The 72,089-nt window shown below is 44.4% G+C and overlaps 1 protein-coding gene across 2 annotated transcripts; it reads right to left on the bottom strand.

The window, feature by feature from the left end:
• Positions 1-36,400: 36,400 nt before the first annotated feature.
• Positions 36,401-60,652, bottom strand: FUT10 (fucosyltransferase 10). 2 transcript variants are annotated; one of them, XM_056569283.1, is made up of 6 exons: positions 60,487-60,652; positions 45,268-45,335; positions 44,515-44,705; positions 43,168-43,447; positions 41,705-42,540; positions 36,401-36,757 (listed from the first exon to the last, which is right to left on the bottom strand). In XM_056569283.1, exons 3-6 carry the CDS (start codon positions 44,590-44,592, stop codon positions 36,533-36,535), a joined length of 1,419 nt encoding a protein of 472 aa, XP_056425258.1. In that variant the 5' UTR covers positions 44,593-44,705; positions 45,268-45,335; positions 60,487-60,652; the 3' UTR covers positions 36,401-36,532. The 2 variants fall into 2 exon arrangements, with proteins under 2 accessions (XP_056425258.1, XP_056425262.1); XM_056569287.1 differs by lacking the exon at positions 60,487-60,652 and adding an exon at positions 45,448-45,999.
• Between the last annotated feature and the right edge of the window lie 11,437 nt (positions 60,653-72,089).

The raw sequence follows: 72,089 nt of genomic DNA, 5'->3' as shown, positions 1-72,089 counted from the left end.
CATGAACACCTTTTCTACAATTTATTTATAGTTATGATTTCATATTGTGTCTGTTTTTATTCTGTGTTGTGTTATAAGTTGTTATTTTTTATTTTTTTTGTTAAAGAATTTTCTTTTTGTCATGTCAAGTTTTTCTGTGGAATCCACTCAGAATGTATTGCCAGTCCTAGGCATTTTGCCGATGCCTGCTGCCTGCAAAATGTCTGCCCAGAAATTTTCAGGGTGGCACTCCACTGTGTAAACATAGACTAATAGTAAAAAAAAAAAACACAATTTTTATTTGGACCGGCACTGACGTTATTCACTCCTATAGCCCCAATAGACCACTAGTGACTATAATTGGCTCACTCTATGTGTGTGTTTGTATGTTATATTATATACACATACCCACACATTAGGGTTTCCCAACCAGGATGCCTTTGGCTATCTGGGCATGCTGGCAGTTGTAATTTTGCAACAACTGGAGGTACCCTGGTTGGGAAATGTTGATATGTACACTACACATGTGAGAAACATATATGAAGGCTCTAGTACCTTGTTGGGCACCTTGGGAGAGAATACGGGAAAGGGTTAAATAAAGACTTTTAAAGTTGACCAACCTCTTAAACCCTACATGGGAGGAGGGATATATATTTATGTATGTGTATGTATATTTAACCCCTTAAGGACATCAGGTTTTTTTTCACTTTTGTTTTTTCCTTTTTCAATTTTCCACTTTAAGACCCATATGAGGCTTGTTTTTTGTGTCACCAATTGTTATTACAAAATCTAAGGTAAAACTAAAACAAAATTATTTGTGGGGCAAAATAAAATAAAAAAAAACTGCCAGTTTGTAAATGGGGGCTTTTGTTTCTACGCAGTGCACTTTTCGCTAAACAGTACATTAACTTTATTCTGCAGACCCATTCGATTGCAACGATATTCAATTTATATAGGTTTTATTTTATTTTACTACTTTACATTTTTTTGTAACTTTTTGTATTAAAGTATGCATAAAATGGTCCTTTTCTGATCCCTATAACTTTTTTTATTTTTCCTTATATAGGGATGTATCAGGGTAATTTTTTGCACCAGGATCGCTTTTTATAAATTTTTATCTGGTATATCAAGTGACCAAAAATCAGCAATTCTTGTATATTTTACATTTACAACATTGACTGTGCAGATTAAATGGTCACTCTCATTAAAAAATGTTTTACTATTGCACTCCTTATGGTAAATGCTTAACCCCTTCAGGACCAAGCCCATTTTGGCCTTAAGGACCAGAGCGTTTTTTGCACATCTGACCACTGTCACTTTAAACATTAATAACTCTGGAATGCTTTTAGTTATCATTCTGATTCCGAGATTGTTTTTTCGTGACATATTCTACTTTAACATGGTGGTAAATTTTTGTGGTAACTTGCATCCTTTCCTTGTGAAAAATCCTAAAATTTGATGAAAAATTTGAAAATTTAGCATTTTTCTAACTTTGAAGTTCTCTGCTTGTAAGGAAAATGTATATTACAAATAAAAAATTTTTTATTCACATATACAATATGTCTACTTTATGTCTGCATCATAAAAGTGACAAGTTTTTACTTTTGGAGGACACCAGAGGGCTTCAAAGTTCAGCAGCAATTTTCCAATTTATCACAAAATTTTCAAACTCACTATTTTTCAGGGACCAGTTCAGGTTTGAAGTGGATTTGAAGGGTCTTCATATTAGAAATACCACACAAAAGACCCCATTATAAAAACTGCACCCCCCAAAGTATTCAAAATGACATTCAGTCATCATTTTTACCCTTTAGGTGTTTCACAGGAATAGAAGCAAAGTGAAGGAGAAAATTCACAATCTTCATTTTTTACACTCGCATGTTCTTGTAGACCCAATTTTTGAATTTTTACAAGGGGTAAAAGGAGAAAATGTATAATTATATTTGTAGCCCGATTTCTCTCGAGTAAGTACATACCTCATATGTCTATGTAAAGTGTTCGGCGGGCGCAGTAGAGGGCTCAGAAGGGAAAGAGCGATAAGGGAATTTTGGAGAGTACGTTCTTCTGAAACGGTTTTTGGGGGGCATGTTGCATTTAGGAAGCCCCTATGGTGCCAGAACAGCAAAAAACCCTCACATGGCATACCATTTTGGAAACTAGACCCCTTGAGGAACATAACAAGGAATAAAGTGAGCCTTAATACCCCACAGGTGTTTCACGACTTTTGCATATGTAAAAAAAAAAAAAAAATGTCACTAAAATGTGTGTTTCCCCCCAAATTTCACATATTTCCAAGGGTTAATAGCAGGAAATACCCCCCAATATTTGTAACCCCTTCTCTTCTGAGTATGGAGGTATCCCATAAGTTGACCTGAAGTGCACTATGGGCGAACTACAATGCTCAGAAGAGAAGGAGTCATATTTGGCTTTTTGAGAGCAAATTTTGCTCGGGGGGCATGTCGCATTTAGGAAGCCCCTATGGTGCCAGAACAGCAAAAAAAAAACACATGGCATACCATTTTGGAAACTAGACCCCTTGAGGAATGTAATAAGGAATAAAGTGAGCCTTATTACCCCACATGTGTTTCACGACTTTTGCATATATAAAAAAAAAAAAAAAAAAAATTCCACTAAAATGTGTGTTTCCCCCCAAATTTCACATTTTTGCAAGGGTTAATAGCAGGAAATACCCCCCAATATTTGTAACCCCTTATCTTCTGAGTATGGAGGTACCCCATAAGTTGACCTGAATTGCACTATGTGCGAACTACAATGCTCAGAAGAGAAGGTGTCATATTTGGCTTTTTGAGAGCAAATTTTGCAAATATCGCATTTAGGAAGCCCCTCTGGTGCCAGAACAGCAAAAAAAAAACACATGGCATACCATTTTGGAAACGAGACCCCTTGAGGAACGTAACAAGGGGTACAGTGAGCATTTGCCCCTACTGGTGTCTGACAGATCTTTGGAACAGTGGGCTGTACAAGTTTTCATTTTCACGGACCACTGTTCCAAAGATCCGTCAGACACCTGTGGGGGGTAAATTCTCACTGCACCCCTCATTACATTCCGTGAGGGGTGTCGTTTCCGAAATGGGGTCACATGTGGGGTTTTGTTTTTTTTGCGTTTGTCAAAACCGCTGTAACAATCAGCCACCCCTGTGCAAATCACCTCAAATGTACATGGTGCGCTCTCCCTTCTGGGCCTTGTTGTGCGCCCCCAGAGCACTTTGCGCTCACATATGGTGTATCTCTGTAGTCGGGAGAAATTGCATTACAAATTTTGGGGGGCTTTTTTCCCTTTTACCTCTTGTGAAAATGTAAAGTATAGGGCAACATCAGCATGTTAGTGTAAAAAATTCAATTTTTTTACACTAACATTCTGGTGTAGACCCCAACATTTCCTTTTCATGAAGGGTTAAAGAAGAAAAAGCCCCCTAAACCTTGTAACGCAATTTCTCCCGAGTACGGCGATACACCATATGTCGCCCTAAACTGTTGCCTTGAAATACGACAGGGCTCCAAAGTGAGAGCGCAGTGCCCATTTGAGGCCTAAATTAGGGATTTGCATAGGGGTGGACATAGGGGTATTCTACGCCAGTGATTCCCAAACAGGGTGCCTCCAGCTGTTGCAAAACTCCCAGCATGCGTGGACAGTCAATGGCTGTCCGGCAATACTGGGAGTTGTTGTTTTTCAACAGCTGGGGGCTCTGCTTTGGAAACAGTGGTGTACCGGACGTTCTTATTGGGGGAGGGGGGCTGTGTAGGGGTATGTGAATATGTAGTGTTTTTAACTTTTTATTTTATTTTGTGTTAGTATAGTGTAGTGTTTTTAGGGTACAGTCACATGGGCGGGGATTACAGCGAGTTTCCCGGCGCAAAATTTGCTGCATCTCAAGATGCGAGAAACCCACTGTAAAAGCCTCGCCCATGTGAATGTACCCTGTATATTCACAGGGGGGGGGGGGGGGGGGGTGCACCAGCTGTTGCAAAACCACAACTCCCAGCATGCATGGTCTGTTAGTGCATGCTGGGAGTTATAGTTTTGCAACAGCTGGAGGCACACAGGTTAGGAAACACTGAGTTAGAAACAATGTTTCCCAACCAGTGTGTCTCCAGTTGTTGCAAAACTACAACTCCCGGCATGCCCAGACAGCTGAAAGGCATGCTGGGAGTTGTAGTTCGGCAACATCTGAAGAGCCAGATGTTGCTGAACTAAAACTCCCAGCATGCCTGGACAGTCAGTGCATGCTGGGAGTTGTAGTTTTGCAACAGCTGGAAGAGCACAGATTGGAGACCATTATACAATGGTCTCCAAACTGGGGCCCTCCAGATGTTGCAAAACTACAACTCCCAGCATGCTCAGACAGCCAAAGGCTGTCTAGGCATGCTGGGAGTTGTAGTTTTCAGACTCCTAGAAGCAGCAGTGAAGATCTTCACTGCTGCTTCTGAGGACCATACACTCACCTGCCGGTCCCGTCGCTGCTCCTCCACGTGGCCGGTCCTGCCGCTGCTCCTCGGTCCCGCCAGGTAAGGCCGCCGGTCCCCTCGTGTTCCCCCCCTATGCCGCAGGTCCCCGCGAGCCCCCGCAGCCATCGTCCCCCGTTCTGCCCGACTTCCAGGGGCGGGCAGTGCGGGGGATCTGAACTTTCACCCCAGATCACTGTGATTGGTCCACAGGGACCAATCACAGTGATCGCTGACCAGGACCATCAATGGATGGTCCTGGGGGTGAAGCAGAAGTTGTCCCCTGCTGGAAACAGCGGGACTTCTGCCAGTTAACCCGTGCGATGCTGCGCATCGCCGGGTTAACTGAATGTCATTTATAAACGCCGGGATGCGCGAACGCACTGCACAACCCGGCGTTTATATATGACATTCTGCGGGAAGGGGTTAAAAAAGCCTAAGAGCACATTTTCCCCCATGTCATACACAAACTTTGGACTGAAGCCCAAACACAGGAAGTGCAGCCTGGAAAGGGGTGTGTGTGTGCAACCAACAGCATATGGCAGTTTAGTGGTAGAGGAGCTATGATTGGATGAGGCTGGACACACCCCCTCAGCATTTCAGGCTGCACTTCCTGGGTTTGGGCTTTGGTCCAAAGTCTGTGTATGAGATGGGGGAAATTATGCTAAAAAATAGAAAACTTAATTTTATTAAACAAGGTATATTAGAAATATTTTTGATTTACCATAAGGAATGCAAAAGCAAAAATTAGTTTTAACCCCTTAAGGACCCAGCCCATTTTCACCTTAAGGACCCGGCCATTTTTTTGCACATCTGACCACTGTCACTTTAAGCATTACGAACTCTGGGATGCTTTAACTTTTTATTCTGATTCTGAACTTGTTTTTTCGAGATATATTCTGTTAGTGGTAAAATTTCGTCAATACTTGCATCATTTCTTGGTAAAAAAAATTCCAAAATTTGATGAAAAATTTGAAAATTTTGAATTTTTTTTACTTTGAAACTCTCTGCTTATAAGGAAAATGGACATCCCAAATACATTATTAATTGATTCTCATATACAATATGTCTAATTTATGATTGCATCATAAAGTTTACATGTTTTTACTTTTGGAAGACATCAGAGGGCGTCAAAGTTCAGCAGCAATTTTCCTATTTTTCACAAAATTTTCAAAATCTGAATTTTTCAGGGACCAGTTCAGTTTTTAAGTGGATTTGAGGGGTTTTAATATTAAAGATACCCCATAAAAACTTCATCCTTAAAAGTATTCAAATTGTCATTCAGTAAATGTGTTAACCGTTTATGTTTCATTTTTTACACTCGCATGTTCTTGTAGACCCTGTTTTTGAATTTTTATAAGGGGTAAAAGGAGAGAAATCACACTAAAATTTGTAACCCCATTTCTCTCAAGTAAGGGAATATTTCATATGTGTAATATGTGTATGTCAAGTGCTCTGTGGGTGCACTAGAGGGCTCAGAAGAGAAGGAGCGACAATGGGATTTTGCCAAAACAGCAAAAGAAACACATGGCATACTATTTTGGAAACTACACCCCTCAGGGAATGTAACAATGGGTCCAGTGAGCCTTAACACCCCACAGGTGTTTGACGAATTTTCGTTAAAGGTGGATGAAAAAAAATTTTTTTTACTATAATGCTTTTCGTTAAAGTTGGATGTGTGAATGAAAAATAAAACATTTTTTTTCACTAAAATGCATTTTTCCCCCCAAATTTTACATTTTTACAAGGGGTAATAGGAGAAAATGCCCCCAAATTTTGTAACCCCATCTCTTCTGAATATGGAAATACCCTATGTGTGGACATCAAGTGCACTGCGGGCGAACTACAATGCTCAGAAGAGACGGAGTTACATTTGGCTTTTGGAAAGCAATTTTTGCTGAAATGGTTTTTGGGTGGCATGTCACATTAAGGGTGCATTCACACGGGCGTATTTGTCAGCAGATCCGCTGACAAAGGCCCCTAAAGTGCTGCCCTCTTTGTACCTGCTAATAGCGGCAATCCGCCGCTACCAGCAGGCACACTGCGATGTGCGAGTTACCCTGCAGTGTACTCACACACATCACGGCCGCTCTCTGTGTAGCTCAGGGAGCCGGGGGAGCGGCCACGATGTGCGGGATGTGCGGATACACTGCGACTCGCACTTCACAGTGTATCTGCTGGTAGTGGCGGATTGCTGCTATTAGCAGGCACAAAGAGGGCAGCACTTTAGGGGCCTTTGTCAGCGGATCCGCAGCTGCGGATCCGCTGACAAATACGCCCGTGTGAATGCACCCTTAGGAAGTCCCTATGGTGCCAGAACAGCAAAAGTAAACCACCATGGCATACTATTTTGGAAACTACACCCCTTAAGGAACATAATAAGGGGTACAGTGAGCCTTAACACCCCACAGGTGTTTGCCGACTTTTTGTTAAAGTTGGATATGTAAATGGAAAAAAAAATTCACTAAAATGCTGGTTTTTCCACAAATTTTACAAGGGGTAATAGGAGAAAATGACCCCCATAATTTGTAACCCCATTTCTTCTGAGTATGGAAATACACCATGGACATCAAGTGCTCTGCTGATGCACTACAATGCTCAGAAAGGAAGGAGCGCTGTCACGATTCGGCTTACGGGTTGTGGATCTGCTGTGTCAGCGAGGGTTAGGCGTGGACCGTGCTAGTGGACCGGTTCTAAGAGGCTACTGGTTTTCACCAGAGCCCGCCGCAAAGCGGGATGGTCTTGCTGCGGCAGTAGCAACCAGGTCGTATCCACTAGCAACGGCTCAACCTCGCTGACTGCTGAGAAGGCGTGGGACAGAAGGACTAGGCAGAGGCAAGGTCAGACGTAGCAGAAGGTCGGGGGCAGGCGGCAAGGTTCGTAGTCAGGGTGGATAGCAGAAGTTCAGGTAACACAGGCTTTGGACACACTAAACGCTTTCACTGGCACAAGGCAACAAGATCCGGCAAGGGAGTGCAAGGGAGGAGATCAGATATAGCCAGGGAGCAGATGGAAGCCAATTAAGCTAATTGGGCCAGGCACCAATCATTGGTGCACTGGCCCTTTAAGTCTCAGAGAGCTGGCGCGCGCGCGCCCTAGAGAGCGGAGCCGCGCGCGCCAGCACAAGACAGCAGGGGACCGGGACGGGTAAGTGACCTGGGATGCGATTCGCGAGCGGGCGCGTCCCGCTGTGCGAATCGCATCCCCGACGGCCATGACAGTGCAGCGCTCCCGGTCAGCGGGACTGACCAGGGCGCTGCAGGGAAAAAGACGCCGTGAGCGCTCCGGGGAGGAGCGGGGACCCGGAGCGCTAGGCGTAACAGTACCCCCCCCCCCTTAGGTCTCCCCTTTTCTTTGACCGGTAACTGCCTCCCCTGGGATGAGGACACCGGGAAAGAATGGAGGGTTTCCTCAACGGCAGGCAGTACAGCAGGAGTGGGAATGGGGAGGGAGGGCAGAGGGCGAAGCCTGGCACGGGGCAGTGTGACACCAGGACGGGGGCCATGAGGAGGCACTGAGGTTTGCCTGACGGGACTGGGAGGGGGGGAGAGGCACTTCCTGTGGCAGGCAGAGTCCCAGTTCTTGATCTCCCCGGTGGTCCAATCAATGGTGGGGGAATGAAGCCGGAGCCATGGCAGACCGAGGAGGACCTCAGAGGTACAGTTGGGTAGGACGAAGAGCTCAATCACTTCGCGATGGGGTCCGATACACATCAGGAGGGGTTCTGTGCGGTAACGCACAGTGCAATCCAGTCTGACTCCATTGACCGCGGAAATGTAGAGCGGCTTGATGAGACGGGTCACCGGGATGCGGAATTTATTCACAAAAGATTCCAAAATAAAATTCCCGGAGGCACCAGAGTCCAAGCAGGCCACGGCTGAGAGGGAGGAGTTGGCTGAAGGAGAAATCCGCACGGGCACCGTGAGACGTGAAGAAGCAGACTTAGAACCAAGAGACGCCACACCCACGTGAGCTGGGTGCGTGCGTGCGTTTCCCAGACGTGGAGGACGGATAGGGCAATCCACCAAGAAATGCTCGGTACTGGCACAGTAAAGACAGAGATTTTCTTCCCTATGGCGATTCCTCTCTTCCTGGGTCAGGCGAGACCGATCCACTTGCATGGCCTCCTCGGCGGGAGGCCCAGGCGTAGATTGCAACGGATGCTGTGGGAGAGGTGCCCAGAGATCTAAGTCTTTTTCCTGGCGGAGCTCTTGGTGTCGCTCAGAAAAACGCATGTCAATGCGGGTAGCCAAATGGATGAGTTCTTGCAGGTTGGCAGGAACCTCTCGTGCGGCCAGCACATCCTTGATGCGACTGGATAGGCCTTTTTTAAAGGTCGCGCAGAGAGCCTCGTTATTCCATGATAACTCGGAAGCAAGAGTACGAAATTGGATGGCGTACTCGCCCACTGAAGAATTACCCTGGACCAGGTTCAACAGGGCAGTCTCGGCAGAAGAAGCTCGGGCTGGCTCCTCGAAGACACTCCGGACTTCAGCGAAGAAGGCCTGGGCTGTGGCTGTGGCAGGATCATTGCGGTCCCAGAGCGGTGTGGCCCAAGACAAGGCCTTTCCTGAAAGAAGGCTTACTACGAACGCCACCTTAGACCGTTCTGTAGGAAACAAGTCCGACAACATCTCCATATGCAGGGAACACTGAGACAAAAATCCACGGCAGAGTTTAGAGTCCCCATCAAATTTGTCCGGCAGGGACAAGCGAAGGCTAGGAGCGGCCACTCGCTGCGGAGGAGGTGCAGGAGCTGGCGGAGGAGATGGTTGCTGCTGTAGCAGAGGCAGAAGTTGCTGTAACATGGCGGTCAACTGCGACAGCTGCTGTCCTTGTTGGGCAATCTGCTGCGATTGCTGAGCGACCACCGTGGGAAGGTCAGCGAGACTTGGCAGCGGCACCTCAGCGGGATCCATGGCCGGATCTACTGTCACGATTCGGCTTACGGGTTGTGGATCCGCTGTGTCAGCGAGGGTTAGGCGTGGACCGTGCTAGTGGACCGGTTCTAAGAGGCTACTGGTTTTCACCAGAGCCCGCCGCAAAGCGGGATGGTCTTGCTGCGGCAGTAGCAACCAGGTCGTATCCACTAGCAACGGCTCAACCTCGCTGACTGCTGAGAAGGCGTGGGACAGAAGGACTAGGCAGAGGCAAGGTCAGACGTAGCAGAAGGTCGGGGGCAGGCGGCAAGGTTCGTAGTCAGGGTGGATAGCAGAAGTTCAGGTAACACAGGCTTTGGACACACTAAACGCTTTCACTGGCACAAGGCAACAAGATCCGGCAAGGAAGTGCAAGGGAGGAGATCAGATATAGCCAGGGAGCAGATGGAAACCAATTAAGCTAATTGGGCCAGGCACCAATCATTGGTGCACTGGCCCTTTAAGTCTCAGAGAGCTGGCGCGCGCGCGCCCTAGAGAGCGGAGCCGCGTGCGCCAGCACAAGACAGCAGGGGACCGGGACGGGTAAGTGACCTGGGATGCGATTCGCGAGCGGGCGCGTCCCGCTGTGCGAATCGCATCCCCGACGGCCATGACAGTGCAGCGCTCCCGGTCAGCGGGACTGACCGGGGCGCTGCAGGGAGAAAGACGCCGTGAGCGCTCCGGGGAGGAGCGGGGACCCGGAGCGCTAGGCGTAACAAGCGCCATTGAGCTTTTGGAGAAAGAATTTGGTTGGAATAGAAGTCGGGGGCCTTGTGCGTTTACAAAGCCCCCCCGTGGTACCAAAACAGTGGAGACCCCACATGTACCCCATTTTGGAAACTATACCTCTCACAGAATTTAACAAGGGGTGCAATGAGCATTTTCACCCCACTGACGTTTGACAGATCTTTGGAACAGTGGGCTGAGCAAATGAAAAATTACATTTTTTCATTTTCATGGACCATTGTTCCAAAAATCTGTCAGACACCAGTTTGGCGTAAATGCTCACTGTACCCCTTATAACATTCCATGAGGGGTGTAGTTTCCAAAATGGGGTCACAAGTTGGGGGGGGGGGGTTCCATTGTTCAGTCTCTATGGGGGCTTTGTAAACACACGTGGCCTTCGATTCCCGACAAATTTTCTCGCCAAAAGCCCAATGGCACTCCTCTTCTGAGCATTGTAGTGCAGAGCACTTTACATCCACATATGGGGTATGTTCTTACTCAGAAGAAATGGGGTTACACATTTTGGGAAGCTTTTTTTTCCTATTTTCCATGGTGAAAAATTTTGGGTAACACCAGCACGGGGTCCCCAGATGGCCGCTGATAATATGCTGGGAGCAGGTAATGCATTAAATTGATAATGCATTTGCATTTTACTGATTTGGATGGAATCATTTCCCACATTATTACATATATGGAGGGTTGACTTTTTTTTCATATGTGCATATTACCTGTTGTTTATGCTATTGTGGCGGGGGGATGCGGAAGCTTTATGGGGTGCATGTTTTTTTATGGAATAGGGGTGTCTGTCTTTTTTGATTTTGATGTATAATAATTATTAATAAATTAAGTTTTTTGGATCACATGGTATTGGAATACAATTTTTTTGGTAGCAAATGTAGGTTATATAATACCAGCATTTTAGTAAAAAAAATTTTTTTTCATCCAACTTTAACGAAAATTCGTCAAACACATGTGGGGTGTTCAGGCTCACTATACCCCTTGTTACGTTCCGTGAAAGGTGTAGTTTCTAAAATGGGGTCACATGTGGGTATTTGTTTTTTGCATTTATGTCAGAGCTGCTGTAAAATCAGTCACCCCTGTGCAAATCACCAATTTAGGCCTCAAATGTACATGGTGTGCTCTAGCTCCTGAGCCTTGTTGTGCGCCCGCAGAGCATTTTACGCTCACGTATGGGGTATTTCCGTACTCATAAGGTACTCCTTTTCATAAGGGGTAAAAGGAAAAAAAGACCCCCAAAATTTGTAATGCAATTTCTCCAGAGTACGTAAATACCCCATATGTGGCCGTAAACTGTTTCCTTGAAATACGACAGGGATCAAAAGTGAAAGAGCACCATGTGCATTTGAGGACTAAATTAGGGATTGCTTAGGGGTGGACATAGGGGTATTCTGCACCAGTGATTCCAAAATAGGGTGCCTCCAGCTGTTGTTAAACTCCCAGCATGCCTGGACAGTCAGTGGCTGTTCGTAAATGCTGGGAGTTGTTGTTTTGCAACAGATGGAGGCTCCGATTTGGAAATACTGCCGTACGATATGTTTTTCATTTTTATTGGAGGGGACAGTGTAAGGTAGTGTATATGTAGTGTTTTACCCTTTATTTTGTGTTAGTGTAGTGTAGTGTTTTTAGGGTACATTAACACAGGTGGGGGTTTACGGTGAGTTTGCTAGGAGTTTGCAATGTGGTGGAAAATTTGCAGCAGCTCAAACTTGAAGAAGGACACCCACTGTAATCCCGCCCTGTACATTCACATAAGAGGGGGGGGGGAAACCTCCAGCTGTTGCAAAACTACAACTCCCAACATGCACTGACAGACCTTGCATGCTGGGAGTTGTACTTTTGCAACAGCTGGAGGCACATTGGTTGGAAAACCTTCAGTTAGGTTCTGTTACCTAACTCAGTATTTTCCAACCAGTGTGCCTCCAGCTGTTGCAAAGCTACAGCTCCCAGCATGTACTGATCACCAAAGGGCATGCTGGAAGATGTAGTTATGCAACAGCTGTAGGTACGCAACTACAACTCCCAGCGTGGCGAGAAAGCCGTTTGCTGTTCGTGCATGCTGGGAGTTGTAGTTTTGCAAGATTTAGAGGGCCACGATTTATAAACCACCGCACAGTGATCTCCAAACTGTAGCCCTCCAGCTGTTGCAAAACTACAAATCCCAGCATGCCCAAACAGCAAACAGGTGTCTGGGCATGCTGAGAGTTGTAGTTTTGCAACATTTGGAAGGTTACAGTTTAGAGATCACTGTATAGTGGTCTCAAACTGTAGCCCTCCAGATGTTGCTAGGCAACTCACCGACTTCCGTAGTCCGCACCAGGGAGCCAGCCGCACGTCATTGCCGCCCATTGATCACTGCCGCCGATAGTCGCCTCCACCGATGGTAAGTGGACCTCCGGCGCTGGTCTCCATCGGTTCCCCCGTTCTGCCTGGACTACTGTGGGTGGGCAGAACAGGGAAACCGGACATTAACCCCCCCACCCCCGATCTGCTATTGGTCGTCACTTCTGAACAGGGGATGAAGGGTGTCTTGGACACTACCGATCCCTCTTATTTTCCGGGTCACTGGAGAACCGTATGACCCCGAATCTTCGCAGATTGCCGTTCTGAATTGACCTGCGATGATGCCTACTGATAGATATCAGCAGTCACCCAGGTCCGGTCCGGGCGTACAGGTACACCCTGGGTCGTTAAGTACCAGGGCATACCTATACGCATTTAATCACATTTAATACCTTTTTTAACATTTTATTTACAATTATTTTTATTCACAATTAAAAAAAATTCAGTCCCCATAGGAGACCTGTAATTACCTGTGATCTTAAGATTGCATACATTGAACAATGTTGTTCCATAGCACAGCATTGAAAAGTTTATTGGCGCTTCATTATTACAGGCTGCTTAGGAGCATGATTAGACAGGGAGGAGGCAGGTAAGGGCCCTCCCACCATCCTCTCAGCTGATCAGGACCTCATGATTTTGTTGCGGTGGCTCTGATCAACCCACTAAGCTAGCTGGGATGAGGTTGTTCCCATTGTAGATGCAGCTATCAATTTTGATAGTAGCTTCTTAAGGGTTAATGCCAGATATCAGCCAGCATCAGCCTCCTCATTGGTTGATGATGCTAAGCTACCTGGCGCAGAAGCACATGGAGGGCCCATGATCCTCTTTTGCCCGGGGGCCCCATGAGTTGTCAATTCACACCTGATAGCAATCTTATATTCTTTCAGCCTAGTGGGAAGAGTTTAGGTCCATCCTTTTTCAGTTCAATTATGACTGTGCCCCAATGCACAAAACAAGGTCCTCAACCCCTTAAGTACATTTTGACCTTAAGGACACAGCCAATTTTATTTTTGCGTTTTAGTTTTTTCCTCCTCAACTTCTGAAATCCATATCTCTTATATTTCCATTCACAGACCCATATGAGGGCTTCTTTTTTGCATGACTAGTTGCACTTTGTAATGACATCCCTCATTTTACCCAAAAATGTATGGTAAACCACAAAAAAATATTTTGTGGAAGGAAATGTAACGAAAATCATAATTTTGCAAATTTGGGAGGGGGGGGGTTCGTTTTCATGCTTTACACTTAAAGAAAACATGTAATTTTTACCGTTATTCTCTGGGTCAATATGATTAACATAATACCCATTTCTATTATTGTACTGCTTTTAAAAAATCTCCAATTTTTTTTTACAAAATCAGTATGTTTAAAATTGCCCTATTTTGACCACCTCTAACTTTCTTATTTTTCCATATTCGGGGAGGGCACATTTTTTGTGCCATGATCTGTATTTTGTTTTAGTAACATGTTTGCACATATGTGACTTATTCATCGCCTTTTATAAAAAAAAAATTGCAGTTTTTTTGCGTTACGTTAACGCCGTTTGCCATAGAGGATCATTAGATTTTTATAGTTTGGACATTTACGCACGCAATGATACCAAATATGTTTATAACTTTTTTTATGCTTTTGTGTATTAATATGGGGAAAAGAGGTGATTTAAAACTTTATTGGGGGAGGGGCTATTACATTTTTTTTATTTACTTTTTTTAAACATTTATTTTACACTTTTATAGTCCCCATAGGGAACTATTTATAGCAATCATTAGATTGCTCATACTGCTCAGTGCTATGCATAGGGCATAGCACTAATTAGCATTATCGGCGATCTTCTACTCTGGTCTGCTGAAAGGCAGATCAGTGAAGAAGACCCTGGGAGATGGATGGAGGCAGGGGAGGGGATCTCCATCCGCCATCTTGGCTGATATGATCCCTGCAGCGGTGCCGCGGGTGATTAGATCACCCATTTTAAGTGCCGCACTGCCATAGATGTCATGATCTTTATTGATCACGGCATCTGAGGGGTTAATGGCAGACATCAGCATGATCGCTGATGTCGGCCATTGCCAGAAGGTCCATCGCTGCTGACAGCCGTTAGGACCTGCCGGAAATTAAGTGAACGCAGCTCCTGCGCTTGCATCACAGCCGGGCCATAAATGTATGTAGCTGTGTGCTAAGTGACGCTATGCAGCACCGTACATTTACGGCGTATGTCCTTAAGGGGATAAAAGCATGGTTAAGTTTGGTGTGGAATAACTGAAGTGGTCCACATAGAGTCCAGATCTTAACAGTGAATACCTTTGAAACGAATTAGAACAGAGACCTAGATTTATCAGTCAGCATGAGACAAAAATCTGTCTGCTTTGCCAATAGCAACCAATCACTGCTCTGCTTACATTTTACCAGAGCAATCGGAGAAATAAAACCTTAGCTGTGCTTGGTTGATAAGGGAAAATAAGCAATTTTATTCTCATGCAGATTGATACATCTGGATCAGGCCAGGCCCTCTCATCTAACATCAGTTTCTGACCTCACAAAGGCTCTTATGGATGAATGGGCAACAATGCCCATAAACACCCTCCAAAGTTTGGCGTCCGAAGAGTATTATAACAAATGGAACATATGCAAATCATAGTCAAAGATATGTATATCCCTATTAATATCAACCAGGTGATGTACAAAAGCTCTATAATCTGCACATATGTAACAGAGCCAGTGTAACAATATGCAATAGGTACAGCAAGAGTAGATAATAAATAGCACTTATAGTTATACGTCAAATGCAGCAGGACAGACTGGTCATCTTGAGGATGTTATTGAGGTGACCTCTGTTGGAATGATGGTATAAAAATATAAACCACACAATAATAGTACTGTCCCTATAGTCACAATCCTGTACTGGCCCTGCCTCACAGTGGAGGATGAGCCCCCACTTCAAGTGTTGACTGTCCGCTATATGACCCTATATCACCCTATCCGATAATAGAAATTGTCCCTAATGATGATGCATCACCACTTACAGACTAAAGATAAAATACAGTGCAATAATGTGCTCAAAAACATTAATGATACTAACAAAAGGTAAAACCATGAACTTCCTCTACGCGTTTCCCCCCATTTTCAATGTTTTGGGGTTCCTCAGGAGGGAGAAAAATAGATAAAAGTTAGAAGCTATGTGAGAGGCTGATGAAATAAATACTACAGTGAGAACTCTCCATAACTGAGGTGCACATAGATGCCGTGCGTCCCTAACACTGGGAGCAGCAAAGATCCTTTTATAGATAGATAGGGGAGGGATTAATTAGGAGTTACACACCTGTATCGTCCCAGAATCCTGGTGAAAAACACATATTCTGTCCAATAAACACATGTTGATGCCATGTGGGACGCCATCTGATCGGAGTTCGGAAGTGTATATCACGCATGCGCTGAAGATCATGTCAGCGAGTTGTCTGGCGCACGCGCACAAAATGTAATCTCTGCCGGATGTTGGCATGCATTCCAAATACAGTTCCGCGGAAGTGACGTATGCGCGTCACGAACTCCCGGGGTGGAACGCAAATAGATACACGTGTTTAAGTATGGAGGGTCAATATTCTGCCGGATGTGATGTATGCGTGCCATTTATTGTGGAATGCATATTGTCATGCAGAAAGACTACTTAAAACATATGATTTAGAAGAATGATAATATCATAAGGCTGGATAATTAAGTATATCCATAGAGGAGGGAATATGCTGGCCAGTATAGCTTACGAATTATGGTAAGCTAAAAAGTGGCCTTCTTATATATAGAAATTATACCGGCCCACAAATCAATATATGGCCTACCTAGAGAGAGTGTATATATATATATATATATATATATATATATATATATGTTTATACTTATTCATACATGTAGCAAATGCACATGTGAAAGTAATAAACATCCTGTAAATAGATAAAGTAGATAGCACATCCAGAGAAATTATATATATATATATATATATATATATATATATACATATAGCACATGCATATGTGATGATAGTATATGCTTAAATAGAAATAGTATATACCAACAGTTTAAATAGTTTATGATGTCATACCCAGATTACAAAAAGAGATATCCCAATATAGAGCAATATAGTAGAATGCCATGTCCAACACCCACTACAAAAGATTTATGGATATTACCAAGCCTTATGGGTTCTGTAGCCATAAGCCCACCATCTTTAATTGGCACATAGTGTATATATAGATCAAAAACATAAACAATCAAACATCCGACTAGGAGGACACAAATGTATGGACGAACAGTATGTGTGTAACAAAATTTATAATCCATATTCTCTACCCTTTATTATTAAATTGGGCATCTATGAAATGGTACACAGAAAGAATTAGGTCTCATAGATCTAATGTGGGTGTCCACAAATGGTTTGTCGCAAAACGGACAAAAAAGACCACTACCATCTGTCACCCACTATATGGATAAACATATATCCCACATTTTTTTTTTTCCGGGATTCAGTTTCACCACTTATGATAAAACCAGTAGACACCACAAAAAAGCAGAAACTAAAACTAATCAATAAAACATTGAAATGATAATTGGTCATTCAGACCATGAGGTGTGTTACGCCGAGCGCTCCGGGTCCCTGCTCCTCCCCGGAGCGCTCACGGCGTCTCTCTCCCTGCAGCGCCCCGGTCAGACCCGCTGACCGGGAGCGCTGCACTGACATTGCCGGCGGGGATGCGATTCGCACAGCGGGACGCGCCCGTTCGTGAATCGCATCCCAAGTCACTTACCCGTCCCGGTCCCCAGCTGTCATGTGCTGGCGCGCGCGGCTCCGCTCTCTAGGGCGCGCACGCGCCAGCTCTCTGAGACTTAAAGGGCCAGTGCACCAATGATTGGTGCCTGGCCCAATTAGCTTGATTAGCTTCCACCTGCTCCCTGGCTATATCACATCACTTCCCCTGCACTCCCTTGCCGGATCTTGTTGCCTTGTGCCAGTGAAAGCGTTTAGTGTTGTCCAAGCCTGTGTTACCTGATCTCCTGCTATCCATATTGACTACGAACCTTGCCGCCTGCCCCGACCTTCTGCTACGTCTGACCTTGCCTCTGCCTAGTCCTTCTGTCCCACGCCTTCTCAGCAGTCAGCGAGGTTGAGCCGTTGCTAGTGGATACGACCTGGTTGCTACTGCCGCAGCAAGACCATTCCGCTTTGCGGCGGGCTCTGGTGAACACCAGTAGCCTCTTAGAACCGGTCCACCAGCACGGTCCACGCCAATCCCTCGCTGACACAGTGGATCCACAACCTGTAAGCCGAATCGTGACAAGGTGACACACAGCCAAACCGATAAATCCATTGGGTTTCTTTTTGTAAGATCTTTTTATCCCAATCTCCCCTTCTGGGGCTTTTTCGGATCACTTCAATCCCCTGGAAGGTGAGGGTTTTGTTGTCCCCCCCATGTGTCTCCCAGACATGTCTTGCGACTGAAGTATCTCTACGGTGCCTAATGTCACTAAGATGTTCACCTACTCTCCTCCTGAATTCCCGTTTAGTTTTGCCTATAAAATTCAATGGGCATGTACATGTAATAAGGTACACCACTCCCTCGGTCCTACAATTTAGGAAATCCCTCATCGTATAGACCCGACCATTATGTGCGTTTCTGAAAGTCTTTCCAGTAGTGATGTATGGACAAGCAATACATCCACTACATCTAAATTGGCCCACAGGTCTCCGTTGGAGCCACGTACCTTCTCTTGGGGGTCCGGAGTAGTGGCTGTGAATAATCCGGTCTCCTATGGATCTGCCCCTTCTATAGGTCACACTAGGATATTTTGTAATTATATTAGCAATCAGCTCTTAAGATACCCCAGTGTCGCCTTAGGATTGACATGAGTCTATTATTCTGATTGTCAAACATACCAACCAGACGGGTAATATCCTCATCCTCATTCTTGATTTTTGGTCTCAACAAAGAGGATCTATCCTGGGAAATGGCATGTTGATATGCCATCTTTAATGGCTTACTGGGATATCCCCTTTCAATGAATCTATTTTTTTAGATCCAGAGCTTGACTTTTGAAATCCCCAAGGGCTGAACAATTTCTTCTCATTCTGATATTGGCCCTTGGGGATTCCAGTTTTTTGTCTCTCCGGGTGGTAACTGTCCTACCTGAGTAAGCTATTGGTACTGGTAGGTTTCCTAAATGTGACAGTCTGGAGATAGCCATCAGGTCTTTTATGGATAGAGATATCTAGAAATTACAAATTAACTCTGTCTCATAGGTAAATCTGAGGCCTATAGGGTTGATACTTAGATCTTTAACAAAATTGCCAAAGGATGATTCGTCTCCTGACCAGAGAACCAAAATGTCATCAATATACTCGAACTCCCGGGGTGGAACGCAAATAGATACACATGTGTTTAAGTATGGAGGGTCAATATTCTGCCGGATGTGATGTATGCTTGCCATTTATTGTGGAACGCATATTGTCATGCAGAAAGACTACTTAAAACATATGATATAGAAGAATGATACTATCATAAGGCTGGATAATTAAGTATACCCATAGAAGAGGGAATATATTGGTCAGTATAGCTTACGAATTATGGTAAGCTAAAAAGTGGCCTTCTTATATATAGAAATACCGGCCCACAAATCAATATATGGCATACCTAGAGAGTGTGTGTATATAAGTTTATACTTATTCATACATGTAGCAAATGCACATGTGATAGTAATAAACATCCTGTAAATAGATAAAGTAGATAGCACATCCAGAGAAATTATATATATATATAGCACATGCATATGTGATGATAGTATATATGCTTAAATAAAAATAGTATATACCAACAGTTTAAATAGTTTATGATGTCTACATAAAAAATAACTTTTATGTAAAATTCTGAATTGCAAGCAGTTTCCAAAAAACATACTGAATCAAGAATTCTAGTATAATGTTTTAAGGCTGATTTATTAGCCTGTATTTGTGGGAGGGGCGGGATTTTGCTATAAGAACCCGCGGCAGTACCTGAGCTTGACGCCGCGGGTTCGTCACGTGATGTCAGCAAGTCAGCTGACCAGAAGTAGGATGTAGCGTTAGTGCGGGTGGTGAGTATGCCTGTCGGGGCTCCCAGTCCGGCGACTTACAACTACGGGCGGTGAGTATGTGGCGCTGCGGAGACCGGGAGCCGGGGCAACTACATGTTACAAGCATATTCCACATTGCCCGCCGCCCGCAGCCTCTGTTACTATGCGGGTACTCGTGACACGTGCCACGCAATAGCGGCTCAGTCGGATCTGAGGTGGACTACAGGGTAAGTGTAATTTTTCATAAGCAATGGTATGGATTCGGCATGCTGCCGGCACGTTGGGAAGTTGCCACCGGGTGGGACTTCATTATACCGGTTCTTCAGTACACGGGGAGATCTCTTATCATAAACGCCCCATAACCCATCCCGGTGTCTTCACTGGGTCATTTGGGGAAGCTGCTATGGTCGTTCAGGGTATTTACTTCCAGGAGCCGCTTCCTCATGCACAGGGGGACATGTTTTCAATGATCTATGGGGTATTGTGAGTTCATAATTGTTGGTTATCTGTACAGCATACTCTGGTCACGTGTTTACATTAAATCCAGGGTGCAGTCACTTTGTGCTATGTGAATTGGAGGAGCACAGGTGATTGCTGTCTCATAAGTTCGGTGGTCTCCTAATCTTTTGGTATACATTAGTCGTCAGTAGCTGGCACACACACACACACACACAAGTATAAACATATTTTATATATATATATATATATATATATATATATATATATATATACACACACACACAAATTCCTACAAATTGCCTTATATGTACGCTCTTATAGTAATTCTGTGCACATAGACATTAATATAGCCGGGCACACGCTTCATTATTCTATGCATATGGTCATATAGTCGTCAGTGTACACGCTCTTATAATTCAATCTACGTACATGGTCATATAGTTGGCCACTGCTTATATAGTTGGTCACTGCATATATAGTTGGTCACTGCGTATATAGTTGGTCACTGCGTATATAGTTGGTCACTGCATATAGTGGTTTTTGTGCATACTCATATAATTTGTTTGCTCCAATAATTCTGCGCATACTGCCATATAGTTGTTCTGTGCACATGCCCTCATAGGTGCTGTAAACACGTTCGTAGCATTCATACTATACACACATTTGTAGGATTTATACTGTACACATGCTCGTAGGTTTCATGCTGTACACATGCTTGTGGCGTTTATACTGTTAACTCGCTCGTAGGATTTATACTGTTAAGATTCATGCTTGTACCATTTATACTGTATACATGCTTGTACATGCTTGTAGGATTTATGCTGTACACACACTAGTAAGATATGCTGTACACATGCTTGTTGGATTCATACGCCACACACGTTAGGATTATACCGTACATTCGCTTGTAGCATTTATACTGTACACTCGCTCACAGTATACTGTTCACACGCTTGGACATGCTTGAAGGATTTATACTGTACACGTGCTTGTTGGATTTATACTGTACACGCTTGTAGGTTCCATACGGTACATACGCTTGTAGCATCCATTCTGTACATACGCCTGTACGTTGCATAATTGTTGTTACTGACACACCTTCAGAACAACAATAACAAGACACATAGGTGGTGTATACCCATTATACCTGCCACGTCTGCAGGGGGATACATTGCATAGTTGTTGTTACTGACACGTCTTCAGAGCAACGACATTACGACACATAGGTGGTGTATACCCATCATGCCTGCCACGTCTGCAGGGCGTTACATTGCACAATTGTTGTTACTGACACGCCTTCAGAGCAACGACGTCACGACACTCAGGTTGTGTATACCTATTATACCTGCCACGTCTGCAGGGGGATACATGGGATAATTGTTGTTACTGACATGCCTTCAGAGCAACAACGTTACGACACATAAGCGGTGATATACTCATTATTCCTGTCTGTGCGGATAAGTTGCTCTGTGTATCTGTTTATATAGTTTGTTCAGTGCATATGCTCGCTCATGTAGTTTTTCTAGCCACACGTTTATAGTCTGTTCGGTGTACGTGCTCAAAGCTTTATACATACGCCCGTATAGTTTTGACTGTGTATATGGTCGTGAGTTGTTTAAGCATGTGGTTGTAGTGTTAGTGAGGTGCATCTGGCCTTGATGATTATGCCGGGCTTACGTTATATTTTTTGATCTGCGGGTAGATCAAGAAGTCATGCAAGGCATATATTTTTGGGGCAGGATTGTTCTATTCGGTATAGATTCATAGGTTCATTAGGTACACGTTTCATGATATTTTGTTGTACTATGTTACGGTATTTAGACCATACACCCGTGTCTGTGATACTGCGCGGGTTTCATGGCTTTGGGCAAATCTGCACAGATAATTCCATGGGTTACCATTTTCTTAACATGGACGAAAATATAGCTGGGGTTCGGTTTATTACTTGCTAAGTCGACAGGTCAAGCAGGGTTACGACCTGTCTCTGCTTCAGGTTGATGACGATACTTATAGTTATGTACATTGGTTGAAGCTTTTAAGTTCGGCTAGATCAATCATATCTACAGGTCAGTCCGGGTACTACCTGACACGACTTCAGGTTGGCGACTGTGTTATCATACGTTGTGTTTTTCAGTTGTGGGGTTATGCACAGTGATATAGCTTTATTTTCCAATGTGATTTGTCACGGCTATAGGTCAATCGTGGTCACAACCTGTTTTGGTTTCAGTTGGACATCGATACTAGTAGTCATATATGTTGGTTGAGGCTTTAATTCGGCTAGATCAGTCACATCTGCAGGTCAGTCTGGGTACAACCTGACACGACTTTGGGTTGGTGATAATATTTTGTATACATTGTGTTTTTTCAGCAGCTGGGTTATGTTACAGGGATAGCTTTATGTTTCCATTCTTAATTGCCATGTCTATAGGTGTCTCGTCTACAGATTGGTTCAGTTGCGACCTGACACAACTTCAGGTTGACAGCAACATCATCATGTGTCCATATGCTTACTTAGCATTAGGGACATAGCTTGGTTCTGTGTGCTCTGTTTTGCTTGTCTTGTCTTAGGTTGACGATGATAGTGGTCACATGTTGGTTGAGTCTCATCATCATGTTGCTGCATAAGTGGTTTCATTGCCGTTTACGTCCACAGGTTGGTTACAGTAGTAACCTGACACAGGTTTAGGTTGGTGATTACGTAGTCTTTTGTGTATACAGGTTGTTAGCACTTGAAGTTGTGTATACGGGCATAGGGCTGTTCTCTGGGACTTTTCACGTCTGCAGCTCATTGAGAGCTTCCAACGTGTAGCCTAGAATACTTTCACAATGTTTTACATTAGATACTTAGAGGATGTCTCATGTGCCATTTTATTCCTATTTGCATTTATCGGGTTTTGCCACTCTTCTTTGCATCCAGCATAATTCTATCAAAGTATTTCTGTCAGGTATCCAGCATAATTTCACGGTCTTGCTCTGACGGGCGTCATTGTTTGCATTCCATGCCACCAAATCTGCCCTGGTGAGTGCGCAAGAGGGTGGTTCGCAAGCCCTCTAGCCGTCGGCTGGGTTAGTTAGTTGCTTGGTTAGTTGACGCTTTAGGTAGTTCCCCATTGGGACATCAGGACAGCTTAACATTAGAGGCTGCGTTGTCCTTCAGCTGTCATGGTTTCCTAAGGTTTAGGGGATTACATGCAGGTGCATGGCCGTAGTTACAATAACTTTGCAGAGATGCGAACAGTTACGTATCAATAATGTATAGCAGATGAAGATTATTGTCAGGTTATCATCATTCGGTATTCTCCCGAGTCCCACGAGTGATGCTCAGCTCGAGTATTGCGAGCTTCGCTTCCACATGCCAAGGATCCAACGGGATCAGCCGCTGTCATTGTTAGGGGGCGGCACTCACTGGTAAGTTGTCTAACATGTACATATTCTCGTTAAATTCTTTATAGCAATTCGTCCACTATATCTGGTCATTCCCGTAGCATTCAGGCTGCTGCACCGATGTCACATTGTGGTGTGCCAGCATAGGTGGTTAGGAAATAGGGGTGCTGGGAAGTCAGTATTATGTGCACTGTACCCCCATTCCATAGTAAGTATTGCACGATGCATTGCAGTCATTGGCCACGGGGTTATTGTGCGGGTTGATAGCGCTTTGTTCTCATTATGAGTTTTGCCCTCAATTTTTCAGGTGTACTCCTACGCGGCAGTATATGGCATAACTCAGTCTGCCTAGATAGGTTACAGGATGTAGTAGGGAATAGGAGTTTAGTTAGAGGTTTAGTTAGGTAGGCTCGCAACACGATTGAGCACCGACCACAAATGATACTAAATTCTTCATACATGAGCACTGATCATATATTGTGGAATTACATTGTTGACAAGCTATTTTTCTAGTTTTCTAAATTCCCAGTTACTATAAATCTTCTTTTTTGAAGTCAGTCCAATACCCCCAACATTGTAATAATGAGTGTAAATTTCCCTCTACGGTGGGGAGTAAAACAGTTCTCCGCAATAAAAATCTAATACAGTAAAGTAACAGGTCACTAATGGAATGTGCACAGAATGTAAATCTTCTCCTATTAAGTAACATTAATAGCCAGGCATTGTGCAATTCTGGGCAGTGCAGGAAATATTCATTCAAAGTGAAACACTTATTTCATGTGTAATGCAAAACACAAGGAATGTGTATTAAACATATTCTGCAACATGAACAAGATAAGCTGTAATTTCCATAGTACAACAATAGCCATATTTTGTTACTAGCATCCTACCACCATCACTAGACAACCTAGACAGAATTATAGTCTAACTTTTTTGACCCACTCGTCTCCACATGCAGACAATATGTCACACATGGAGCCTTTGCAGTATGTAGGATGTTTATTTTGCATTTTACTTCATAATAGATGAAATTGCAATATGGAAAAAGTTTCCATATATTCACCCTAAACCACAGTGACATCTGGTGGTGCAAGTAAATATAACTTTAAAAAAATTAATTTGTCACCAGATCAAATATTTCAAAGCTAAATTGAGATTTGATCCAGCAAGTTACCAATGAGGCCAGCAGAAATAGTGTATAATTAATATTTTTTTTTTGCATGACTAATTGTAATTGTGGAAACAAAAAAAAAAAGTATAAGTATTTGTTTTTACGCAGTGCACTTCACCTTAAAGCTATGTTCACATGGTGAAATGTACGCACGGAAAATTTCTGAGGAGACAATCCACCAATAGCAGAGAGTTGGCAGAACATGATGGTGCTAGGACCGCTCGGAAATGTGCCTTCCCATTGACTTGTCGATTTTTTCAGCAGACACCAAAATTTTTATTTCCATAACAGAAACATTTGGCACAGAAATTCTGCCATGTGAACAGTGCAGCAGAATCTTAATCTGCTGCTGTGGAATCTATGTGTGAAATCCTAATGTGGAATTCCGTGCGGAAATTCAATTGTGTGAGCATACTTTAAAACTGACATGTTATCCTTATTCTATGGGTCAATATGATTACAATGATACCTGTTTCTACATAGTTATTATTATTGTACTATTTTAAGGAAAAGTAGTTTATATATATATTTATATATATATATATATATATATATATATATATATATAAATATATATATATATAGACATTAGCTATATGCTTAGCTGCTGAAGAAAGGTCCTAAGGGGGACCTGAAACGTGTCCAGCCATATACATTTATAATCCAAGTGCCAAGGATACAGCGTTACCTAAGATCCACTGCTATCTGTCAATTAATACATGACAGTATGTGCTATCCTCAACCACGAGGACGCCACTGGCCTCCTCCTACTACCTGCAGGAAAACCTGCAGAAATGCGTTGCTTTACTGTGCTAATAAATCAATTGTTAACATTACCAACGATCCTAGTGAGCCTCTATCTGGAACATGAACAGATTATAAGTAATCTGACACTGTGATTGCGCCTATGGAAGATCCTGTTTATCTGCCTTCCCTTCTACCATTGTGAGCCGGATGAGTGAATCTCTGACCGGGAGGATCAAGGCTGCATACCAAGGGTCATTATTTTCTGAAAACCTTATATGCTGTTGTGCCCTCTATGCAACGTTACTTTGTAAGTGTATTTCTTATCTTGCACTTGCCAATTGTCTTAACATACTGCACCAGGGGCGCGTGTTTTTCCTTTTTCTCTCTTTTTTGTCTGTCTCTATTTTTAGAAGAATCTAAGAAAGAGTTCAAAGTTATATTCAAATCCCCACCAATGATTATTGGAACATCTGCAAAGTTTCATACCAGCTAACATCTTTAAGAACCAAGGCACCTGAGCATGATTTGGAGTATAAACATTCACTGTGTAAACTTCATATGATTTACACATATTCTCAGAAATAAAACGACCTTCCGTATATATTACGTTGTAAGTGACGGGCTGGGATTTGCATGCGGGCGAGTCCCGTGATGCGAATCCCAGTTCCGCTGGTGGCAGGGGAGAAGGGGACAGTGCGCTCGCGGCCGCTACATGCGGCCGGAGCGCAAAGTGTTACAGTACCCCCCTTCTGGTCTCTCCCTCCTTTTGCGGTTCAGAAATTTCTTGAGAAGGTATTGGTCCAGGATATTGTCTTGCGGCTCCCAAGACCTTTCCTACAGCCCGAATCCTTCCCAATCCACAAGAAAGAAGTGCTTTCCGCTACCAGCTTTGAATCCAAGATTTCCTTAACGATGCAGGGCGTAAATGTACGTCCTGGTGAGCTGGTACTTAACGCTGTAACACTCACGTTTCTAAAGACAGGAACTCCGGTGTATGTGGATCCGCTGGACCTGTGTGGCAGATGACTCGGACCGTGCCAGGGAACGGAGTCTAAGGTGCCGCTGGTCTTCACCAGAGCCCGCCGCAAAGCAGGATGGGCTTGCTGCTGCAGGCGACACCCAGGTCGTAACCCCCGGCACACAGGCAGCTGAGGAGATGCGAAGCACAGAAGGGATGAGACAACTCGTAGTCAGGATAGCTGTAGATCAGGGCAGGCAGCACAGTAGCGCAGTCGGGATGTAGCAGAAGTTCAGTAGGCAGGCGGCAGAGAAGCAAGGTCAACGTCACAAGAGCAGGAGATCTGGTACATGGCAGGGCAATGCAAAGGAACACTTTCTCACGGGCACAAGCCAACAAAGATCTGGCAGAGAACGGAGGAGGGTGGAGGAATTTATCAACAAGACACAGGTGGTTACACTAATGAGCGTACTGGCCCTTTAAACCTTAAAGCTCTGGCGCGCGCACGCCCTAAGGGACATGGACACGTGTGCCGGAGCAGAGAGGTGGAAGCAGAGGCAGGGGAAACGCCTGGAGAGTGACGGACTGGGGCTCGCATGCGGGTGCGTCCCGAAGTGCTAGTCCCAGCCCCGTCGGCAGCAGAAGGTAAGAGGACCATGCGCTCACAGCCAGCGTGTGAGGCCAGAGCACATAGCGTAACAAACGCACCAGGATGTACATTTACGTCCTATGCATACCCGCATCCGATGCTCTCGTCCTGCGCAGCAGGTCCCGGCTGCTGATAGCAGCCAGGGATCCGCCCGTAATGGCGGACATCTGCGATCGCGCGGATGTCCGCCATTAACCCCTCAGATGCCATGATTAATACAGATCACGGCATCTGCAGCATCGCGGTACTTTAAATGGATGATCGGATCACCCGCAGGGGTTCCAATCATCCAACATGATCCTCTCAACTTGCTCCGGCCGTCTCCCGGGGTCTTCTGCTCTGGTCTGCGATCGAGCAGACCAGAGCAGAAGATGACCGATAATGCTTATCAGTGCTATGTCCTATACATAGCACTGAACAGTATTTGCAATCGAATGATTGCTATAAATAGTCCCCTATGGGGACTATTAAAGGGTAAAAATAAAAGTAAAAAAAATTTAAAAATAAAAGTAAAAAAAAATGTGAAAACCCCCTCCCCCATAAAATGTAAATTGTCCCATTTTCCCTATTTCACCCCCAAAAAGTGTAAAAAAAAATATTCTATATACATATTTGGTATCGCCGCGTGCGTAAATATCTCAACTATTAAAATAAAATGTTAATGATACCGTACAGTGAACGGTGTGAACATAAAACAAATAAGTCCAAAATAGCATAACATTTTATTCCCCAAATTTTTTTTTTTAAGTACTAAAAGTTTTATATAAGCAAATATGGTATCAATAAAAAGTACAGTTCATGGCGCAAAAAGTGAGCCCTCATACCACCACTTATACAGATAAATGAAAAAGTTCTAGGTCTTCAAAATAGGGGGATTTTAAAAGTACTAATTTGCGATTTTTTTTAAGCGCAACAGTAATAGAAAAGTATATCCTCATTGGTATCATTTTAATCGTATTGAGCCAAAGAATACATGTCATTTTTACCGAAATTGTACGGCGTGAAAACTAAACCTTCCAAAATTTGCAAAATTGCATTTTTTTTTATTTCCCCACACAAATAGTATTTTTTGGTTGTGCCATACATTTTATGGTAAAGTGAGTGAAGGCATTACAACGGACAACTGGTCATGCAAAAAACAAGCCCTCATACTAGTCTGTGGATGAAAATATAAAAGAGTTATGATTTTTTTGAAGACGAAGAGGAAAAAACGAAACGTAAAAATAAAATTGTCTGAGTCCTTAACTCCTTAAGGATGGAGCCGGAAGATAGAACAAAGGAATAGCTCGGCAAGCTACGGTGCAGATGGTAAACCAAGCAAGGGCACAAAATGAGCTATTTTAGAAAATCGGTCCACAACAACCCAGATGACCGTATTGCTGTCAGAAGAAGGAAGGCCAGTAATAAAATCCAAAAATCCATTGCTATGTCAGTCCAGGGCAGCTCAGGAGCTAGCAAAGGATGTAGTAGACCAGCAGGCTTGACACGCGGGGTCTTGTCCCAGGCGCAGACCGATCAGGAACGAATGAAGTCAACGACATCCTGTTTTAAAGTTGGCCACCAATACTTTCGGGAGATGAGTTGCAAGGACTTCCAAAAACCGGCATGACCGGCCAACAAAGAGGAATGACCCGTTTCAAGACTTGGAGTCTTGGACAGGGAGTTTTATTAGTCTTTCCAGGAGGCAGGTGCTGAAGACTTGCTGGTGCTGTGGAAATGAGATGATTAGGAGGAACAATATGTTGAGGGTGAGATTCTTGCACTTCAGAGGATCATGTATCATGTATAGTTTGGAAGAAAGACAAGACAGAGGGGATATGATGGAAACTTTTAAATACATAAAGGGAATCAATACAGTAATAAAGGAGAGCATATTTAAAAGAAGAAAAATTACCACAAGAAGACATAGTTTTAAACTAGAGGGGCAAAGATTTAAAAGTGATGTCAGTAGGAGTGACTTTTGAGTTTCCTTCCAGATAGAGGAGAAGTCTTGTGTCAATTCATCTACGGCAGGGACTCCAGATGAAATGGAAATGGGGAGGGGGGGGGAAGCGGATGACGGCCGTACATCACAAAAAATTGAGATTTGGAGGAAGATTCAGAATTTTTGAAGTTGTACGAGAATTCAGCCCAGGGCAGGAGGTCAACCCAATCATTTTGGCGGGAGGAAACAAAATGTCGCAGGTAGTCACGAAGAATTTACTCTTTCCACTTGTCCATTGGATTGCGGATGATAAGCAGAAGAAAAATGTACCGTATATACTCGAGTATAAGCCGACCCGAGTATAAGCCGAGACCCCTAATTTCAACCCAAAATCCCAGGAAAAGTTATTGACTCGAGTATAAGCCTAGGGTGGGAAATACCTCATCCCCCCTGTCATCATCCAGACCCGTCATTAACATCCTCATCATCCCCTTGTCATCATCCCACACATCCCCCCTTCATCATCCCCTTGTCATCATCCCACACATCCCCTTATCATCCCACACATCCCCCCTTCATCATCCCCTTGTCATCATCCCACACATCCCCTTATCATCCCACACATCCCCCCTTCATCATCCCCTTGTCATCATCCCACACATCCCCCCTTCATCATCCCACACATCCCCTTATCCCACACATCCCCCCTTCATCATCCCCTTGTCATCATCCCACACATCCCCTTATCCCACACATCCCCCCTTCATCATCCCCTTGTCATCATCCCACACATCCCCCCTTCATCATCCCCTTGTCATCATCCCACACATCCCCTTATCATCCCACACATCCCCCCTTCATCATCCCCTTGTAATCATCCCACACCCCCCCCCCCCTTCATCATCCCCACCCCCCTTCATCATCCCCACACCCCCCCCCCCTTCATCATCCTCTTCTCATCATTCGCCCTCAGTGGTCTTCAACCTGCGGACCTCCAGAGGTTTCAAAACTACAACTCCCAGCAAGCCCGGGCAGCCATCGGCTGTCCGGGCTTGCTGGGAGTTGTAGTTATGAAACCTCCGGAGGTCCGCAGGTTGAAGACCACTGCGGCCTTCAACATGCGGACCTCCAGAGGTTTCAAAACTACAACTCCCAGCAAGCCCGGGCAGCCATCGGCTGTCCGGGCTTGCTGGGAGTTGTAGTTTTGAAACCTCCGGAGGTCCGCAGGTTGAAGACCACTGCGGCCTTCAACATGCGGACCTCCAGAGGTTTCAAAACTACAACTCCCAGCAACCCCGGGCAGCCATCGGCTGTCCGGGCTTGCTGGGAGTTGTAGTTTTGAAACCTCCGGAGGTCCGCAGGTTGAAGACCACTGCGGCCTTCAACATGCGGACCTCCAGAGGTTTCAAAACTACAACTCCCAGCAAGCCCGGGCAGCCATCGGCTGTCCGGGCTTGCTGGGAGTTGTAGTTTTGAAACCTCCGGAGGTCCGCAGGTTGAAGACCACTGCGGCCTTCAACATCATCCAGCCCCCTCTCACCCCCTTTAGTTCTGAGTACTCACCTCCGCTCGGCGCTGGTCCGGTCCTGCAGGGCTGTCCGGTAAGGAGGTGGTCCGGTGAGGAGGTGGTCCGGGCTGCTATCTTCACCGGGGGCGCCTCTTCTCCGCGCTTCCGGCCCGGAATAGAGCCGTTGCCTTGACAACGACGCATCTGCGTCGTTGTCAAGGCAACGTGACTATTCTGAGGCCGGGCCCGAAGCGCTTAGAAGAGGCCTCCCCGGTGAAGATAGCAGCCCGGACCACCTCCTCACCGGACCACCTCCTTACCGGACAGCCCTGCAGGACCGGACCAGCGCCGAGCGGAGGTGAGTACTCAGAACTAAAGGGGGTGAGAGGGGGCTGGATGATGTTGAAGGCCGCAGTGGTCTTCAACCTGCGGACCTCCGGAGGTTTCAAAACTACAACTCCCAGCAAGCCCGGACAGCCGATGGCTGCCCTGGCTTGCTGGGAGTTGTAGTTTTGAAACCTCTGGAAGTCCGCAGGTTGAAGACCACTGCGGGTGGGGGAGTTCACTCGAGTATAAGCCGAGGGGGGTGTTTTCAGCACGAAAAATCGTGCTGAAAAACTCGGCTTATACTCGAGTATATACGGTAATTTGATTTTTAATTAACTGCAAAGTGCCATCCAAAATTTTTAGACAAATTGAACGCCTCTATCAGAGACAATTGGGGATATTTATCAAAGTTGTCTATGTCCCGCATCAATACAGACCAAACTACAGAGGGTTTGGCTGGTCTATTGTGCATCTAATTTATCAAATGGCGCACAGCTCTTGATAAATTCTGTGCACAGACTGCATGATCTATGCTTTAGTCTATATTTAAACCTGCTCCAACATGGTCTGACATTTCGGCGTACTTTCAGCCTATGCGACTTGTCGCTGAAAAGTCGCTTTTGATAAATTCAGCACCAATGCATTTTTCAATGCATTTCAGTCTAAAATAGACTAGCATGCATCATGTTCTAAAAATTCTCTAGAGCAAAAGTCGCAGAAAAGTCGCACATATTTAGACTGCGACTTTCTGTGCGACAAATTTAGACAAGAAAAAAAAGTCTAAATCCTTTGATAAATCTCCCCCAATATGCGTGGGAAGCCCAAGGAGATGAAAAATTTGGAGAAAAAATTGTTTTGCCAATTGAGGCGCAGAAGGAAGGCCTGGAAGCTGAACAAAATGAGCCATTTTGGAAAAGCGATCAACGACCACCCAAATGACAGTGTTGCCATGGGATGAAGGAAGGTCAGTGATGAAATCCATAGCTATATGGGACCATGGTTGTTCAGGCACAGGGAGAGGAAGGAGAAGACCTGCAGGCTTCTGGCGTGGAGTCTTGTCACGTGCACACACTGTACCGACCCGTACGAAATCCGTCGCATCTTTCTCCAGGGAGGACCACCAATAGTGTCTGGCAATCAACTGTATGGACTTTTTGATTCCAGCATGATCAGCCAGGTGGGAGGAATGACCCCATTTGAGAGTTTGGAGGTGAAGACGTGGAGGAACATAAGTTTTTCCCGGAGGAATTGGCACCAGAGAAGCAGGAGCAGAGGAGATCAGACACTCCGGAGGTATGATGTGCTGAGGAAGAGCTTCGGATTCTGAGGCATCGGTGGAACGTGATAGAGCATCTTCCCTGACATTCTTGTCCGCAGAGCGAAAATTAATCTGAAAATTGAAACAGGAAAAAAACAACGACCATCTAGCCTGACGAGGATTTAAACGCTGGGCGGACTGAAGATAAGACACATTTTAGATGGTGTTGGGATGAAGGGACCCTTCCAGAAGATGTCTCCACTCTTCAAGAGCCAACTTAATGGCCAATAATTCACGGTCACCTATAGAATAGTTTTTTTCAGGAGGAGAAAACATTTTGGAGAAAAATCCGCAAGTGAAGTTTTTTCCCTTAGTGGGTTTTTGAAGAAGGACAGCTCCAGCTCCGACTGAGGAGGCGTCAACCTCGAGGAAGAAAGGCTTGAGAGGATCTTGCCTGGACAAGACTGGTGCAGAGGCGAAGGCGGCTTTGAGGTGTTTAAAGGCTGCGGTGGCCAGGATTTCGGTTTAGCATTTTTCTTGGTCAATGCTACAATAGGAGCAACGATGGTGGAGAAGTGGGGAATGAATTGTCGGTAATAATTAGCAAATCCAAGAAATCATTGGATAGCCCGCAGACCAGTGGGGTGCGGCCAATCTATTACTGCCGATAGCTTGTCAGGGTCCATTTGAAAACCTTGACCAGACACTATGTATCCCAGTAAGGGTAGACTGCTGCGCTCAAAGAGACATTTTTCAATTTTGGCATAAAGTTTTTTTTGCGTAGGCGCTGAACCACTTGATGGACATGGAGGCGGTGTTCGTCTAGGTTGGGGGGAAAAATGAGGATGTCATCAAGATAGACTACCACACAGGAATACAGCAGGTCCCGAAAAATCTCATTGACAAAGTCCTGAAAGACTGCAGGGGCATTGCATAGCCCAAAGGGCATGGCAAGGTACTCAAAGTGTCCATCTCTAGTATTGAAGGCGGTTTTCCATTCATCACCTTTTCGAATACGGATGAGATTATAGGCACCCCTGAGATTGAGCTTGGTAAAAATTTTTGCTCTAAGAAGTTACTGGTTTTCACCAGAGCCCGCCGCAAGGCGGGATGGACTTGATGCGGCGGTAACTCCCAGGTCGTATCCCCTGATAGTGACTCGACCTCACTGACAGCTGAGATAGGCGTGGTACAAAAGGACAAGGCGAAGGCAAGGTCGGACGTAGAAAGAGGTCAAGGCAGGCGGGAAAGGTTCGTAGTCAGGGGCAACGGCAAAGGGTCTGGATACACAGGCTAGGGATACACAGCGGGTCTGACCGGGGCGCTGCACGCAGGAGACGGCCGCGAGTGCTCCGGGGAGGAACAGGGACCTTGAGCGCTTGGCATAACACAGACTCCTCTGCTCTCCAAGACCCCTCCATCATTCTTCTTTACACTTTTCTGACCCCCCTCCCCGACCCTCTATCCCCTTCTGCCCCGACCCCTGCATCATTCTTCTTTACACTTTTTTGCCCCCCCTACCCCTCTATCCCCTTCTGCCCTAACACCCCCCCCCACACCCAAGACCCCTGCATCATTTTCCTTTACACTTTTTGCCCCCCCGACCCCTCTTTCCCCTTCTACCCTAACACCCCCCCTTCCACGACCCCTGCATCATTCTTCTTTACACTTTTCTGCCCCCCGACCCCTCTGTTCCCTTCTGCCCTAACACCTCCCACCCCCCAAGATCCTTGCATAATTTTCCTTTACACTTCTCTGCCCCCAGACCCCTCTATCCCCTGCTGCTCTAACACCCCCCCCACGACCCCTGCATCATTCTTCTTTAAACTTTTTTGCCGCCCCCATACCCATCTGTCACCTTCTGCCCTAACACCCCCACCCACTTTAGACCCCTGCATCATTCATCTTTACACTTTTACGCTGCCCCCCCATATACCTCTTTATTCCCTTCTGAACCTAGCAATCCCCACCCCCCAAGACCCCTGCATTATTCTTACTTTCACTGGCGCCGGACGCAGATGGCTGGCCCCACAGACGGCCCGGCCCTGACACTTCCCTGTGTCCCAAGTCTCGGCAATGTTCCACTGCTCTGGCCTGAAGTCCAGAGGAATTGCTGAGCCGTATGGATGTGCAGACGGATGGCAGTCTGTCTGAATGGTAATAGCAGCAGGTTTATAGAAAAGTCCCTCTGTAGGTGCTAAACCTCGGTAAGGAAATCACAAGTACAAGCTGGTAATAAAGTGTAGCTTAATCGCCAATGACGCATTTCAGGTATAAGTCTTAAATGCGTCATTGGCGTTTAAACTACGTGTTTATTATTACCAGCTTGTACTTGTGATTTCCTTACCGAGGTTTAGCGCCTACAGAGGGACTCTTTTTATATACCTGCTTCTGGCCTCTTCTTGTCAGGCCTGGCCAGAGCAGATGATGCAGGCAGCGCTAATCGAGGTGCCTGCATCGTAGAAGAAGCGCTGGCCAGGCAGGGAGCAGAGTGTTCCCTCGCTCCAGCGGTGCACAGCTATTCATATGTATCGGCATACTAAAGACACAAATACCTATGAATGCCAGGACAGCGGACGCCTCCTTCGGGCAGTTTCCTGAACTAGTTTGAAGTCCGGATAGAGGCTGCCATAGAGGATACTCAATGAGAAAAGTAGAAGATTTGCTTACATTGGGGTGTTGGGCTAAAAGCTTAACATCTTTAAGAGCATGTGGAAACTTAGAAGATCCAGTGGCTGCAAATATCCCAGCTGGTCCACACACAAGCACAATCTAGTTTGTGTAAATTTTATATGATATCCATGGTAAAATTAGCAAGCCAGCTAGCTATAGAGAGATACCCCCCCCCCCCCTTTTCTTCCTTTGCAAAAGTGTGGATTTTATTCACTTTAACAGTGAACACAGTGCCATGGGCTAAGTATATCAGGCCACTGCAAGCTCAAATATTAACTAATTGGAGAAGGAGTCACAGTTGTTTGGACCATTCAATTTGGATTTCCTTAATAGTTTGTCAGGAGTTGCAGTGGTGATTGTCAGACGCATACCTAGAGAATGGAAAAGCTATGTTTTAACAGAAGAAGATAGTCCTGACAACAGATGCCTCCCAGTAAGGATGGGGAGCTCTTGTAGGAGAACTGTGAAAACAAGGGACATATTCATTAGGATAGAAATATGGAGAATGAATGGTGCAATATCTTTGACAAAAAAAAAAAAAGAAGTAATGTAGCACTTTTAAGTAAAATTTTTATTGATCCATTTTTAGAATAGGTCATTAATATGTGCACTTTAGAATTAGCACAGAGATACATTTATTCATGCAACATTGTCTGATACTGAAGCTCTTTGGACTTTGCCATGTTTGGTAGTGCATTTCAAATGTATCTATTTCTACTGGTATCCTCACCAGTCACACATTAATAGCTTTCACTAAGGACAGGTCATCACATTAAAATCCAGGAAGACCCCTTATTAAACGTAGTAGATGATATGTTATTAATATTATAATACAGTAAGAGATCCCATAGTTACAGAGCAGATCAAGGAATGCTAGTGCTTAAAGGGGTACTACGGCCCGAAGACATCTTATCCCCTATCCAAAGGATAGGGGATAAGATGTCTGATCGTGGTGGTCCCGCCGCTGGGGACTCCCGCAATCTCTCATGCAGCACCCACCTCTCTCAGCTGCAAGAGAGTCTGAAGACTCACGGTCATGGGGCCGGAGTATCGTGACATCATGACTCCGCCCCCTTGTGATGTTACACCTCACCAAGGGGGCAGAGTTGTGACATTATGATACTCTGTCTTTAGACACGGAGCGAACATTGCTTTGTGCTGCATGAGAGCTTGCGGGGGTCCCCAGCGGCAGGAACCCGCAATCAGACATCTTATCCCCTATCCTTTGGATAGGGGATAAGATGTCTTCCGGCCGAAGTTACCCTTTAATAACAATATCTAAGCACTAGAAGTTAGAATTAGTATATTGGGCTCACATGTTAGTGAAATATTAAAGGTTTTAACAATTCTTAAAGGGCAACTGTAGTGGAACAATTTTATATATGCCGTGCCCGGGCCTCAAAAATAAACAAAATAAACTCATACATACCTCCTAAGAGCCCCCGTTGGTCCGGCACAGGCCTCACAGTCCGGCAGTGCTGACCTCATTCCATTTCCTGGGGACGGGGACGCTGCAGAGCCGTCGGCGTATCACCGGCCGCAGCGATGTCCCGCCCCGGCCTGTGATAGGCTGAGCCCACTGTCATGTAAGGAGCTCTGGCCGGCTTCTTACATGACAATGGGCTCAGCCTATCACAGGCCGGGGCGGGACATCGCTGCGGCTGGTGATACACCGACGGCTCTGCGGCGTCCCCGTCCCCAGGAAATAGAATGAGGTCAGCACTGCCGGACCGTGAGGCCTGTGCCGGACCAACGAGGGATCGTAGGTAGGTATGTATGAGTTTATTTTGTTTATTTTTGAGGCCTGGGCACGGGCATATATAAAAGTGTTCCACTATAGTTGTCCTTTAATTCTGCATGTTTATAGTATAACATTATAATTCCTAAGCTAAACGTGGTTCCCATTTTACATACTACTTTATACCACACAAAGTCTAATCTTTGAAAACAAGATTCCAAAATTCTTGAGATGTGAAATTTCTGTTCCTGTTCACAAGAAGTCTGAGAGCTTTAGCTTCTTTTTTAGACTGTTCAAAACTGGGTCTCCACAGTTTCCTCATACTGGTGTTAGATGAACGTTCAGGATGAAAGGAAAATGGTTTGGGGGCTGGACAAGACAAGTGTTTTAAATCCGCTTTCCACTGCTTTGTGTGCAAACCCTGTAAAAAAAAGTTGCCATTGGTAAACACTAAACAATATTAAAAGGAAACCTGTCATCTCTTTTAGGCTGCCCTACCACAAATCATTGGGATAGTCCTCAATGGATTCTCCCTGATCCACTTGCTATGATTCATAGATTCCCCCCTACACCCAAACTGAGAGATCTATCTATTAAAGCAGTACTCCAGTGGAAAACTTTTTTTTTTTTTTTATTTAAATCAACTGGTGCCAGAAAGTTAAACAGATTTGTAAATTACTTCTATTAAAAATTCTTAATCCTTCCAGTACTTATAAGCGGCTGTATACAACAGAGGAAATTCTTTTATTTTGGGATTTCTTTTCTGTCACGACCACAGTGCCCTCTGCTGACACCTCTATCCATTTTAGAAACTGCCCAGAGCAGCATATAATTGCTATGGGGATTTTCTCCTGCTCTGGACAGTTCCTGACATGGACAGAGGTGTCAGCATAGAGCACTGTGGTCGTGACAGAAAAGAAATCCAAAAAGAAAAGAATTTCATCTGTAGTATACAGCCACAAATAAGTACTGGAATTAAGATTTTTTTTTTATTTTTTATAGAAGTAATTTACAAATCTAGTACAAAAAATATGGGGCTCAGGGTCACAGATATTTAACCAATAAACAGTTTATTAAAAGTAAATTATATACAATAACATAATATAAAAATATGACCTGCAACTCACAGGACCTTGTGAGTCATCTGGGTCACCTCTTAATCAATAAAATACTATTCTGATCATTGGAAATGTATAAAATATATAAAAGATAGAAGACTGACATAACATGTGACCATACATCTAATAGAACTAGTCCAAGTATTTCAAATAGCAAGTTCTGTTACTGTCTCTTAGTGCAAAAAATTACTCGGCTATACAAGCAGACTTGAGGATAGTACATCATTAGTATCCTCAGAGGTATATAAGCAATGTATGCAGTACGTTCGATTGCAATGTTGCTCACCAATCCTAGGATGTTGGATATAGGTGTGTAAAATGTACCTTCCTGTAATGCTGCTCTTAACCCCTTAAGGACACAGGACGTAAATGTACGTCCTGGTGCGGTGGTACTTAACGCACAAGGACATACATTTACGTCCTGTGTATAACCGCGGGCATCGGAGCGATGCCCGTGTCATGCGCGGCTGATCCCGACTGCTGATCACAGCCAGGGACCCGCCGGCAATGTCAGACGCCCGCGATCTCGCGGGCGTCCGCCATGAACCCCTCAGATGCCGGGATCAATACAGATCCCGGCATCTGCGGCAGTACGCGATTTCAATGAATGATCGGATCGCCCGCAGCGCTGATTTGTCAATCAAGCACGGGCAGGCGCACGAAACATACACAAGGATGCTGCCAAGTGTACCAGCTTCCTTTACTGCTAGTCCACCGAGCCAAAGCCCACTGTACCCAGCACTGCGATTCTGTGAGATGGCCGAGTGTCCAGCACCGCTTGCTCCCGCCACTATTGAGGATCCAGGACACTTGTCCCGGATCCCCAGGCAGACAGCTCTTCCTTCTGCTATATATATGCAGAAGGCGTCCTCTCTGTTTGAGCCGTATCTGCGGTAGTGATGAGCGGCATATGCCATTTTCGAATTCGCGATATTTCGTGAATATGAGGACGAATATTCGGCCCACATTCGTGAACTTCGAATATTCGTTATATTCGTGACTTTTTTTGAATTGCAAAATTTCGCTATTGCGAATGCGAAATGAATAGCGAAATTTCGCTCGTCTGCGCATGCGCACTATAACATCATGCGAGGGACGTTGCTAGGGATGTTGCTAAGCTCTGACAACTGTGCTTGCAGAACTCTCATTGGCTCACAGGCATAAGTAGGGCGGAATTTCCACGAATATTCGAATTGCGAATATTCGTATTGCGAATATTCGCAATGCGAATATTCGCATGCATAAACCTTTCGCCTCACAGTCTCATCCCTGGGTCTTTAATGAAATGATACAAGCATTGCATTTATCAGTCGAAGGAGATCCCTACAATGTGCTCAGTTTTTAAAACAGTTTGAAAAAAAGACGAATATTCGTAATAGCGAATTTTAATCGCAAAATTCATAATATTCGCGAATTCGCGAATATGGGATATTCGCAACGAATATTGGAATTGCGAATATTCGTGAGCAACACTAATCTGCGGCCTACACAGAGAGAATACGTGACCTCCGCCCCCACGGACCACACAGTGCAGGTGCCAATGACGTCACTCATCGGCCCCTGCACTGTGGAGGAAGGAAGACGCAAGTCCCTACTGCGCTCCGGAGGTGAAGATCCCTGCGTGGGATATCAGGTGAGCATAATTATTATTTTTTTCAACCTGGGAAGGAAGGAGGGGGGGGGGGGGGTGAAACTCTGCTGCCTACACCTACTGGGGGGTGGGCAAAAAACTTTGCTGCTTAAACCTACTCTGGGGAGGATCCTGCTGCCTACACCTACTGTGGGAGGACCCTGCTGCCTACACCTACTGTGTGGGGACTCTGCTGCCTATACCTACTCTGGGGAGGATCCTGCTGCCTACACCTAATGTTGGGGGGACCCTGTTGCCTACACCTTAACTACCTGGGGGCACTACCTCCTGGGGAAATTACCTACCTGTAACTTCCATAAGAAGTTCACCTTATTTTCTGTCCACTAACACCAAATACTCTGAGACTAGACTCTGTATCTGCCACTGGGTAAAGGGGGGTGCTGGCTATCTACTTGACTAACTACCTGGCTACCCAACTTTATACCTATATGCCGAACTACTTACCTACATACCTGGCTATCTATCTACATACCTGGCTGCCTAACTACCTATCTACATATCTTGCTACCTACCTAAATACCTGGCTGCCTAACTTTGTACTTGCCTGGCCTACATACATGGCTGCCTAACTAGCTAGCTAGCAACCTTCCTTCTTATCTAGCTAGTCACCTACCTACATATCTGGCTTCCTGATCTACCTACTTAGTTACCTGCTACTTACCTACCTGCCCTTTTACTGTGCAGGATACCAAGGAGGGCATTATTAAAGTTTGTGGGTCTATAGATGGGAAGATTGTGTAGAGGTGGGGAGAGCATGTGAAAAATGCAGAGTCTAACATGTTTGTCCTGCAGATGTTAAGAGATCAACATGGCGGAGAAGAAAAGGAAAGAGGATGCTGACGATCAGAAAATACGTAATTGTGAGTCCCTAGATGTAACTGTAATCACTTCTATGGTGTACAGATCCTGTGTACAGCTGATATCTACCATCATATGGTCCTGTATATATTAACATATTGTATACAGATCTCTGAACAGCTGGTATCTCCGCTATATGGGCACTGTATATAATCACTTATATAGTATACAGATCCTCTATAGTATACTGGTCTGTTTTTAACGCTTACCCATTCACCGTACGGGATCATTAACATTATATTTTGATTGTATGGTCAGTGAGGCATGTGGCAATACCCCATATGTTTATTAATTACATTTTTTATCCTTAAATTTTTTTGTGATAAAAATGGGAAAAAGGGGCCATTTACATTTTTATTGGGGAAGGGGCTTTTCACATAATTTTTTTATTTTTTTTTTCTATTTTTCAGGGGGGGGGGGCGGGGGGCCAGATATAGTATCTTGCCAGGGGCACAAGGGGTGCTAGGTACGCCTCTGGTAGCCAATTACCATGGAGATGCACGTTTCAGAATTGTATACAAAAAAAAGTTGGGCATTTTTAATTAAGGCTATTTGTATAATAAAATGTGGTTGCAAGAGGTGATTGTAGTATTTATAGTCTATAGGTTTAGAGTATACTTTGGTGGCCTTCTTTAAATAAATGTCTAGGAGTGGTCACAAAATGCAGTATGTTAATCATTATCTACCTATAGGTCATACTATGTCAGCTGTTTATGTTCTTCAGTGTTACATGGCTTTTTGCTGTGCTATATTAGGTCACAGTCTTACTCATGCTGCATAGATTTATAGATGTCTAAGGCTGGATCTATTAGATATTAATTTTCAACTGATTGAAAAAGAATGGTTCATGGATTTGCTGACTTCAATGGTTTTCCATTAGATTTCAGTTTTTTTTACAGAATAGAATGGTGTTAACCCAGGAGAAACATGATGGAACAAGGGTAACTAACCAACTAATAGCATATGAAGCCTTTTTAAAATCAACAGACATGTTAACAAAAAGGGAACGTGGAAGTACTGAAAACACAGTCCAATCTAAAGTCAGGATGTTACAGAATGAGAAAAGCTTGATAGATTGATGTATAGTTTTTTTTTTTCTTGGGAAAGCTCCAGGATAACTTTTCATTTATTTATGTAAATCTATTCAAATTTTGGGCAATGTAGTCATGCGGGGGGTTCTACTTAGTGACTTACAGCTATCATTGTGCATATAGCAAGATGTCAATCACTAGGACTGCCCACAGGATGATCAGAGGTTCACATGAATAAATTAACCATTATCATTTTCCCACAACACTATATATCAATATCAATCTGCTCCTGCCCTATAACATGCTTCCAGCTGATTGGACTGCATTTACATTGTAACAGATTACTTTTAAGATAAAAGGTATGGACATGAATGCCATTGTTAGCATAGCCTTAGGTAGTCAGAAATTCACCTCCTTTCTCACCCTCATCAGAGGCTCAAGCTACTACTCTTTCCTTCCGCTATTCTTTACGATGCAATTCTGCTCGTTGACATTTTCTACAGACTAGAAACTAATAGTCATCAAATGCAATGCACTGTATAGAGAGGAAATGGCAACATAATCATAAATTACATTAAACCAAACAACCAAAAATGTGTTGTTTTTTTCTTGACCTTTATCGTTATGGAGGCCTATGGGTTTGTTTACATGGGAAATGTACCTGGCACATCCAAACAGACACTACATACCAAGTATGGATTCTGCCTTACCTTTTGCTGGAGTCTTATGTTATCCCACACTCTTTTGCATACCATGCACTCAAAAGCATCAATATAATTGTCCTGTGTTACATCTTGCACACCCCATGTTCTATCTTTGATCGCGTGAATCAAGTGATTGTTGCTGATATGACCTTGCACTTTCCACTCTAAATACTCCATATACAAACCGTCATTCCTGTCCAGAAGGTTGATGTATTGTGCAAGTTCTCGAGGATGAGCATATTTGCCTACAATTATAACACTTTTATTGCTGGGAAGCCAGTCTTCAATATTAGTGGCACCATAATATATGGGAACACATCCCAGCTTCAATGGCCTCCACAATTTCTCAGTTATGTAATCCTCACAAACTGCATTTTCAAATGCAAGGATAAACTTATACTGAGCAAGAATGTGATAAAATTGGGTGTCGTCCATAAATGATGGGTTATTGACTTGAGGAGGCAAGTCTCGATTATGTAAGCATTCTCCATAGGAATCTACAGGGATATATTTCATTAGTTCTTGTACGTAAGTGTCCCGATCTGATGGAGGATCACAGTCTGACTGCACATAGACTACAGGAGCAAGTTTCCTTCTCAGAACATTCTTCTTTTGTAGAGACACAAAGTACTCAAGTGAGGTAAGGGTCTGAAGATCCTCCAAATACTGGCTTGTCAAAGGCAAATGGGAATGTTGGCTAAATGTAGATGTGTGGTTAAACAAAGTTATGGTTGGTCCGTGGAACAGTTTATAGTTGTTTTTTGGAGACTCTTCATGAAACAAAGCCCATTCATGGTATGGTTTCCTTGGCAATGGCAAGCTATCGGTGTGGAAATCTGTGCCTAAAAATGGTAAAAGCATACATTTGATTTTGTCTGCTTCTGCAATCCATTACTGAACAATCCTATAAAAAAAAGACTGTAACCCCACATATACAAATAGCTTTTTATGTAAAAGGAATATTCTAGTTTAACCAAGCATTTATATATTTGGAGATAATAGTCATGAAGAACATTGGGTGCGCTATGTCTTAAACAATTGTGTTTTGAATTAAACAGATTTTGGTGCTCAATAAAACAATAGAAAAAGATCAAACAACAGTAGAAAGCAGAGTTAAAAATCTGTCATTCTACATGGGACAACTGTTTCCTGCAAGTGATTACTACTATAATCTTCAATGTTCTTCTTTATGCTGCACTGGTGACTGGTACCAATTGGTGTTAACTATTTAAACATCTCTGCTTGCAGGCAGTGAATGGAAATATTCTTGTTAACAACCAGATGTTGAAAACCTGTCCTGATCATGTCTCGATGACAAAGGTGCAAGGCTCCTTACAGTAACAAGCCGCAAACCAAATTGTCGTCAGCAAAGGTTTTTTAGCCTCTTAATTAAACTGGAAAATGCCTAAACACAAATGACCAACAACATTATATTATTATAAGATGTAATATGAAGAGAATTTTCATACCATAAAACAGAATAGCTTTTGTCATGGGATTCTGAAGATATGTTCTGTTTATCGTAAAAAAGCAGGTCTCTCTTCCACATTGCCCTAGCCGTCCATTCTCACCAGTCAATGGTGACCACCAAAGCATGATGGGGTACTTGCCCACTCCATGTTCTAGTTTTCTGTAGAAGATGGATTCATGTAATCCCTTCAGTAATGAGCTGGATTGTTTCTGTTGGTCAGCATCTTGTACAAGTGAGCTCACTTTCTGCTTTTCAAAATTACCCAGTTCGACTATCACCTTTGGAAAAAGAAATCTGTGAACGTTTCACATATTGTTACTGCAAACAGGTAATGGGGAGGGGGATTTGGGGTGACATTGGGGTTGTCAGCTGTCGGCACTCCACAGATCAGCTATTGATAGCCTATCCTGCGGACAGGTCATTAATATATGTAACAGGAAAACACCTTAAAGAGTATGTGTCACCAAACTAAACTTTTAATATATTGTTCCTTGTGTAATTATAAGACACTATTAACTTGCTGATAAAATTCTCAACCTTAATATGTGTTTACTGTGATCGAAAAAAAATGGCCACTAGGTGGCTCTGTTCTGTTCCCTGCACAATTCAAACAGTTAGTTTGGTCTCCTTGGTCTCTTGGCAAGGCAGGAAACCAAACTCAGGAAGTGCGTGTGGGGCATGGCGAGGCACAGTTCTTGAAGGCTTCAGTGACTTTGCGACTGGTGGGGAACGCCTACGTTCTCCTGCCAGGAGCTCACATAATGTGAGCAAGGGAAAAGGTATGATACAGAGCTTTTTAAAGAATGGAAAAATTGTTTAAGGGCAGGAGGCATGTAAGAAGTAGTTAGGAAATATAATCTGGGTTAGTTTAGAAAATATGGTTTGATTACAGGTACACTTTAAACTTCCCTAGCTTTAGAAATGTTTATTATTTGTTGGGCTACCAAAATAGTATTTTAAATGAATGTATCCATGCTACAGTCTGCTGCAAAGCTGGTGCTTGGGAGCACTGGTGTGCATAGAAAACTTTGTAGAGAATAAAAAAGTTAAACTATCTTTGCTGCACCTCCCTTTCCAGGATTGTGGACATGGTGTTCCTGACACTCAGACCCTCAACCAATCACAAAGTAATGTAATATCGTAGTGATATGCCATCATTTTGTGTAAGGAGAATGACCTTTTATAAAACGAACCAAGCATATGTGACTATAACAAAAGTACATAAAGTCATAAAAGGAAAAAGGAATCCCAAAAACATTACAGGCTAAACCTCTTAGTTTTATTAGGTCTCTGGAAACTGATTACATATTTTGTAAAATAATAAAAACAGAATATTTTTTCTTACCTGGAGTGTTACCAAGAGAAAGATGAAAGCTATGATAAGGCATGAGACCCAAAATCTGACTCCCCAGATTCTAATCATTTTTTACTCCTCACCATGCTCACAGAATAGTCTTCAAAGAGAGGCTTATGGGAAAGTGTAGTTATATACCGCTGACTGCACATTGTACAGCTCTGAAAGATCTTACACAGGGTCTGAAAAACAAAAATACAATTGGCTTACCAGTACAGTTTGTGATGGATTCTTGTCCCAATAAGCTCCTTTTTGTAATATTAATGTCATCATAATGTTTTGAAACAGCTGACTTACATATAATGCTAAAATCTTAAGTATATACAATTTCAATAGAATTTCTAAAATGCTGGTGAGTCTACCTCATTTATAGACAATGCATTTCTCACTTAACTTACCTATGCACATTGAGGGGCAAACATATGCCACAATGATAAGGTGGGTCAGTGTGTGGCCATACAGGTACCACAAACGTGAGTGTGCTTTTCACTTCTCTTATTTCTCCATGTCGGGCTTATTTTCATTTAATTTCATAATCCCAAAAAAAGATTTTGAAAACCGAAAAAAATATATATAAGATGTTTACTGGCACTAGAAACACTCCCTACACTGCAGCTATTAGTCAAATAAGAATGGAGCCTTGTTCACAATCAATACAAACGACCTAATTAAAGAGAATAGACTTAACACTGTATATAAGGGAAACATATCAATAATGCAGATATATCAATACACATCTCATACCTTTTTTCTGCATTAATAGTAGATCTGTTTAACCAGCCATTACCAGAGGGTATCGGGAAAAGACAGTACTAAAAAACAAAAGTGAAAGTGTAACTTACTTCAAATTATATACTTTCCCAAAGATTCATATGTTTTACAAAGTTGCACAGCAAACATAAGGTTAAAGTTTCTTGCAAGTACCTCTTTCACTAGTCCATCAAGTTCCGGCCTAGGATCCTCTTGGTTTGCAGGCAATACATCACTGATAATCTACAAAAGTGGGAGAAGCTGCCCCAGCCGGTGGCGTTCACAACCGGAGTATACACACACAATCACAGAGTCACAATGCATTTGTAACGACACTGCTGCATGGTCAGACCAGTAGGTTTTTTGTTCTGGCAGTGGCCAGTATAAAGAGCCAATTATTAAAATGGAAAAAGGTATCAGATGAGTATTGTCTATTTTCTTTAAATAGGATTTTGAATACCTATTTTACCATAAAATATAAAAGCATAGGTCTATATGTGGCAAGCAATATGCTTAGAAAGCCCCAGAATTCTGGTGGGCCCTGTACTGTGTTGGGAAAGGGCCACAGATTGAGGTGCACTGGTTGCAGCAAGGAATTAAAGGGGTACTCCAACCCTAGACATCTTATCTGATCACGGGGTTCCCGCCACTGGGGACCACCGGGATCTCGGCTGCAGCACCCTGCTGTCATTACTACACAGAGCAAACTCGCTCTGTGTGTAATGACGGGCAATACAGGAGCCATAGCATCGTGACCTCATGGCTCTGCCCCCTCGTGACATCACCGCCCGCCCCCTTAATACAAGTCTATGGGAGGGGGCACCCCCTCCTATAAACTTGCATTAAGGGGGTGGGCTGTGATGTCACGAGGGGCGGAGCCATGACATGTAATCAGACATCTTATCCCCTATCCTTTGCATAGGGGATAAGATGTCTAGGGGCGGAGTACCCCTTTAACTGGCAGCTTTTCTTGGCCTATGCTGCTGATCTTCTCATCTCTCTTTTAGTGTTCCCCCTAGTGTTACCTTGACCTTGTTATGGACCACTAAGAGGAATCTCTGCACCCCCCACCCACACCACAAACACAATAAATGTTTATATATATAACAATTATGGCATAAAAAGACCACTTGGCCCATATAGTTTGCCCTCCCATTTCATTATTTTTTTTTAATCTTAGCATAGTTATACAATATGGGGGAAATGTATCAAAACCTGTGCAGATGAAAAGTTGAAATGGCCTCTCAAAAATGAAATGGCCTCTTAAAAATGCTTATTCCAGTTGCATAATGTCGCATGTAGGCATAAAAATAAATCAACCAGGCTTACAAAAAGGTCTTTGGCTTGCACTTTTAAAAAGTCACACAAAAATTGCGACTTTTTGTGTAGAAAAGTCCAAAAGGAGAAGAGGAAACATACAAAATGGTGTTCAGAAGTGATTTTTTTTTTTTTTGCTTATGTGTGCCAAATTTAACCCCCTCCCCCCACATATCTGCTGGAAGTTTATTCCAAACATCTGCTACACATTAAGTTGTTTCTAATGTTATTGACCAAAATCTACCTGTGTGAAGTTGGCACCCCATGTTCGCAAAAAATTTATAAAAATACACCATTCGTTTGTTATGATTTGTGCCACAAAAATGAGTGTTTGTGCCATTTTGGTTCCTGAGATATTGCCCACATTCTACCCCATGTTGTTTAATTTTAAAAACAAATACACCATTTCTTTGTGCTGGTTTGTGCCACAAAAATGAACATTTGCGTCATTACCCACTGGGGGGACATTTTGTGAACATGGGGTGCCAACTTCACACAGGTAGATTTTGGTCAATAACATCAAAAACAACTGAAAGTGTAGCAGATGCTTGGAACAAAGCTAGTAATACTCTCCCTGCCTACGAGCACATCCGCCCTAAACGGCGGATCGAGAACCACGGTGCCGGTCTCTTCCTGAGCTTAAGTGCAGTGGGCATAAAACCCAATAATAATATATATGTCTGTCACAGGCCAGAACAATAACAGGAAAACTAACTACCAAACAACCAGATATACCAGACAGAACATAAAAATACCAACAGGGCAGAATATAGTGTACTAACAAACTGTTCAGAAACTGGAATCCAGATAAACTACAAATATGAATAAATGAACTAGACAAGGTATAGAATGAGTTAACAGCAGAAACCAGCAAATGCAGGGGATGAACAGAAGAACTAAATGCTAAACACTAAACTGATCAGGAGCAAACGACAGTGTTCACACTGGGACACAGAACAGAAATAAACAGGACACTCCTCTCCACAAAAGGAGTAAACAGCATAACAACTCCAAATAGGCTTATAGCTAGAGGGAACACTCCACCAGGTGATAAGAATACTGGCCTAGAAGGAGACAGTAATATAATACATGGAACACTAGCATCAACGGATACTAGTTCAGAGGACACAGATCAGCAAGCAATCACAGAGGACACTATAGACAAATGGTAAAGCACAGAGGAAACACTAGATCAGTAATCATGTACTCTATGATCAGTGAATGTACAATAAACTCAAAAGATTAGCAATCATAAACTCTATAAAAACGGATACAAGAAAATCAAACTCCACAACATGGGACACAGGTTAGGATTCTGACAGTGTGAACACGGGCTAAGAAACAAGGTTAAATCAGAACAGACATACGATATCCTATAAACCGACAAATGTAACACAGACTAAAACACACAGGACTATTAACCATGGTTAACCCCTTAAGGACCGAGCGTTTTTTCATTTTTGCACTTTAGTTTTTTCCTCCCTACCTTTTAAAATTCATAACCCTTTCAATTTTGCACCTAAAAATCCATATGATGGCTTATTTTTTGCGCCACCAATTCTACTTTGTAATGACCTCAGTCATTTTACCCAAAAATCTACTGCAAAACCCCCAAAAAATCATTGTGCTACAAAACTGAAGAAAAAACACCATTTTGTAAATTTTGGGGGCTTCCGTTTCTACGCAGTATATTTTTTGGTAAAATGACATATTTTCTTTATTCTGTAGGTCCATACGATTAAAATGATATCCTACTTATATAGGTTTGATTTTGCCATACTTCTGGAAAAAATCATAACTACATGCAGGAAAATTAATTTGTTTAAAATTGTCATTTTCTGACCTCTATAACTTTTTTCTTTTTCCTTGTACGGGGCGGTTTGAGGGCTCATTTTTGTGCCATAGTCTGCAGTTTTTAGCGGTACCATGTTTGTATTGATCTGACTTTTTGATCGTTTTTTATTCATTTTTTCATAACATAAAAAGTGACCAAAAATATGCTATTTTGGACTTTGGAATTATTTTACACATACGCCATTCATCGTGCCGTTTAATTAATTATACATTTTTTTAGTTCGGACATTTACGCGCACGACATGTTTATTTTTATTATGGTTACATATTTTTTATATGGAATTTGGGAAAATGGTGGTGATTGAAACTTTTAATAAGGAAGGGGTTAATGGGTGTTTTTTAAACTTTTTATTCAACTTTTTTTATTTTTATTTTTTATACACTTTAGTTCCCTTAGGGGACTTTAAGGAGGAATCATTAGATTCCTCATACAGATCAATGTGGTTTCATAGAACCACATTGATTTGTGTGCTCTGCACTTGATTGATAAAGCCTGGTCCTGCCAGGCTTTATCATTCACAGCGCAGCAGCCGCCACGGAAGGAGAGGTAAGCTCTCAGAAGTGGATCGACCCCCCATGATCGCGCTGCAGGGGGGGGTGATCCACCCCACTGGACCACCAGGGATGGTTTAAATGTCCCTTTAGACGCTGCTGTCAACTTTGACAACAACAATCTAAAGGGTTAATAGCCGCCCGCATGTCGGCTGTTAACGCCAGCCCCCAGCTACAGGAATCAGCTGGGGGCCAGCGGGTATGATGCGGGCTTGAGTTGGGAGCCCGCATCATACATCGCTTGCCATTTCAGGATGAGCGGGCTCATCCTTAGACTGCAACGGGTTAAAAAATCTGAAATACTAAAATATAAATACAAGTAAAATGATTAAGCAGACATAGTTAGAATTGCACAAATTACCAGCACAGAGTGAAGCAGAGCTTGGATTTAAATAGCCCCACCTGAGTTCTCATTGGCTAAGAGCTTTAAACTATTCCCTAGCCAGGGAGAATGGCAAACTGCTCAGACAAAAACTAGAGTCTGAACAGAGCCCAAGACAGAAGAACACAATAACACAAAAACAGACATTACAATTTGTGCTGCTCTGAACTCAGAGGTATTGCGTGTTAGATTTGCTGATACCCCATCCAAGCAAGGATTAAAGGACAACTGCAGTGTTACACATTTATATATTCCCGTGCCCGGGCCTCAAAAATAAACAAAATAAACTCATACATACCTTCCTACAAGCCCCCGTTGGTCCAGCACAGGCCTCACGATCCCGCAGTGCTGACGTCTTTCCACTTCCTGGGGACGGGGATGCCGCAGAGCCGTCGGCGTATCACCGGCCGTAGCGATGTCCCGCCCCGGCCTGTGATAGGCTGAGCCCACTGTCATGTAAGGAGCTCTGGCTGGCTTCTTGCATGACAGTGGGCTCAGCCTATCACCGACCGGGGCGGGACATCGCTAGGGCCAGTGATACATTGACGGCTCTGCGGCGGCTTTCCGCTGCACCAATAATGCTCTTACAAGTAATCGGTCTATATCTGGGCTTACCAAACATCTTAGGGACTATCATCAGGGTGATCCATCTGGTTTTGAAGTAGTGGGCATTGAATGAGTGTTCCCATGTCGTAGGGGGGAGATTGGGGTAAAAAATTTAGGTCCAGAGAAGCTTTCTGGATTTTAACCCTTGACTCCCGTAATCCTAGAGGAATGAATACCAAAAACGATTTGATGTACATATATTAGTTTTTCTTCACATGCAACAATATGTACTGTGTACTCACCTGCTTCTTAAGTAATGAGGCAAAAGGGAAGGGAGGTGTATATGAGATGGAGACTCAGTCTAATGTGGGCTCTTCCTAGGAGACAGCATGTGGGCTGTAGGAAAGAGACAGAGCCTGCTGAGGAGTACACAGCCCGAGCTATGAGTGGCTCAAATTGAGTGACATGAATTGTGAGTAGAAGGTTGCAGGGGACACATGTTTAACCGGCTGAGGGAAGCTCAGCGGTTGTTAGTCAAGACAAGCTGATCTGTTTAGTCAGTGACCAGACGGTCTAGGATTTTGTTTTGTTCCTGCTTTTTGTTTATTTCTTTCCCTGCAACCTGTCTAATAAAACTGGCAAGGTGCCAGATTTGCATTATAAGCGTTTGTTTGCTGATTTATTGAGAAGAAACGCATCCTGTGGCGTGGTCCAGGACGATCCCAGAGCTAATCCCCAAGACGGATCGTCACATTTTGGTGGAGGATGTGGGCACGCCGTTGCTAAGGGCAACCTGTTGCCAAGGGCAACCAACAAGCGAGTTGGAGAGGAGCTGTTGCTAGGAGCAACCCCCTGCAAGATTGCAAGTCAGAGGAGCCCAGCAGAGGAATTCAAGCCCAGTTTGGTGTCTGTGGAGGAGCGTTGCTAGGGGCAACGGATCGAGAATTTTTTTCAAGAAAATGGGACAACATCGAAAGGCTGTTGCTGGGAGCAACCGACATGGGCCACAACCGGTGGTCGCCAAGACGAAGCCGAGGTCCCGTGAGTTGTCGGTGGGCGGAATCCCACTGTGGGTGGACTTGGATTGTTGCCAGACTGTATCCCGGATTATGCCAGAAATAATTCCATTTGTGAAGTCCCGCCCGGAGCCCGGTAAGACTGTTCAAATTACCTTTGATACATGTTTTGGGACAGTAAGCCATATGATGGAGGTATGTGCGGAACTTACAGTGGAAATTGTACTGGGCAGAGACTTTCCGTATTTCTGGCAGCTGTGGGATGCTGAGAGTGCACCTGAGAGTTCGCACACAAAGATTCCGGAAGGAGTGAGTACTGGGGGGGGGGGTCTCTACTGGACTGTGTGAATGGTGCTGTATATTGTGAACCCATGCAGGCTGATAACGTTTTTCTTGAAACACTTATGTTAATGTGTTCTGATGTAAAGAGTTCTATTCCCACCTCTCGCAGGACAAAAGAAAACCTGTGTGAGCTGGAAATAGAAGGTAAAAAGAAGATGGTTATGCTAGATCCAAAATGTGTAATAAGTCTGGTAAAGACCAGCTGCAGAAAGCCAGACCCCGCTATAGTGTCTATACAGGCCGGTATTTGGGGTTATAAAACAGTTAATGTGTGTATTTCTACTCCCTATGGTACCATAAGGCACAAGGTTGCAATAGAGCCTACCTTAGAGTATGAAGTAGTGCTGGGGAAGGATTTTCCATTTTTTCAGCAGTTGTGGGAAGATAGTCAGGTGACTAGAGCAGGAACACCTGATAGGCTCACAACACTTGGTTTTCACCACATAGCAGGGGACAGTAACTCAACAGAGGCTGAGGACGGGGAGTGTCAGCAGACCCTAGGTATATGTCAGGTGGGAGTGTGCCAGACCACTAGGGGAGCTGAAGAACAGTCCACGAGTCAAGTTAAAGTGGTGACAGGAATAGAAGCTACGGAGATGGCTGCGGAAAAACCAAAACTCCGGAAGAGCGTACCAGTGGAGCTGGGGGCTGCACTTACGGTCACAGACAGAGTCCTAAGTGAAGGAGACTGTGACAAGACAAAAGAAAAGTCTGTCAAGAAGCCGAGAGACAGTTCAGAGGACCTGATCAGGAATCTCCCTGACTCGCTGGTGCCAAGAGCCATTGAAGTTGTTGCTAGGGGCAACAAACTTACCACCAAGGGATTGCCGGTCCGACGGGAGTGTTTAGCGAGAGTCTCCAGAGTTGCCAACGTGGTGGGAGAGGAAGAGTGCCAGGTGTCAGTGGCAACTGTTGTTGATGATAATAATGAGGCACAAGTGGCCGCAACCCCGAAAAAGGGGGAGACTTCATCTAGAGATGGAGAAGAGCTGGGTCGAGTGTCTGACAGAGGACCAGAGGATGTCTCAAGGTCTAACAGCGAGAGTGAGGAGACCGCTGTCAGTAAAAGGTCTTGGAAAAGACGAGCTGACCTAGGAAAAAAAATGGAGCAGATCCAGAATCTGGAAGAAACCCTGCAGATGGTTTCTGTGAAGTTGTTGGAGAAAGAAAAAGAGGTACATCACTTGACAGAGGAGAAGGACAAATCACTTGCTGACTTTAAGAAAGAGCAAGAAGCGAGGCTTCAGCTGGAAAAAATAATGGAGCACCACAGAAGTGAGTTCGTGGCTCTGCAGGATGAACTGTCCCGCTCCCAGGGTCTTGTGACCAGCAAGGAAAGGGAAGTGCAGAGTCTGGCCAAGCGGATGTCATTCCAGGAAGAAGAAGTGAGTCTTCTACATGGTGCATATCAGGCTCTGCAGAGTGATCACAAGGCTATCCTGGTAGCCATGAAAAAAATAGAAAAAGAGAAGAATAAAATGAAGATGGAAGCTGAAGCTCTTGCCAGCAATCTGGAAAGTGTCTCTAAAGCTAAGAGACAACTTGAGGAGGAAGTCATGGTGAAGAATGCCCTTGCACATGCTCTTCAATCTGCTCGTCATGACAATGACTTGCTCCGTGAGCAGTATGAGGGGGCCCTGGAACATGTTGAGACTCTGCAACATGAAAACAAGAACTTGCAACAGGAGATCTCAGATTTATCTGAACAGATTGGTGAGAGTGGAAAATCTATCAATGAGATAGTGAAGTCCAAGAAACAGTTGCTGGACAGTGAGAAGATGATCTCCACAAAGCTCAAGAGTGAGCAGCTGAAATATATAAAGCTGGAAGATGACATGAAGATCTTAAAAGAGAGCCTGGAAGCGCAGAACGAAACGCGCAGAAGGTCCCACGTAGCTGCCTTGGTTTTGCTGGGAGCGCAACTCTACGAGCAGGTGGCTGTGCTGGCGGACAATGAACGATTGAGGAAACAATTGCTGTCTTCAGAAGATACTGTCAGGGACTTGACAGAGTTACTTGACAGTGAGAGGAGGAAGTCCGCTAAGCTCCAGTGTAAGCTGCGAAAATGTGAGAAAAAGGAAGAGGACCAGGAAGTCCTAAAGGAGAGCAGAGACCAAGATATGGCGGAATTGGCTCAAGAAAGGCTTCTGGGGCCGAAGTTACAGGATACAGTTATGCTTTCTCTGAATGCCAAAAAGTCCTCTAAAGTTAAGATTGAGGTGAAGTCCTGTAAGAAGTCCCCTGAAGCTTGGACTGAGCTGCAACCTGGTGGGAAATCCTCTGAAGTGGAGACTAAGGAGAAGAGAAGTGGAAAATCCTCTGAACCTGAGCAGACCAAAAATTCTGAAGGTAATGCTGAGGCAGAGAAATCCTCTGAAACAGAAGCCAAACTAGAGTCAACCTAAAAAGCTGTGAGTAAAGAGAATGGCACAACTGAAGCTACAGGTGAAGAGAAGAGTAAGCCTGAAGAAGCTGCAGTAGTAGAAGCTGATTCTACACAATAATCTGAAGGAGCCAAAGACTCTGAAGCCAAACCTGAGGAAGCTGGTGCCCCTGAAGAGAAAGCTGGAAGGGATGAGGTGAAACCATGTGAGAAATCCACTGAAGTCAAGACTGAGGTGAAACCAGGTGGGAAGTCCTCTAAAGTTGAAACTGAGATGGACCCGTGTCAGAGGTCCTCTGACGGTACAGAGAACAAGACAGTGGTTGGTGAAGCCACTGAGGCCGAAAGATTCTCTGAAGCAGAGGCAGAGGTCCGGCAAGCTAGAAGAAGACAAAAGGTTAGAAGCATCGGTCCTCTCACTCACTCATAATTTCAAGAACCCTGCCAACACCAGGGTGAAGAACCTGGTACTGGAGAGGTGTGACCGAGGGACTTGCAATTGGTGGTTGGTAAAAGTCCGGAAGAAAAAAGTCAAGGACTTCAGAGACTGTGGGACAAAAGTGGTCCAAGAGAAAGGAAAGGCAGATGGTTTCTGCCTTGCAAATACATGTGCTCCTTCCCGGTGGTCTGAGCAAAGGGGGGGGGGGGATATGTGGCAGTGTGGCAAGGAAAGGGTGTTTTTCCTTGGCTCACCCTGCAGAAGCTCTCACCTGCTTCTTAAGTAATGAGGCAAAAGGTAAGGGAGGTGTATATGTGATGGAGACTCAGTCTAATGTGGGCTCTTCCTAGGAGACAGCATGTGGGCTGTAGGGAAGAGACAGAGCCTGCTGAGGAGTACACAGCCCGAGCTATGAGTGGCTCAAATTGAGTAACATGAATTGTGAGTAGAAGGTTGCAGGGGACATATGTTTAACCGGCTGAGGGAAGCTCAGCGGTTGTTAGTCAAGACAAGCTGATCTGTTAAGTCAGTGACCAGACGGTCTAGGATTTTGTTTTGTTCCTGCTTTTTGTTTATTTCTTTCCCTGCAACCTGTCTAATAAAACTGGCAAGGTGCCAGATTTGCATTATAATCGTTTGTTTGCTGGTTTATTGAGAAGAAACGCATCCTGTGGCGTGGTCCAGGACGATCCCAGAGCTAATCCCCCAAGACGGATCGTCACAGTACATATACAATTATTTTTATGCTAACATCATCATTATTTATGTTTTGGCACCCCTTCCCCCATGATTCTTTGTTTCATTCTTTCATTTTTTCATTTATTCATTTTTTCATATGTGATAAGTGTCCCTCTTTAACTTTTGGTAGTCATACAAGACGGTGTTTTATTATATGGATTTACTGGGCTCTTTTTATTTTTTGGCAGATGGTTTCTGCCTTGCAAATACATGTGCTCCTTCCCGGTGGTCTGAGCAAAGGGGGGGGGGGATATGTGGCAGTGTGGCAAGGAAAGGGTGTATTTCCTTGGCTCACCCTGCAGAAGCTCTCACCTGCTTCTTAAGTAATGAGGCAAAAGGTAAGGGAGGTGTATATGTGATGGAGACTCAGTCTAATGTGGGCTCTTCCTAGGAGACAGCATGTGGGCTGTAGGGAAGAGACAGAGCCTGCTGAGGAGTACACAGCCCGAGCTATGAGTGGCTCAAATTGAGTAACATGAATTGTGAGTAGAAGGTTGCAGGGGACATATGTTTAACCGGCTGAGGGAAGCTCAGCGGTTGTTAGTCAAGACAAGCTGATCTGTTTAGTCAGTGACCAGACGGTCTAGGATTTTGTTTTGTTCCTGCTTTTTGTTTATTTCTTTACCTGCAACCTGTCTAATAAAACTGGCAAGGTGCCAGATTTGCATTATAATCGTTTGTTTGCTGGTTTATTGAGAAGAAACGCATCCTGTGGCGTGGTCCAGGACGATCCCAGAGCTAATCCCCCAAGACGGATCGTCACAGTACATATACAATTATTTTTATGCTAACATCATCATTATTTATGTTCTGGCACCCCTTCCCCCATGATTCTTTGTTTCATTCTTTCATTTTTTTCATTTATTCATTTTTTCATATGTGATAAGTGTCCCTCTTTAACTTTTGGTAGTCATACAAGACGATGTTTTATTATATGGATTTACTGGGCTCTTTTTATTTTTTGGCAATTCATTGACACTATTCATTTTGCACATGTTCTATTATCAAAGATTGTTTTATTTTTTTATTCATTTTTTGTTTTGGCTGCACCATTCCTTACAGTATACAGTAGGATATAAGTTGCAGTTCACATTTATGTTTTACTACAGATGAGCCTGTACGCTCACACTAACCATTTCTTTTATGAATCTGTTCCATGTTTTGTGGCTTTGTTCCATGTGAAGAATGGTTTGCATATGTCATGTTGCCTCCGGTTCCAGCTTCCGCTGGTTTCCGTTGGGCTCATTAGGAGATGAGACTACATAAGGGGCATATGCCCATGAATATTTTGCCACGACTAGGAGCCACGTTTGGCTCGAAATGCGTTGGTGTTTCTTGTTCTTTTATTCATCATGGATATCCTTTGTTTTTAACCAATGGAATAAAAGTGAAGTTCTAATCCACCTTTGTTTTTATGAGCAGCTGGAGGCTTCCGCTTTTTTGCCCCCTTTTGCAGTTACTTCCCGGAACACAGCCCGCTGTTTGCCTGCCTTGCTCTCCAAGTCCATACCTGTTCTTCAGTCATCTAACATCTTACAGTAGTAAACTGAATCTACTTTATACTTTTTTCTTTGTATGACTCCATATCAGCATGGATTTATGAGGATCGGTCCTGTCAAACTAACCTGATCAGCTTTAATGAGGAGGTGAGCTCCAGACTGGACCAGTGGGAATCGCTGGATGTCGTATATCTGGATTTTTCCAAAGCATTTGATACGGTGCCACATAAAAGATTGGTGCATAAAATGAGAATGCTTGGCCTGGGGGAAAATGTGTGCAAGTGGGTAAGTGGGTAAGTACCTGGCTCAGTGATAGGAAACAGAGGGTGGTTATTAATAGTACTTATTCTAATTGGGCGATTGTTACTAGTGGGGTAACACAGGAGTCAGTCTTGGGTCTTGTTCTATTTAATATATTCATTAATGACCTTGTAGAGGGGTTGAATAGTAAAGTAGCAATCTTTGCAGATGATACTAAACTCTGTAAAGCGGTAAACACTATAGAGGGGTGTGCACTGTTACAAATGGATCTGGATAGGTTGGAGGCTTGGGCTGGGAAGTGGCAGATGAGGTTCAACACTGATAAATGTAAGGTAATGCACATGGGGAAGAAAAATCCGTGCTGGAATTATGTATTAAATGGAAGAACTCTTGGGACGACTGACGTGGAAAAGGACTTAATAGTAAATTTTGCTGTAGTGACCAGTGTCAGGCAGATGCTGCCAAGGCAAATAAAATCCTGGGGTGCATCAATACGGGCATAGATGCCCACGACAAGGAAATAATTATACCGCTGTACAAATCCCTAGTCAGACCACACATAGAATACTGTGTACAGTACTGGGCACCAGTGTACAAGAAAGATATAGTGAAGCTGGAGAGGGTTCAAAGACGGGCAACCAGGGTAATACGGGGAATGGGAGGACTAAAATACCCAGAAAGATTATAAGAATTAGGGTTTAGAAAAAAGAAGAGTAATTGGCGACCTAATAACTATGTATAAATATATCGGCGGACCTTACAGAGATCTCTCCCATGATCTATTTATACCCAGGACTGTATCTATAACAAGGGGGCATCCTCTACGTTTAGAGGAAAGAAGATTTATACACCAGCACAGACGGGGGTTCTTTACTGTAAGAGCAGTGAGACTGTGGAATTCTCAGCCTGAGAAGGTGGTCATGGTTAACTTGGTAAAAACATTTAAAAGGGGTCTGGATGCATTTTTGGAGAATAATAACATGCTTTAAAGTAATTTAAATGTATAAGATATAAGGCTATACATCTACCCAAATTCAATAATACCTCACGGCAATAGAACAGAAAGTAAAGAAAGTGGTCCCTATATAGGACTGAGGTGCCTTATTAAAATATAATTTTAATAGTTAGTCACTAAAATATGTTAGACTTATCAAGTTATAGTGCTCAAATAGTGCAACGAAGCAAAAAGACAAGCAAATCAACACTTAAGAGCTACTAATTAGCATATGGCGGTCTTATATCGACCTAGTATCACAATCAAGACTGTAACAAACAGTAATTGTCAACATGCCACCATATCGTGACTGATACTTTAGAAACGGAAAAACTCCATTCAGATATTAGTTAGAGTTCAGATATAACTAGATAGAGTTAGTTAGAGTGGGACAAGGGACGCTAACTAATATCTGAATGGAGTTTTTCCGTTTCTAAAGTATCAGTCACGATATGGTGGCATGTTGACAATTACTGTTTGTTACAGTCTTGATTGTGATACTAGGTCGATATACGAGCGCCATATGCTAATTAGTAGCTCTTAAGTGTTGATATGCTTGTCTTTTTGCTTGGCTGAACTATTTGAGCACTATAACTTGATAAGTCTAACATATTTTAGCGACTAACTATTAAAAGTTATATTTTAACCCCTTAAGGACCGGGGTTTTTTCCGTTTTTGCATTTTCGTTTTTTTGCTCCTTGCCTTTAAAAAATCATAACTCTTTCAATTTTGCACCTAAAAATCCATATGATGGCTTATTTTTTGCGCCACCCATTCTACTTTGTAATGACGTCAGTCATTTTGCCCAAAAATCTACGGTGAAACGGAAAAAAAAATGATTGTGCGACAAAATTGAAGAAAAAAAAAAGCTGTTTTGTAACTTTTGGGGGCTTCTGTTTCTACGTAGTACATTTTTCGGTAAAAATGACACCTTATCTTTATTCTGTAGGTCCATACGATTAAAATGATACCCTACTTATATAGGTTTGATTTTGTTGGACTTCTGGAAAAAATCATAACTACATGCATTTTTTTGCGTGCACGCCATTGACCGAGCAGTTTAATTAATGATATATTTTTATAATTCGGACATTTCCGCACGCGGTGATACCATATATGTTTATTTTTATTTACACTGTGTTTTTTTTTTTTATTGGAAAAGGGGGGTGATTCAAACTTTTAATAGGGGAGGAGTTAAATGATCTTTATTCACTTTTTTTTTTCACTTTTTTTTGCAGTGTTATAGCTCCCATAGGGACCTATAACACTGCACACACTGATCTTCATCATTGATCACTGGTTTCTCATAAGAAACCAGTGATCAACGATTCTGCCGCATGACTGCTCATGCCTGGATCTCAGGCACTGAGCAGTCATTCGGCGATCGGACAGCGAGGAGGCAGGTAGGGGCCCTCCCGCTGTCCTGTAAGCTGTTCGGGATGCCGCGATTTCGCCACGGCTATCCCGAACAGCCCACTGAGCTAGCCGGCAACTTTCGCTTTCGCTTTTAGCCGCGCGGCTCAGCTCTGAGCGCACGGCTAAAGTGTTAATAGCACGCGGCACCGCGATCGGCGCTGCACGCTATTAGAGGCGGGTCCCGGCTTCACTATGACGCCCGGCCCGCTGTGATATGACGCGGGGTTACTGTGTAACCCAGCGTTATATCAGGAGAGCAGGACCAAGGATGTACCAGTACGTCCTTGTTCCTTAAGGGGTTAATAAGGCACCTCAGTCCTATATAGGGACCACTTTCCTTACTTTCAGAATAATAACATTACAGGTTATGGATTCTAGTCCCAGAAGGTTGATCCAGGAATTTTTTCTGATACCATATTTGGAGTCGGGAAGGAATTTTTACCTTGAGTATGAGGATTTTTTTTTTTTTTTGCATTCCTCTGGATCATCTCAGTAGGGATTCATTAGGGATATAGGTTGAACTTTATGGACTCTGGTCTTTTTTCAACCTTATAAACTATGTTACTAATATCTTGGAAACCAAGGCGGCACAAACACTCATTTTTGCGGCACAAACCAGCACAAACGAATTGTGTTTTTGTTTTTAAAATTTAACACCATGGGGTAAAAAGTAGGAGGAGTTTCAGCAAATTTTGCGCACAATACTTCGGAAACCAAAGCGGCAAACCCGTTCATTTTTTCAGTACAAACCAGCACAAACAAATGATGTATTTGTTTTTAAAATTTAACTACATGGGGTGGAAAGTGGGCAGGATTTCATAAAAATCTAACTCGCAATATCTCAGGAACTAAACCAGCACAGACGCTCATTTTTGTGGCACCAATCAACACAAACAAATGTAGTATATTTATGTTTGCGATCATGCCAACTTCACAGAGGTCCAAAATCTGACTGTTTGAGCAAAAAGCCATAATAGAATGTTAATGTAGCCTGCAATGTAGTCGTCAAAATACAGTAGTGAACAAAGAATTTGAGGAACTACTGAGCTACACCAGGTTGTGATCTGCAATCGTGCCCCTTATTCCCATATTATGTCAGGAGATGGGCAGGGGGCTTGATAAATATGACGTTGATCACCATTAGTCTGATCACAATTCTTACTAGAAATGTGGTATATCACCATTACACAATACACCCCAGTATGATCTGCTAGAAGTATTTGTATCAAAAATAACAGTGAACTTCTTTAATAGCAACAGTTACTGGACTATGATATAGTCACACATTAAAAAACATCATTCATAGACTCATCATGTAAACATAAGCAAAACACATCTGACACCCAAATATCCTCCATCAATGATACATCACAAGTTGTGATGTATCATTCACAACCTCTGTAAAAAGTCCTCTGGAGTGTCTAGACTCTGTAAACACAGTGATGACTAGAGCACGCATACTTCCATTACTAACCAGTCTTTCTGTAGCCTCTACTTCCTCTATGGCTCAGCACAGCTTGTTGTAAACTCTGGTTGGAAGCCTTCTGTCTCAGGCTGCAGACTAGTATTGTTTATACCAAGAGCCCCATTCACTCCCAGGAATCCATTGCACAGCTTGCTAGAAGCAGCCACAGCATCTGATATAGCAGTGAGAAGACAGGGGCTTGTGAAAGCCTGCACTGGATGAAACCTGGCTGTAACTGCAGACCTCCATCAGTCATGCCTGGCTCCTATTACAGTGGATTTCTAGCCTGAGCTTACACAGTACTCCATTTACTCTGAAGACCTATAAGTAGAAGCTGGGAAGGCAATGAATGGCAAAAGAAGTGTTGTTATGCAAAAGAGCCTATTTTAACTGTGCATATTACTCATCGGTACTGTTGAGCGAGTTTTAGCACTAGCATACATTGTAATACTTTGTCCTAAAACAAGAATTAATCATTTACACAGGAAGGGGTTAATCTGCAATTGGGAACCAGACAATTTCTGGAGCAGGGAAGTCATTATGCTATATCCTTTGATGAAGTTGTGTTTTGTGTGTATTTTTTTGTGTTTTTCTTTAGAGGCATACCAAAAGCATGACCTATACACCACACTTCTATACAACTTATGGGGGAATGTATTAAAACAGGTTGTATTCAGACAGTTTGTTTAACATGGTTTCTGTTTGGACTATTGTATGTCATGCACCAAAGTTCTCATTTTGTTGCACAACATATGTAACTTTGGCTATTATACCTTATACCTTCATGGAGTCAACACAGGCATTTTTTCTGTGCTTGGAGGGGGCAGGTGTTTGCGACATTTGAAGGCCAGTTACGTCAGTAAAATGTGAAAAAGTCGCACATAGTAAATGCATATCCATTGCAAAATTTCTAACCAAACACAACCATATTGAGGGGCATTTACTAATCTTTTACTATGTAGTCTGGTTTTTACCCTGTTTTTTTCTACTTCATTTTTGACTGTGCGACAAATTTACTAAATTGTTGCACGGCATTAATAAATTTGGCACACATAGGCAAAAGTGGGAAATTTACATCATGTAGTAGAAAAAATAGTCTGTTCCTTTTTCCTGCTGTCTGAATAGGTTTGGCTGCTGGTTTCCTTCTGGATCTTTTGTTTTTGAGTTTTTTTTTAGCTTTTTCACCACATCTAAATAATTCAATAACTACAGTGGTCCCTCAAGTTACAATATTAATTGGTTCCAGGAAAACCATTGTAAGTTGAAACCATTGTATGTTGAGACCATAACTCTATGGAAACGTGGTAATTGGTTCTAAAGGCACCAAAATGTCATCCAAAATAGGAAAAAGTGACAAAGAAAAATAAGTAGATAACTGATATAGATAAAGCAAATCCTTACATATAAAAGTAATAAAGATCTGCTGGGAGCTGTAAATTACTGTCTATGTCAGTGTTTCCCAAGCAGGGAGCCTCCAGCTGTTGCAAAACTATAACTCCCAGCATGCCTGGACAGCCAAAGGCTGTCCGGGCATGCTGGGAGTTGTAGTTTTGCAAAAGATGGGGCCACCCTGCTTGGGAAACACTGGTCTATGTAGAGGACAGGAGCTTCTTCAGGGGTCCTGTACAGTACAGGCAATGTCCCAAACAAGTAATGGAGTCGCCCTCACCTGGTGTCCAAAAGAGCAGCTAACCCTGATACAGGTAAAGTCTACAGAACATGTAATACCAGACACCAGTCAGTGCATACACTTCAGTAATACAGGGGTTTTACCAGTGAATGCCCATTTTGATTGGTTGGTTCTTCCAGCCATTGACACGTTTTACAGATCTGGACTGTATGTGCATTGTATGTGGAGTCTGGTTTCAACTTACGATGGTCCAGAAAAGACCATTGTATGTTGAAACTATTGTATGTTGAGGCCATTGTAAGTTGAGGGATCACTGTAAATTGTAGTCATGGCTCAGAAGTGGTACGGCGTTTAGTGTGTGTGTGTGTGTTTATTAAATTTTTTTAACACAGTTTTTTTCTCCCTAAATGTACTTACACTTTTTTTTTTTTTTTTTGGTTACTTCTTCTACAGATCTGTGTATCCTGTGGACTCCTTCGGATTCGGTGGACTACTTCGTTGACCAGCAATTTTCTTTGCTTGATGTTAATAAAATGGTTAACGAGGGCTTGTGGGGGAGTGTTTTTTGTAATAATTTTTTTTTTAAACCTGTTGTGTTTTATTTTTACTTTACTAGACAGGCTTAGTAGTGGAAGCTGTCTTATAGACTGAGTCCATTACTAAGCCGGGCTTAGCGTTAGCCACAAAAACAGCTAGCGCTAACCCCCAATTATTACCCCGGTACCCAACACCACAGGGGTGCGGGAAGAGCCGGTACCAACAGGCCCAGAGCGTCAAAAATGGAGCTCCTGGGCCTAGGCGGTAACAGGCTGGCGTTATTTAGGTTGGGGAGGGCCAGTAACAATGGTCCTCGCCCACCCTGGTAACGTCAGGCTGTTACTGTTTGGTTGGTATTTGGTTGAGAATAAAAATATATTTAATTATTTATTTAAAAAAAAAAACGCATAGGGTCCCCCCTATTTTCATTCTCAGCCAAATACCAACCAAACAGTAACAGCCTGACGTTCCCAGGGTGGGCGAGGACCATTGTTACTGGCCCTCCCCAGCCTAAATAACGCCAGCCTGTTACCGCTTAGGCCCAGGAGCGCCATTTTTGACGCTCCAGGCCTGTTGGTACCGGCTCTTCCCGGCACCCCTGTGGCGTTGGGTACCGGGGTAATAATAGGGGGTTAGCGCTAGCTGTTTTTGTGGCTAGCGCTAAGCCCAGGTTAGTAATGGACTCTGTCTATAAGACAGCTTCCACTACTAAGCCTGTCTAGTAAAGTAAGAAAAAAACACAACAGGTTTTAAAAAAATTTTATTACAAAAAACACTCCCCCACAAGCCCTCGTTAACCATTTTTATTAAAATCAAACAAAGAAAAACGCTGGTCATCGAAGTAGTCCACCGAATCCGAAGGAGTCCACAGGATACACGGATCTGAAATGAGAAGAAAAATGGGTTAGTACATTTATTATCACCTGCTCACACATCTCCTGCCCCGCACGACTACAACTGCCAGCATGCCCTTACAGTAAGGACATGCTGGGAGTTGTAGTTGTGTGGTGCAGGAGATGTGTGGGCAAGTGACAAGCTTGTCCCCTGCCCCCAGCTGCAGGACTACAACTCCCAGCATGCCCTTACAGTAAGGTGGGGCGGAGGCCGGGCACAGTGTTTCCCAACCTGGGACTTGTAGTTTTGCAACATCTGGAGGCACCCTGGTTGGGAAACACTGTTTTAGGCCAGTGTTTCCCAACCAGGGTGCCTCCAGATGTTGCAAAACTACAAGCCCCAGCATGCCTGGACAGTCAAAGGCTGTCTAGGCATGCTGGGAGTTGTAGTTTTGCAAAATCTGGAGGCAACCTGGCTGGGAAACACTGGCCTAAAACAGTGTTTCCCAACCAGGGTGCCTCCAGATGTTGCAAGACTACAACTCCCAGCATGCCTAGACAGCCTTTGGCTGTCCAGGCATGCTGGAAGTTGTAGTCTTGCAACATCTGGAGGCACCCTGGTTGGGAAACACTGTTTTAGGCCAGTGTTTCCCAACTGTTTTAGGCCAGTATTTCCCAACCAGGGTGCCTCCAGCTGTTGCTAAACTACAACTCCCAGCATGCCCGGACAGCCAAAGGCTGTCCAGGCATGCTGGGAGTTGTAGTCTTGCAACAACTGGAGGCACCCTGGTTGGGAAGCTTGCGCAACTTACCGGCTTCCGTAGGATCCAGATCTGCACGACACTGCCGCGCGACGATCTCAGACAGCGATGGTCGCTGGAGCCTCGGAAGGGTAAGTGAACTTCTTCGCCGGTCCCCTTCAGCTGTTTAGTTTTGCAACAGCTGGAGGACTACAGTTTACAGACCACAAACCAGTGGTCTGCAAACTGTGGCCCTCCAGCTGTTGCAAAACTACAACTCCCAGCATGCCTGGACAGCCAATGGCTGTCCAGGCATGCTGGGAGTTGTAGTTTTGCAACATCTGGAGGCACCCTGGTTGGGAAACACTGTTTTAGGCCAGTGTTTCCCAGCAAGGGTGCCTCCAGCTGTTGCAAAACTACAACTCCCAGCATGCCCGGACAGCCAAAGGGTGTCCAGGCATGCTGGGAGTTGTAGTCTTGCAACATTTGGAGGCACCCTGGTTGGGAAGCTTGCGCAACTTACCGGCTTCCGTAGGATCCAGCGCTGCACGACACTGCCGCGCGACGATCTCCGTCAGCGATCGTCGCTGGAGACTCGGAAGGGTAAGTGAACTTCTTCGCCGGTCCCCTTCAGCTGTTTAGTTTTGCAACAGCTGGAGGACTACAGTTTACAGACCACACACCAGTGGTCTGCAAACTGTGGCCCTCCAGCTGTTGCAAAACTACAACACCCAGCATGCCCTGACAGCCAAAGCCTATGGCTCTCAGGGCAGGAGCCCGGGCTGACATTACAGTGCAGCCGCCCGGGCTCCTCATACGGTCTCCCCGCTACCCCCCTTGTCTCCCGCCCGGGCTCCTCATACGGCCTCCCCGCTACCCCCCCCCCCCTTGTCTCCCGCCCGCGCCGCTCAGCTCCCGCTGCTACAAGACTACAACTCCCAGTGTGTCCTCACTGTAAGGCCATGCTGGGACTTGTAGTCTTGCAACAGCAGACAGATGGGAGTTGTGTGGCGCTGGCAGGTGAGAGGGGGGGATATAAATCACTGCAGTGTCCCGGTAGCGCAGTGAGGGTAGCGGGGAGAAAGTATGTCGGAGCTCGGGCGGCAGTAGCTTTTCCTGCTCCATGTTGGAGCTGGAGTAAATTTAGTCAATTTTTATGGCCGTTGCGACAGTTTATTGCGCAACTGCGACTGTCTCAGTTAATAAATTCCTGACCACTGCAAGTCAAAACTGAAAACTTGCGTAAATTAAGCGGGAATTTTTTTTTTACTTTCTAGCTCTTGCTAGGGAAAGTCGCACAATTTATAGGGTAGGCGCAATTGCGACAATTTTGCGCCAAAAATAGTCAGAAAAAAATGACTAAACCCCTTAGTAAATGCCCCTCTTAGAAAATAAACCTATATAAATTGGGTATCACTGTAATCGTATAAACCTACAAAAATAAGATAATGTGTCAATTTTAACCAAAAAGTGCACTGCATAGAAATGAAACCCCCTAAAATAAGTTTTTTTGTGTTTTTTTTAAATCTGACCCACAAATAATTTGAGTGATGTCATTACAAAGTACAATTTTAATATGTCAGTTTGTCCTCCCTCTCAGTGGGTGTAAAAAAGGCCCCCCTTTTGTGCAGGTAGTGAGGGTCCAATAAGGTGTGCAGGTAGTGAGGGTCCAATAAGGTGGAGAGCCAGAAGTCATCCCGCTGCCGGATGGTGACAATACGGCGGTCATTATGCAAGCAAGTGAGCATGCATCATGCCATTTGTGCAAGTGACTCGGAGGGACTCCCTGCCTCCATCTCCACTGCATACTGCCACGGTCTGTCTGGGTCCTGTGTCTCGCCATCCTCATAACCCTCTAGCTGCTCCTGCTCCTACTCTCCTGTCAGATGACTAGAAAAAGCGTCCATCTCGCGAAACCTAAACTGTGCTCCCCTGTGCCCCTCCCCCTCCTCCAGTTCAGCCCCCACATGGCTCATGTGGCCGTGAGATGTGGGTGCCATGTCTCCAGTGCCCTGACCAGCCATCGTTTCCAACACGTGTTGTAGTAGATGAAACAGTAGAATTATGCCATTCATCCCATAATCCTGGCGACTGACTAATAATGTGGCTTCCTCAAAGGGCCTGAGCAAACGGCAGGTGTCACGTATGAGCTGCCACTGGTTGACATTGAAGTTACACAGCAGAGTCCCCCTATCCGCTTGGAGCATCAAAAAATCGGTGATGGCTTTTCTCTATTCGTATAGTCGGTCCAACATATGGAGGGTGGAATTCCAACATATGGAAATGTCGCAAATCAGATGTTGGGGGGGTGCCGTTCTGATGATGCAGCTCAAGGAAAGTGTGCTTTGCGGTGTACGAATGGCTGAAGTGTATGCAAAGTTTCCTTCCCCTTGTTAGGATGTCTTGCAAATGGGGGGGGAACACTTCAGGAACCACTTGACAACCAGATTGAATTTGAGTGATATGAGTTTGATTGAATTTGAGTGCAGGGTGCATGGCTCGGCCTTCCTTGTCGCAGCGCAGACAAGATGTTCTTCCCGTTGTCGATCACCATGGTTCCCATTTCCAGTTTTCGTGGAGTAAGCCATGATTATATTTCTTTATGAATGACTTTTAGCAGTTCCTCCTGTGTGACTCCGTTCACCAAGGCAAACCATGTGAAGAACAGCATGACACCGCCGTGCCCTGCACACATGGTATGCTGGAGGGGCACTGAGACTTGTCTGTGTAGTGGAGGCTGAGGAGACGGTGGAGGATGAGGAGGCAGAGTCGCACACTGTCACAGGACCAACGGCCTGAGAGTGTGGAGGCGGAAGCGGCGTGACCTATCCAAGTTGGTGTTGTGGCTGGGCAGGAACCCCATTCACCCAGTGAGCTGTAAAGGACATGTATTGTCCCTGACTGTAGTTCCAGCTCCAGATGTCGGTGCTGCCGTGCACTTTGGTACACACCGACAGGCTCAAGTACTGGCCCACCTTCTGTTCCACAAAATTGTGCAGGGCTGGTACTTCCTTCTTCGCAAAGAAATTATGGCTTGGGACTCTCCACCTCGGCTCGGCACAAGCAATCAGTTCTCTGAAAGGTGCAGAGTCCACCACTTGAAAAGGGAGGGACTGCAGCACTAGCAACTTGGACAGAAGCACATTCATCTTCTGCTCCGTTGGATGAGTGGGCACATGCGGTTATCTCTTGGACATGGCTTCGCCGATGGATTGCTGGAGGAATGACTGACTCAAAGTAGGAGGAGCAGGAGCATCTGAAGAGACAGAAGATGGGTATGACATACAGCTCCCTTTGGCTGTGGTGGTGGAGTCTTGGCTGGCTGAAACAGGGACCAGTGTGCCACTGGGTGATGTAGAAGGCTGGACCACCACATCAGAGCCATGGTTCTCCTAGGCCGCTTTATGGTGATGCCGCATATGTTGACGCAGGGCCATGGTGCCAACATTGGCACCCTGGCCACGCTTCACCTTTTGCTGGAACATCTTTCATGTGGCCATGTTAACCTCCTCCGGATGCTTGATGAAAAACGGCCACATCGCCGAGTAGCTGATTTTCACACCAACAGTCCGCACTGATTGACTGCTACTGCCACTGACTCCAGGAACCCCGGTTCCACTACCTCCTGGGAAGGTAGGCTGCGGCTAAGCAGGTGGTCTACCCCGAGCATATTTGGCTCCAGACTTTCCACTTCTGCCACCATGCTGATTGCCAACCATGCTACCAACTTGCTGGCTCAGCTGCTGCCTCACAGGCAACCTGCAACCTTCTTCTCCGGATAATGATGAAGCTTCTTCTGCACCCGGCTCCCAATTGCGATCGGCTTCATCATCATCGAGTTGTGTCTGCACGTCACTGATGTCCTCCTCAGGTTCCTCAACAGTGTCTGCTTCAGGAGCCTGAATGCTCGCAACACCACCTCCCACGCCACTCTCCTCATCACTAATTGCCCGCCTAGTGGAGGAAGCGGCGGATGTCTCCTCCACTTCCTGGCTGGGCAGAAGCTGCTGACTGTCCTCTAGATCGTCCTCACTAAATAGTGGAGCTGAACCCATAGCATAAGATACTTCTTTGGGGAGGGAGCAGCATAGGACAGAGGCAATGGGAGGACAGGGACTGCTCCCGGACCATGCCAACTGAGGGTTGTGTCTGAGGAACCCACCGACTGTTGAGTGGGGGAGTCAGATGTCACTTGTGATGAAGTGGATGGCCGTGTTAAACGATTGATGACGGTAGATGGGTTGCTGGTCGAGACACGACCGCTAGCTGATACCGCGAGCTCAGGCCTCTCGCTGCGACTCCTGCTGACATTCGCTCGTAGTCTGCTGCAACCTCTGCCTGATGAATTTAGGCCTCTGCCACTCCTATTGTATTTGTGTACAACACCAGCCGGTGAGTACTTTTGCTTGGCCTTTCACAGTATCTAGCCCCTTGAGACTTTAACAGGAACAAAATTGTACACCACCTAGATGTATGTGTGGTAAGCCTCAGGGGTAGGGGTAGTGTAGTCAGGGTATTGCTTCAGTATATCAGGGGTTAAGGTTAACCCTATTGTTCGTGACGCCAGGCTGAGGGCTAGTGTGCTGAGGTAATTCTCAGGCCTATCGCCGCCTTTCCCAGGCGCATGAATAAAATGACTGAAGGTCCACAAGGTAGTTGAACTTGAACTTGGATAAACTTTACTTAAATACTTGCGGTACATCCAATGAACAGTAACAGTCTCATTAACACAGTCTGCATACACCTCAGTGACTGACAGTTGTTGCGGACCTTGACTTTTGATATAAGTCTCAGAATTTAGGGTAATTTGCAAAGATCCGTCCAGATTTAGGGGTTAGATATGGCCCGGTGATCTTGCAGAGTGTTTAGGGATTGATTACACTCACAGTTTTGTAAAGATCAGCTGTCGCCGCAAGGCTTGGGCCTAACTCACTTATGACAGCAGCGCAGATCCTTCCCTGTCAACAGCCCACGAGGAAAGAGAGAGCAATGGCAGCCGTTCCCTTATATGGGCAGGGGCAGGGCCGTTTTGGATTGGTCCAAGTCAGCTGTCACTCACCATTACATAGCCTGATGGGTAAACACCTGACTTCCTCCAAAGGTCCTTGAACTACAAACCATAGAGTCTTTGGAACACATCACGTGACCCGCAGGTCCTGCGACGCTAACTAGGTAAGTACACTTACTATATAAATATATACATTAAATTTAAATAATTTTAATTACAAAAGGGGTGACAAGGGGCTAGATAAGGATGAGGACCCCACCTACACCTAGAGACTCTGACTTTGGGGACCCCACCACAAGGCAACGGATGCAATCCGGTGCCGGGACACCACATATGTATGTGGGATGCACTTATGAGGGGAGGACAATGCGCTCCAGTATGCTTAAAAAAGTATTTGTGTACAACACCAGCAGTACACACCAGTGCTACAGCACACAGTCACTGAGTATTACACCCAAAATTGCATTTTCTCGCTCAATCTCACTCCCTTCCTTATCAGTAATCAGGATTTTTGCTTGAGCTGAATCGCTGCTGTTCTGTGCAAGACACTATGCAAAACATTGCTCTCTGTCCCTCTCTGTAATAGATCGCTGTAGTGACTGAGAGGTGAATCGCTGCAATAAGAATGCTTTTCTGTGCAACATACACTGCTCTCTGCCCCTCACGCTGATGTGACTAGGTGAATCGCTGCTGGAAAAAAGCTTTTCTGGCCAACACACAGTGCTGTCTGTCCCTTTCTATCTCTCTGCAATGAAAGGCTGAAGTGACTGGCCGCAATATGGCTGCCGACTATATAGAGCTGTATGTTGCATTTGATTCAGGGTCATCTTGCCTACCCTTGTTCCCACCTACCCAGGATTCCTTGCCCCATGTCCTCCCATGTGGATCTGCCATTTTAGATGCCCTGGAGCCTGGACCACACTAAATGGAGTTTAATGAATCGATTTGCACAATCGAATTGTGCCAATATTCGCATTCATTGCAAATCAAATTTTTCCTGAAATTCGTAACAAATTCGAATTAGTCAGATTTGATTTGATCAAACCCTACCGAGAAGGGCAGAGGATGTAATATGGGTAACTGTATTTCCTAAACGCTTAAGTTTTACCAAAAACGTCTAGGCTCCTGACCAGATGCCAAACTCATCCCTGTTCTTCTGGGGAACTCCCATGACCTCGCTATACTGTCCTTACCAGGTGATGATGTCAACACAAGAGTGATTCGTTACGGGTCAAAACAGTCACTCTTGATTTAGTTTTGACGAGACAATGTGTACACAGCACAGTTTCGCCAGCCGGGCTCACTCTTCCCCAATTCATAGTTCGACCAGAAAAGCTCAAGCCCCTCTGACTGAACAAAACTGATATCTAATTCAGGAATACCATAGGGATGTTTAAGATACAGATATCAACTGCCTTGAAGCCCATCTTCAGCACCAGCTCAACCACCTTGGTCCTTGAAGGACACATATCTTTGCACTGCCACCGAAAACGAACCATATTCCTACGGCTACTACCTGGCCCAGCTGTTGGGAGGGACCACACAGTATCCCCCCTCCCCTTTTCCTCTCAGAAGGCTCTAGGCATCTAGAAGGACAGATCAACTGCTCTACCTTCTACATTGATCGACCTTTCCCCCTTTTTCAGAGCTTCCAGGAGACATAATTGCAATAAACCATCCCTAGAGTCAAGAGATGAGGAAAGTATCCTACTTCCCCCACCAGTGACATTTGCAAAACTCCTAGGGTCTGTCACCCCTGGGGTGTGGGGGGGGGGGGGGTGAGAGGGGATTAACTGGACCAGACCCTACACCTAAAACACTGTTTTTAACAATACTCTCATACTCAGTTACATCACCACCACCCCCAATAACATTATCTCTAAGCACATCACCACCCTCAGTGACAACATCCCCACCTCCCCCAATGTCCATATTTATCAATCAGCCTAATTGTCTGGTTTTTCCCATAGCAACCAACCACAGCTCACATTTCACTTTTCAAGAGCTTGTTAAGATATAAAAGTTGAGCTGTTTATGGTTGTTATGGGAAAAACCAGAGAACTACGGTTCCAGGCTAATTGATAAATATGGGCCATTGTCTCTAGTCCCATCACCACCACCCCCAACAACAGCAACATCAACACCACCTCCCCCAAAAATAAAATTTCCATCCTCTCACCAGTTATACACTCCGCACCCCCATTTACCTTCTCATCCACACTGGCTGGACCAGCAACAGATAAACCGGCTGATGATGATGATTGATGATGATGAATTTTTAGTCTGTTTTGCCTCGGCATCTCAGGGCACTAGGGCTGGATGACCTCCGCTGGCCCTTTTAAGGGACCGGGCAGCTTGCTTCCCCTCTAGAGGAGGCCCCAGCCCTGTTCTTATTAGTGCCTTCTGCCTCATTAGCATTATCTCCAGTCTTTTCAGGGTGCCGCTGATCAATGGGAGCAGCAGCGCCAATGCAAAACAAGATTTTCCCTGTCTTTTTGGGAGCATCTACAACAACGTCCGTAGCCACCACGACTACCTCAGGCACTGAGTCACCCCCCCTCCCATAGGGCAGCTAACTACAGTTCCGGACTGTGCAACTCTGCCCACCGCCTGACCACCTTCACTGTCTAGCCACTGTCTAGGGGGTGTAGATGTAACGCACCACCTTTTGTTGCTTTGGCTTGGTCTTCTTTTTCTCCTTACCCCCAGGTGCCTCCTCTGGAAGTTAATCTCCAAATACCAGGTTCTGAGGACACACTGGGGATTCCAGCATTCTGATCTGGGCCATCACTGTCACTCTCTTCCCCTGAGTCGGCAGCTGACACTGACAGCTGTTGGTCTCCCTCCATCTCCACCGCATCATC

The sequence above is a fragment of the Hyla sarda genome, chromosome 1, assembly GCF_029499605.1.
Source record: "Hyla sarda isolate aHylSar1 chromosome 1, aHylSar1.hap1, whole genome shotgun sequence".
Taxonomy (NCBI): Eukaryota; Metazoa; Chordata; class Amphibia; order Anura; family Hylidae; genus Hyla; species Hyla sarda.
This window is presented reverse-complemented; position numbering and strand designations above follow the sequence as displayed.

What these genes read in the sequence shown, in the direction of transcription:
- FUT10 (XM_056569283.1), bottom strand. Translation starts at nt 44,592, where the DNA reads ATGATTAGAATCTGGGGAGTCAGATTTTGGGTCTCATGCCTTATCATA. An exon ending in TTCTCTTGGTAACACTCCAG is followed by an intron (nt 43,448 to 44,514) that starts GTAAGAAAAAAT and finishes CTTTTTCCAAAG; the next exon opens with GTGATAGTCGAACTGGGTAA. An exon ending in ACATAAGACTCCAGCAAAAG is followed by an intron (nt 36,758 to 41,704) that starts GTAAGGCAGAAT and finishes TTTTTTTTACAG; the next exon opens with GGTTTGCACACAAAGCAGTG.